The 72089-nt window shown below is 37.5% G+C and overlaps 5 protein-coding genes across 8 annotated transcripts; 1 reads left to right on the top strand and 4 right to left on the bottom strand.

Moving 5' to 3' along the window:
* Positions 1-15080: 15080 nt before the first annotated feature.
* Positions 15081-20324, bottom strand: LOC135678945 (uncharacterized). Its single transcript, XM_065192214.1, has 4 exons — positions 16786-20324; positions 15882-16691; positions 15685-15803; positions 15081-15597 (listed from the first exon to the last, which is right to left on the bottom strand). Exons 2-4 carry the CDS (start codon positions 16621-16623, stop codon positions 15148-15150), a joined length of 1311 nt encoding a protein of 436 aa, XP_065048286.1. The 5' UTR covers positions 16624-16691; positions 16786-20324; the 3' UTR covers positions 15081-15147.
* A 142-nt stretch (positions 20325-20466) lies between these two features.
* Positions 20467-21234, bottom strand: LOC135678946 (splicing factor 3B subunit 6-like protein). Its single transcript, XM_065192215.1, has one exon. The coding sequence runs from the start codon at positions 21146-21148 to the stop codon at positions 20771-20773; it is 378 nt and encodes a 125-aa protein (XP_065048287.1). The 5' UTR covers positions 21149-21234; the 3' UTR covers positions 20467-20770.
* A 7120-nt stretch (positions 21235-28354) lies between these two features.
* On the bottom strand, positions 28355-31587 carry LOC135679954 (probable carbohydrate esterase At4g34215). Of its 2 annotated transcripts, none has more exons than XM_065193938.1 (2): positions 30893-31587; positions 28355-28867 (listed from the first exon to the last, which is right to left on the bottom strand). In XM_065193938.1, the coding sequence occupies exons 1-2, from the start codon at positions 31571-31573 to the stop codon at positions 28667-28669; spliced, it is 882 nt and encodes a 293-aa protein (XP_065050010.1). In that variant the 5' UTR covers positions 31574-31587; the 3' UTR covers positions 28355-28666. The 2 variants fall into 2 exon arrangements, with proteins under 2 accessions (XP_065050010.1, XP_065050011.1); XM_065193939.1 differs by having other exon boundaries at positions 28685-28851; positions 30893-31582.
* Positions 31588-37145: 5558 nt separating this feature from the next.
* Positions 37146-40473, top strand: LOC135584011 (probable carboxylesterase 8). Of its 3 annotated transcripts, XR_010515119.1 has the most exons (3): positions 37146-38209; positions 38494-38622; positions 40176-40473. XR_010515119.1 is itself a non-coding variant. In XM_065192213.1 (2 exons), exon 1 carries the CDS (start codon positions 37216-37218, stop codon positions 38188-38190), a length of 975 nt encoding a protein of 324 aa, XP_065048285.1. In that variant the 5' UTR covers positions 37146-37215; the 3' UTR covers positions 38191-38209; positions 40176-40473. The 3 variants fall into 3 exon arrangements, 2 of the variants coding, with proteins under 2 accessions (XP_065048285.1, XP_065048284.1); XM_065192213.1 differs by lacking the exon at positions 38494-38622; XM_065192212.1 differs by lacking the exon at positions 40176-40473 and having other exon boundaries at positions 38494-38742.
* A 212-nt stretch (positions 40474-40685) lies between these two features.
* On the bottom strand, positions 40686-47008 carry LOC135678943 (ras-related protein Rab5A-like). The gene is made up of 7 exons (XM_065192211.1): positions 46853-47008; positions 46199-46276; positions 45948-46115; positions 43411-43459; positions 42805-42882; positions 41392-41481; positions 40686-40943 (listed from the first exon to the last, which is right to left on the bottom strand). Exons 1-7 carry the CDS (start codon positions 46892-46894, stop codon positions 40840-40842), a joined length of 609 nt encoding a protein of 202 aa, XP_065048283.1. The 5' UTR covers positions 46895-47008; the 3' UTR covers positions 40686-40839.
* Positions 47009-72089: the final 25081 nt, after the last annotated feature.

The following is a 72089-nucleotide window of genomic DNA, read 5'->3' as shown; positions in this document are numbered from 1 at the left end:
TTTTCAGATGATGATTTTATTATTTTACTGCTATATGTTGATGATATGTTGATTGTTGGCCATAATGGGCTTCAACAATTTGGGCCATAAGCCCAAATCGAGAGAAAGGGCAAAATTAGAGGGGGCAGCGTATGTGTGCATAGTGGAGTGACGACAGCGTGCGTGTGCGCAGTGTAGCGTGTGGCAGCGTGTAGAGAAAAGAGGAGAGAGAAAGATTAGGTTTCTGAGTTTTTTGCTTGACGATCGGTGGCCAAACATTGTCAGTTTTGGCCCAAATTTTATGTGAAGAATCATTTCAGCAAACTCTACAATCCTAATGGTGTTGATCTACAATTTACCCTCTCTATGGTATTTTCCTGCTAGATCCACTCTGTGAGACCTAGAATTCTCTTTTGAGGAGATACAACCTATATGATGATATGCTAGAGCCAAGATCTATGTTCTTGATGTTATTGAGATCATCTGATTATTCTAGAGAAGACCTATTGTAAACCTGTTATCATTACTATTGATATTGGAAGTTTGAGGTGGACTACGGTCCCATGGTTTTTCCCACATTGGGTTTTCCACGTTAAAAGATTTGGTCTCACTGTGTGATTGATATTTTGCTCTATAGTTTATGCTGTGCTGGTTGATATTTTCATTTGGATATCAAGTTGGTATTTTGATGAGGAACCCATTTTGATACATAAAGAGGGAAAAGAATATTCCGCTTTAATAGGTTTTTCCCAACAAGTGGTATTAGAGCAACAGGTTATTTGGTGCTAGTTTTTCTTGTGTTATTGAAATGGAGCAGTCATCTGATATGATTAAATTAAACTCGTCAAATTATTCCACTTAGAGGCGTTTGATGAAAGATTTGCTATATTGCAAAGATTTGTATAAGCCTATCAAAGTTAAAGATAAACCTTCTACTATGGACGATAAAGAATGGGAAGTTCAACATAGAAAAGTCATTGCCTATATTAGAAGATGGATGGATATAAACTTGCATGAGCATATTTCTGATGAAACCAAAGCTGATGTTGTTTGGCAAAGGTTAGAGAACCTCTTTGCGAAAAATATAGTGGGAAATAGAATTTTTCTCCTCAGAAGGCTTGTAAATTTGAAGTATAAAGATGGTGGTAACATTGTTGAGCACATAAGCTTATTTCAGAGTCTTGCAAACAAGCTGGTTACTATAAAAATGAATATAGATGATGAGATGAAAGGATTATTACTTCTCAACTCTTTACCAGAAAGTTGGGAAACGTATGTGGTGACTATTTGCAACTTCATGCCAGAGGGAACTCTAACTATAGATATAGTTAAAGACAGTTTGCTAAATGAAGATGTCAGAAGGAAAAAACAGGGTGAATCTTCTTCTGGTGCATTTGTTACTGAAAAACAAGAAAGACGTGAAAGTAGTTATAGCAGAAATCCACATGGTTATAGAGGAAGATCCAAGTCTAGAAAAGATATCAAATGCTTTCATTATAAGACGCCAGGTCACATAAAGAAAGAGTGTAGGTTTTGGAAGCGAGAATAGAATGAAATGAAGAAAAATGAGAAAGAGACCAATACAGTTGCTGCTGAAGGTAATATCACTATTGTTTGTGATGAAGGTTGTGTTAGTCTTGTAGCTCAGGACAGTAATTGGGTAATTGACTCTAGTGCTTCATTTCATGTCACTTCTCATGGTGATTTCTTTAGATCTTACACTGCTGGTGATTTTGGTAATGTCAAAATGAGAAACAGTGGTACATCTAAGATTGTGGGTATTGGAGATATTTGCTTGGAGACCAGTATTGGGAGAAAATTGATACTCAAAGATATAAGGCATGTTTCATATATTCGTCTTAACTTGATATCTATAGGTAGACTTGATGATGAGGGCTTTGCACACTATTTTGGTGAAAGCAAATGGAAACTCACTAAATGTTCTCTGATTGTGGCAAGAGGAAAAAAACTTAACTCTTTTTATGTCATGGAAGCTAAGCTACATAAAGGAGAGATTAATGTAATTAAAAAATATGAATGTATAGATCTTTGGCGTAAGAGGCTTGGACATATCAGCGAGAAGGGACTTCAAACTCTTGCTAGAAAGCAGTTCTTACCAGAGTTGCAAGGTACATCTCTTAAATCTTGTGATCATTTCTTAGTTGGAAAAACATATAGAGTTGCATTTCAGACATATCCATCATCTAGAAGATCAGATGTTTTTGATTTAGTTCATACTGATGTTTGTACTATATAAACTAGAAATCTTGGAGGTGCTCTTTATTTTGTTACTTTTATTGATGACCATTCTAGAAAAGTGTGGGCTTTTGCTTTGAAACCTAAATACCAGGTACTTGATGTATTCAAGGAGTTTCATGTCAGTGTTGAAAGAGAAACTGATAGAAAGCTAAAATGTGTTCGATCAGATAATGGTGGCAAGTACAGGGGTCCTTTTGAGAATTATTGAAAGTTCCATGGTATCAGGCTTGGGAAAACAGTTCCTAAAACTCCTCAATAAAACGGTGTGGCAGAAAGGATAAACAGAACCTTTGAAAAAATGATTAGGTGTATGCTTTCCCACGCCAAGTTACCAAAGTCATTTTGGGGTGAGGCTATGAGAACTATAGTTGATCTGATAAATATTTCTCCATCAGTTTTTCTGAAAGATGATGTTCCAAAGAGAGTATGGAGAGGAAAAGATATATCTTATAATCACTTAAGAGTCTTTGGGTGTAAAGCATTTGTTCATATTCCCAAAGATGATAGGTCTAAGCTTGATAGTAAAGCAAAAGCATGTATCTTCTTGGGATATGGTCATGAAAAGTTTGGGTACAGATTATGGGATCCAGTGAACAAGAAGATTATTAGAAGCACAGATATTGTGTTTCTGGAAGACCAATTGTTTGATGATGGTGATAATGTTAAGAAGCCAGAAACCTATGTTTATATTCCTTGGAGTTTGGGTCCAGTTCCTTCACCTGTAGTTCATGATGATCATGGGGGAGATGAACAAGAAGATTGTGGTGAGAATGTAAGTGATGATACTCCTACAGTTGATGATGTTGAACGAACTGAACAAGCACCTCCATCACCAATTGAGATTCCATTGAGAAGATCCACTAGAGAGCGACAACCATCTACCAGATATCCTCCACATTAGTATGTTATGCTTATTGATGGGGGAGAGCCACAAACTTATGCTTATTCTTCATGAGCATAAGAATGAGTGGGTTAAAGCCATGCAAGAAGAGATGAGATCATTGCATGAGAACCACACCTATGACTTCGTAAAATTGCCTAAAGAGAAGAAAGCTCTTAAGAATAAGTGGGCTTATAAATTGAAGACTGAAAATAATATCTCACAACAAAGATACAAGGCACGACTAGTTGTGAAAGGATTCAGTGAGAAGAAAGGTATTGAATTTGAAGAAATATTTTCTCAAGTTGTGAAAATGTCCTCTATCCGAGTTGTTCTTGGTTTAGCTGCTCGCTTGAATTTAGAAGTTGAGCAACTTGATGTAAAAATAGTATTTCTTCATGATGACTTAGAAGAAGAAATTTACATGGAGCAACCAAAAGGTTTCAAAGTCAAGGGAAAAAGAAAATATGGTGTGTAAGCTTAGGAAAAGCTTATATGGACTCAAATAGACACCTAGACAATAGTACAAAAATTTTGATTCCTTTATGATAAGCCAAGGGTATGATAGAACCACATCTGATCATTGTGTGTTTATAAAGAAATTTTCAGATGATGATTTTATTATTTTACTGCTATATGTTGATGATATGTTGATTGTTGGCCATAATGGGCTTCAACAATTTGGGCCATAAGCCCAAATCGAGAGAAAGGGCAAAATTAGAGGGGCCAGCGTATGTGTGCATAGTGGAGTGATGACAGCGTGCGTGTGCGCAGTGCAGCGTGTGGCAGCGTGCAGAGAAAAGAGAGAGAAATAGTGAGAAAGATTAGGTTTATGAGTTTTTTGCTTGACGATCGGTGGCCAAACATTGTCAGTTTTGGCCCAAATTTTATGTGAAGAATCCTTGCAGCAAACTCTACAATCCTAATGGTGTTGATCTACAATTTACCCTCTCTAAGGTATTTTCCTGCTAGATCCACTCTGTGAGACCTAGAATTCTCTTTTGAGGAGATACATCCTATATGATGATATGCTAGAGCCAAGATCTATGTTCTTGATGTTATTGTGATCATCTAATTATTCTAGAGAAGACCTATTGTAAACCTGTTATCATTACTATTGATATTGGAAGTTTGAGGTGGATTACGGTTCCGTGGTTTTTCCCACATTGGGTTTTCCACGTTAAAAGATTTGGTCTCACTGTGTGATTGATTTTTTGCTCTATTGTTTATGCTGTGCTGGTTGATATTTTCATTTGGATATCAAGTTGGTATTTTAATGAGGAACCCATTTTGATACATAAAAAGGGAAAAGAATATTCCGCTTTAACAGGTTTTTCCCAACAAGTGGTATTAGAGCAACAGGTTATTTGGTGCTAGTTTTTCTTGTGTTATTGAAATGGAGTAGTCAGATGATATGATTAAATTAAACTTGTCAAATTATTCCACTTGGAGGCGTCTGATGGAAGATTTGCTATATTGCAAAGATTTGTATAAGCCTATCAAAGTTAAAGATAAACCTTCTACTATGGACGATAAAGAATGGGAAGTTCAACATAGAAAAGTCATTGCCTATATTAGAAGATGGATGGATATAAACTTGCATGAGCATATTTCTGATGAAACCAAAGCTGATGTTGTTTGGCAAAGGTTAGAGAACCTCTTTGCGAAAAATATAGTGGGAAATAGAATTTTTCTCCTCAGAAGGCTTGTAAATTTGAAGTATAAAGATGGTGGTAACATTGTTGAGCACATAAGCTTATTTCAGAGTCTTGCAAACAAGCTGGTTACTATAAAAATGAATATAGATGATGAGATGCAAGGATTATTACTTCTTAACTCTTTACCAGAAAGTTGGGAAACGTATGTGGTGACTATTTGCAACTTTATGCCAGAGGGAACTCTAACTATAGATATAGTTAAAGACAGTTTGCTAAATGAAGATGTCAGAAGGAAAAAACAGGGTGAATCTTCTTCTGGTGCATTTGTTACTGAAAAACAAGAAAGACGTGGAAGAAGTTATAGCAGAAATCCGCATGGTTATAGAGGAAGATCCAAGTCTAGAAGAGATATCAAATTCTTTCATTGTAAGAGGCCAGGTCACATAAAGAAAGAGTGTAGGTTTTGGAAGCGAGAATAGAATGAAATGAAGAAAAATGAGAAAGAGACCAATACAGTTGCTGTTGAAGGTAATATCACTATTGTTTGTGATGAAGGTTGTGTTAGTCTTGTAGCTCAGGACAGTAATTGGGTAATTGACTCTGGTGCTTCATTTCATATCACTTCTCATGGTGATTTCTTTAGATCTTACACTGCTGATGATTTTGGTAATGTCAGAATGAGAAACAGTGGTACATCTAAGATTGTGGGTATTGGAGATATTTGCTTGGAGACCAGTATTGAGAGCAAATTGATACTCAAAGATATAAGGCATGTTTCAGATATTCGTCTTAACTTGATATCTATAGGTAGACTTGATGATGAGGGCTTTGCACACTATTTTGGTGAAATCAAATGGAAACTCACTAAAGGTTCTCTGATTGTGGCAAGAGGAAAAAAACTTAACTCTTTTTATGTCATGGAAGCTAAGCTACATATAGGAGAGATTAATGCAATTAAAAAATGTGAAAGTATAGATCTTTGGCATAAGAGGCTTGGACATATCAGCGAGAAGGGACTTCAAACTCTTGCTAGAAAGTAGTTCTTACCAGAGTTGCAAGGTGCATCTCTTAAATCTTGTGATCATTGCTTAGTTGGAAAAACATATAGAGTTGCATTTCAGACATATCCATCATCTAGAAGATCAGATGTTATTGATTTAGTTCATACTGATGTTTGTACTATGTAAACTAGAAATCTTGGAGGTGCTCTTTATTTTGTTACTTTTATTGATGACCATTCTAGAAAAGTGTGGGCTTTTGCTTTGAAACCTAAAGACCAAGTACTTGATGTGTTCAAGGAGTTTCATGTCAGTGTTGAAAGAGAAACTGATAGAAAGCTAAAATGTGTTCGATCAGATAATGGTGGCGAGTACAGGGGTCCTTTTGAGAATTATTCCAGGTTCCATGGTATCAGGCTTGAGAAAACAGTTCCTAAAACTCCTCAATAAAACGGTGTGGCAGAAAGGATAAATAGAACCATTGAAAAAAGGATTAGGTGTATGCTTTCCCACGCCAAGTTACCAAAGTCATTTTGGGGGGAGGCTATGAGAACTATAGTTGATCTGATAAATATTTCTCCATCAGTTTCTCTGAAAGATGATGTTCCAAAGAGAGTTTGGAGAGGAAAAGATATATCTTATAATCACTTAAGAGTCTTTGGGTGTAAAGCATTTGTTCATATTCCCAAAGATGATAGGTCCAAGCTTGATAGTAAAGCAAAAGCATGTATCTTCTTGGGATATGGTCATGAAAAGTTTGGGTACAGATTATGGGATCCAGTGAACAAGAAGATTATTAGAAGCAGAGATATTGTGTTTCTGGAAGACCAATTGTTTGATGATGGTGATAATGTTGAGAAGCCAGAAACCTATGTTTATATTCCTTGGAGTTTGGGTCCAGTTCCTTCACCTGTAGTTCATGATGATCATGGGGGAGATGAACAAGAAGATTGTGGTGAGAATGTAAGTGATGATACTCCTACAGTTGATGATGTTGAACCAACTGAACAAGCACCTCCATCACCAATTGAGATTCCATTGAGAAGATCCACTAGAGAGCGACAACCATCTACCAGATATCCTTCACATGAGTATGTTATGCTTATTGATGGGGGAGAGCCAGAAACTTACCAAGAAGCTATTCTTCTTGAGCATAAGAATGAGTGGGTTAAAGCCATGCAAGAAGAGATGAGATCTTTGCATGAGAACCACACCTATGAATTGGTAAAATTGCCTAAAAGCTCTTAAGAATAAGTGGATTTATAAATTGAAGACTGAAAATAATATCTCACAACAAAGATACAAGGCCCGACTAGTTGTGAAAGGATTCAGTCAGAAGAAAGGTATTGACTTTGAAGAAATATTTTCTCCAGTTGTGAAAATGTCCTCTATCCGAGTTGTTCTTGGTTTAGCTGCTTGCTTGAATTTAGAAGTTGAGCAACTTAATGTTAAAACAGTATTTCTTCATGATGACTTATAACAAGAAATTTACATGGAGCAACCAAAAGGTTTTAAAGTCAAGGGAAAAGAAAATATGGTGTGTAAGCTTAGGAAAAGCTTATATGGACTCAAATAGACACCTAGACAATAGTACAATAAGTTTGATTCCTTTATGATAAGCCAAGGGTATGATAGAACCACATCTGATCATTGTGTGTTTATAAAGAAATTTTCAGATGATGATTTTATTATTTTACTGCTATATGTTGATTATATGTTGATTGTTGGCCATGATGTTGAAAAAATTGGAAAGCTTAAAAGAGAGCTAAGTAAGTCTTTTGCCATGAAAGTCTTGGGATTGATGAAACAAATACTTGGCATGAAGATTCTTCGTGATAGGAAGAAATGGAAGATTTGGCTATCTCAAGAGACTTACATTGAAAAGGTTCTTGAAAGATTTAACATGAGTAAAGCTAAAGCAGTTTGTTCTCCACTTGCAAGTCATTTCAAGCTTAGTTCGAAACAATATACTACAAGTAAGAAAGAAAAAGAAGAAATGTTCAGAGTGCCTTACTCATCTGCAGTAGGCAGTTTGATGTATGCTATGGTTTGTACTAGGCCAGATATAGCTCATGTAGTTGGAGTTGTCAGTCGATTTCTCTCTAATCCTGGAAAGGAACATTGGGCAGTAATGAAATGGATATTAAGATATCTAAGAGGTGCTTCCAGGTTATGTTTATATTTTGGCAGTGATGAACCTGTGTTAGAAGGGTACACATATACAGATATGACAGGTGATACTGATTCCAAGAAGTCCACTTCGGGATTCTTGATGACATTTGTAGGAGGAGCAGTCTCTTGGTAGTATAAGTTACAAAAGTGTGTTGCTCTATCAACCACAGAAGCATAATACATAGCAATTACTGAAGCCTGCAAGGAAGCTTTATGCATGAAAAAGTTTCTACAGGAATTGGGCTTGAAACAGGAAGGATATACTATTTACTGTGACAATCAGAGCGCCATTCACCTCTCCAAGAATTCAACATACCATTCTAGATCCAAGCATATTGATGTGAGATATCACTGGATTCGTGATGTGCTTGAGTTAAAAGAATTACAGTTGAAAAAGGTGCATACCAATGAGAATGGTTCAAATATGTTGACAAAGTCTTTGCCTAAAGAGAAGCTTGAAGCTTGTAGGCGAAGAGCGGGCGTGGTACAGCCCACCATATGAGCTGGAGGGGGAGAATTGTTGGGTCAAGCCCATACGTAGGCTTGGACAATTTGGGTCATAAGCCCAAATCGAGAGAAAAGGCAAAATTAGAGAGGGCAGCGTACGTGTGCGCAATGGAGTGACGGCAACATGCGTGTGCGCAATGCAGCGTGCGACGACGTGCAGAGAAAAAGGAGAGAGAGAAAGATTATATTTCTGAATTTTCTGCTTGACGATCGGTGGCCAAACATTGTCAGTTTTGGCCCAAATTTTATGTGAAGAATCTTTGCAGCAAACTCTACAATCCTAACGGTGTTGATCTACAGTTTACCCTCTCTAAGGTACTTTCCTGCTATATCCACTCTGTGAGACCTAGAATTTTCTTTTGAGGAGATACATCCTATATGATGATATGCTAGAGTCAAGATCTATGTTCTTGATGTTATTGTGATCCTCTGATTATTCTAGAGAAGATCTATTGTAAACCTGTTATCATTACTATTGATAGTGGAAGTTTGAGGTGGACTACGGTCCCGTGATTTTTCCCACGTTAGGTTTTTCACGTTAAAAAATTTGGTCTAATTGATTTTTTGTTCTATTGTTTATGCTGTACTAATTGATATTTTTATTTGGATATCAAATTGATATTTTAATGAAAAACTAAAAAGGAAAAAGAATATTACGCTTTAACATGTTTTCCCAACGAGAAACGATAATAACAGACGGTGTGGTGTCTACTTTCTCAACCATGCTACGAAGCATGGTCTCTTCATGCGATGTAGGCCCAATTATTAGGACTCGACCACCGGGAATATAAAGTCGTGCTTGGTGTAATCATGTCGGATTCCATGTATGGAGCAAAGCCAACAGCCAATCGACTACGTCATCGCTTTATGACTTTGCCCCTGCCACAAACGATGAACGGAATCGTTTGTCGTCGGAGGTCAGCACCACCCACCATCACGCCGTGCCGTAATATGCTTCCCGCTTTGTCCCAGGCGGAATCACCGCAATCAGTGTAACTAATCTCAGCGTGCGAAGTGTGCCGATGAAGCTATCACAACAAGAGATATGATACACTTTGCCGAGGCGAGACACTTGTCAATATCGTCTACCATATTGCAAGGATTTCTCAGAAAAAAAGGAAAAAGGAAAAAATCTGATTTTTAGCACAAAGTTCATATTTTTCTGATCAAATGCAACTTAGCAATAGCTTGAACATTTGATTTAACAATTGGAATAATTTCATTTCTGTTGAATCTGGACTTTGATGGAAGTAGTAAACCTAAGTAATTATTGTGCTGCTAACGAGTACAGCCTGGATTTTTTCTTTGGGTCTATCTGGCACCAAGCTATAGAACGAGATGATCAAATTAATTCACGTGATTATGCAACATTCAAACTGAGGTAGGAGGATATTCTATGCCAGTCAATCCAGTGAAAGATATCGACACCTCCTCCTCTTTATAGACGATCATAGAACGAAAAATGAGATTTAGTCTTAAGGCACCAATATAGTGAGTGCTACGGAGGAATTAAAGCTCTGTGCCAAAAAAGCTTTCTGGAGATATCATCCATTGCACAACCTAAATCTGTGACAGAAACTCCTACTGCAGGAATTAAAGGTAGCAGACAATGTGCTGTCCGTGGCATGAGAAAGAAACTTGCAAGCTGACCATCACACTAGGTATTGTTTCTAGTCAAAATAATAATAAAAAAAAAGAAAATTATTCTAACCCATGTTTTCTTGTAATATCAACACTGCTGAAGACTCTCAATAAGAAAACTACATACATTTTCAGTAGATGGGAGTGAGAGATGTCATACACATCAGACCTATGAAATAATCGACAAGATCAAGAGAAACAATACATATCAGGAAAAATATTCACCAAATAGAACCTTTTTTTCTCTCTTTTTTCCATGACACCCCAGCAATATCATGTCCACAGAATATGGAGAACAGTGATATAATTATCAAGCAAGGTAGCACAAACCACGAAATTTTTTGTATGCAGAAAACACAAATATCACTTGTATGGCCTCAACTCAACTAATTAAAACATGAATCAAAAGCAGCTGTTGTCCAGATGATAAACATTCTAAATCATTATGTTAAAGAAGAAGAAGATACAAGTTTGTTCCATACCTTTGATGGCACAAAGAAAGTGATCATTTAGCACCATTTCATGACTACAAGTTCAAATATGTATCCAAGTTGAAATCATTTAGAAAGCTACGGCTGTCCTACATCTTATGAGTAATCTTCTTCATCATCATAAGCCAATGGGCACAGAATTTTACAGTCAGGTGAAAAAAGTCTATTAAATATTATAACGAATTATAATTCTATTTTTTATCATTATATGTCATTAAAAATATGTCACTTCCAATGACTAATGATTTAAAACTAAAATATAACTTATCAAATGTAACTCACAAGCCCTATAATGTCTACCAAGAATGGGACAAAACTAGAGCTTCATACAAAAGTCACTTCAACAAAGTTCATGGCAAGCTATTTATGAACATTCTTATGACAGTCAAGCATGGGTTAAGCTCTTGACCTGAGCCCAACCAAGCACACAGTGGAAACCTTAATCCAAAGAAAACTAAAATTCAGGTCAACTAATCTATAGCAGAAACACAAGCCAAGAATAGGTTTAATGCAGAGAAGCTACAATCACCAGCCCCTCACTTAATTTGATATTATGAATTTGTTCCTGTTGTTTCTACTTTAAATATGCTCTCCTTAGATAACTTATAAAGATAGGAAACTAAATATTAACAGATCCAAACATGAGAGTACTTTTATGCAGGGTTGTTAAGGGGCATCCAAGTGCTCAACAAGGTGCCCAGGTGAGGCAAGGTAATACCCTGTCACGAACGATCATCACAAACAGTCTTCACGCACCCGCAACACTTTCGTCTACGAACCGTTCGTTGCTTTTGTTTGCTTGTACATATGTTTCGCAATGCGTTTTGCCTTGTTTTCTACAAGCAGCGATGCAGTGCGAAATATCAACCATCTCAGCACCTTAGTACCACCCAGGTGGCATAGGGCTGGATGAGGGTTTAGGGCAGTATTGGGTATTGATTGGATTCACAAGGTCACACATAAAGCCTATGAGAACTTGCCAACGTGCCCGATACCTAGTGAGCAGTTGTTTATAGGCTTGCGACTATTCGTTTGCCTTCTAAAGTCCTTGTTTTCTCCTTTCTTTTTTTTCTCTTACACACCAAGTGTTTGCTGAATTGCTTGTAACGCTACCCTCTTTGTGAAACATCAAGACTTGTTCATCGCTCGTTTTTTAAACTAATCAATTTGCTTTTTTTACAAGTCGTTTGAGACTTGAGCGAGGTTGTAACTAGGCTGACCCTTTGCGGATGAACAATGCAATGGTGCCTCACAACTTAGGCAATTCCAACTAAGTCCATGATATTGTGGTATTAGAGCGGGTAAGCAGTTCGAGCAAACAACAAAAGTTCGCAATCTCACCATGACGAAGCACCATGGTGAATCAAGCAAGACAAGGCAAGCCGGAATATTGCTCCAAGCAACTGCAGGTGGACTGCACGTGCAAACTCGCTCTGAAGCTATTGGAGACACTCAAGAGGAGAGCGAAAGTGAAAATGGCGAGCGAGAGGTTGGCTGTTCTTCGTGGGCAAAAGAAGCGCAATCCAGAGCGTCAACCGGAAAGAGAAGCCATAAAGAGAGATTTACAACTGCGGAAACCTACCTTGATGTTCTCAAAGCAAGTCTAAAGGAACTCTACCAAGGCCAACGATCTTAGCGTAGAGAACTTGCAAGAGGAGGCGGAATCTCAGATCGACAAGGTCTCCATGCAACACCTACAAGAAGTTTTGGCAGATCTCACGTCCAAGATTATGTTGCTCACGAGAGCTCTTAATGTGGGAGGGAGCAACACCCACGTTGCTCCACCACAAAACTTCAGAGCACCCAAGCCACATTGCTACAAGGTGCTAGGGATGCAAAGGAGCTTGGGAATTTTCGGTTCAACATTGAACAGTACTTCCGAGCTACGAGGCCCGATTCTAAAGAAACCAATGTTTCGATAGCAACTATATATCTAAATAAGGACACAATCCTTTGGTGACAAACACATTGGAAAAAGATCCAACAAAGTTGGTGTTGAGTGGACACATAGGAGGACTCAAAGCGGGAGTTATGAACTTAGTTCCTACCCAAGAACATTGAATTCATCACAAGAAGCTGAGACAACTCCGCCAAAGCACTTTCATTCAAAACTACGTAACGTAGTTTTGAGCACTGATGTTAGACATACAAGACATGTCCAAGAAGAACAAGTTGTTCAGCTTCCTAGATGGCTTGAGCTATGGGCACAACAAGAAATGTATCGAAGGAATGTCATCAATTTGGTCGGGGCAATCGTAGCTGCAGAAAGGCTCACCGATTTTGTTTCCTCAGGACTCGAGGAAGAAGAAACAATCTTCGGGAAATCGCCCATCTACGTATTCCTAAGGGAAGGAGTTTGCAATCGAGCAAAAGAAAGAGATCCCACAAAGGGTCAAGTTCAAAAGGCAAAGCCCCAAAACTTACAAATGCTTTTTATGCGAAGGATCGCACATGGTGAGGGAGTGCCCACAAAAGCAAGCACTCAATGCGTTGATAGCATCAATCCATCCCCCCAGATTAGATAAAGGCAAGGCCATTACTCTTTGTTCGAGTAGTTCAGAATCCAACAACGACAATGAGGAGTCGTGAGGACCCCGAATGAGAGCAATGTGTTTGTTGAACACATTGCAAAGTCAAATGAGGGAGAATGTGAAGACAAAGCAATGGAAAGCAGGGAGCAACGAGCTGATGTATATGGATATTGAGATGATGTATATGGATATAAAGCTAAATTGCCGAGCAACCCGTGCGATAAACATGAGGGCTCCCACAATTTCATTACTGACTAAGAAGCAATGCGACTTGGGCTAAACCTAGAGAAGAGCCTAAGTTGGATGAAGGTTGTGAACTCGAAGGCTAAGTAGATCTCCGAGCTGGCAAAGGAGGTCCCTATCAAAATCGGGACGTGAAACGAAAGCACAAACATGATGGCGATGCCATTAGATGACTTCCAAGAGATCCTGAGAATGAAGTTCATGCATGCAACGAAGTTGGTACCAATGTCTTTCCTAAACTCTCTATGCCTAATAGAATGCGATGACCCCTGCATGGTTTTAGTTTCTTGATAAGGAAACAAGGACCCACAACAAATATCAATTTTACAACGAAAGATTGAGGTGCGAAAAGGCGAACAAGGGACTAGCGCATAACTATGAAGGGCCCTTCTCAATTATCAACAGGGTAGGCAATATCTCATACAAGTTACAACTGCTGACGTGATTCAAAATTCACAATGTCTTTCATGCGAGCAACTTAAAAGTCTACCACTCAGATCCACAAGATGCTTCCCGAAGTGTCCTAACTCAGCTGTTCCCCTCCAAAGCCTCCTACAAAAACCTAGTTGAAGCCATTTTAATGGATTGCAAGACAAAACTACCTAATGAAGCGAAGCAGATCGAGTACTTGGTGAAGTGGCGAAAACTTCTAGGGACAGAAGCCAGTTGGGAGTTGGAAGATGCCCTGTGACATGAAGAAGCTATCATCAAAGCCTACTAGCAAGCGCTAGGGAGTCAATAGTTTAAGTGGGTGAGACTATCACGGACAGTCATCACGCATCGACAACACCTTCGTTTACGAACCGTTCATTGTTTTTGTTTGCTTTTACATAAGTTTGGCAATGTATTTTGACTTTTTTTTTGTGTTTTTGCTTGAAAACTGTGAGCAGGAACAGTTTGTAGAGCTATAGAGCAACCGCTCACCAGAATAGATAAAATTATCCTAGAATGGCCTAATGTTTGCATGCCATGGCCTGTTTTCTGAAGGCAGTAGTGGGGTGTGAAATGTCAGTCATTTTAACACGAATGGCATGGAGCTAGATGGGAGTTTAGGGTAGTGTTGAGCACTGATTGGATTCACAAGTTCGCAAGTAAAGCCTACGAGAACTTGCCAACACGCCCGACACTCGGTGAGCAATTGTTTATGAATTTGTGACCGTTCATTTGCTTTCTAAAGTCCTTGTTTTCTCCTTCATTTCTTTTTTCTCTTACACACTAAGTGTTTACTAAGTTGATTGTAAGCTGCCCTCTTTGTGAGACGTTAGGACTTGTCTACTGCTCGTTTTTGGAACTAATCAATTTACTCTTTTACAGATCTTTCGAGACCTAAACGAGGTTACAACTATGATGACTTTGTGGGCGGATAACGCAAGGGTGCCTCATGATTTAGGTAATTCCAGTGAAGTGCGTGATAGCCCAAATGCCTCAAAATGGGTTGAGCCAACGAATTTAAGCGAGAGCAGCTTTGGCACACACCTGAGTTAAATGAGGCTTGGTTTGTAGTCAGGCTCAACAGTTTTAGCTTTAGTTGGTTTAATCGAACCAGTGATTTAAAAAGTGCTAGGCGCCAAAAGGCGCCAAGGTCCAAAAACGCCCGAGGCGCTAGGCGCTCGCCCGAGCGAAGCGAGGCGCTAAAATATAAAAATATATAATATAATTAATAAATATAATTATTTAAAATTTTAAATAAAAATATGCTATTAAATTAAGAAAATCTAAGATACAAAATCATAATGTCACATTAACAAAAAGTTTCAAAATTCAAAACATTAAAATTTTACATCAAAGTCATTCATCATAATCAATATTATCGTCATTTTCACACAAATCATCTTCATTGATTTCGTCTTCTTCCTCTTGTTCTTCGATTCCTTCCTCTTCGTCAAGATATGTTTCATTCTCTGTGTCTTCAACAATAGCAGGAGCCGAGCTTGATGCTTTTGCACTCATTTTTCTCTTTGACATCTGTCTTGTATATGTTTGTAATTCTCCAACACCTGAAGCTCTTGCCACATCTCCCCACGTCAATCTATCATCTTCAAATACAAGCTCGTCTTCAGCATCTTGCAAGTTAGCACCCATTTCTCCTACTAACCACTCATTTGAATCATCAATATCTTGCAATGAGATTGAATCAAATCTATTTTTCAAATCATGATGAGTCTTCAAAGCTTGATTATACTTTATATAAACAAGATCGTGCAATCGTTCTAACCAATTTCTTCTCTTCGAGTGAATCTGTCATGTCATATAATTTAAAAATATATTAATACATATATCTAAATAAATAAATAAATTAAAATAAAAATATTTAGTAATACTTACATGCTCAAAGACACTCCAGTTTCGCTCACAACCCGAAGCACTACATGTCAAACTAAGTACTTTGATAGCAAATTTCTGTAAGTTCGGGGTGGAATTTCCAAATAGACTCCACCATTCAGCTGCAAAATTTATGTTATTATTAGCAATAACATAGTAACATAATATATATGAAATTAATTATATCAAATTATTAATACCTGGAGAGGTAGTTGTCCTGGATTGAACGGCAATTGAAATTCCAAAAAGACCTTCAGCATTTTTATATAAAGATAATTCATGAATAATCTTATCTTGAACCTCAATGCTGGGAACTAATCTTGCAACACACTGATATAACCCACCCAAAACTTCTGCATCAAATCCAACAGATTTAATCTTATAAAAGAATTCAGGGTTCAAATAATATCCTACTGCATGTAAGGGACGATGAAGTTGACAATTCCATCTTTCGTCAATGATTGTAAAAATTTTCTCATATTTTTCTTCATTTTCATTAAAAGATCTTTTAATCGTCTCCTTTGTTCTATCCATAGCCTCATAAATATATCCCATTGCAGGCTTATTTTCATTATCCACCAATCGAAGGACTCGAACAAGAGGGCCCATTACCTTTAATATATAAACTACATGATTCCAAAAGGATGGCATTAAGATGATATCAACAGCCCTCTTGCCTTTTGCTTCTTTTGCCCATTTACTTGTCACCCATTTCTCAGAGATAAACATATTTCTCAGAGTATGTTTTTGACGATGCACGCTCTGTAATGTCAAGAATGAAGTAGCAAATCGGGTAACACCATGTCTCACTAATTCTTTATTCCCTGTAAATTCTCTCATCATATTCAAAGCCCCAATGTGATTATAAAGAAATCCAACAACAAAAATTACCCTTTCTAAGGTTTTCTTGATTTCTAAGATCTTTCCAATATCTTCCAACATTAAATCAATACAATGTGCTGCACATGGAGTCCAATACAAGTGTTGTCTTTTTTATTCAAGCAATTTACCTGAGACAAAGGATAACAAAAATGATAAGACTTAAGAGTTTAACACACTTAATTGAAGATAAAATAATTAACAAAATCAAAAGATGAATATTACCAGCTAAAACATAGTTGCTTCCATTGTCGGTTATGATTTGAACGATATTTTGTTCTCCAATTTCTTCCACGAAGTTGTCAAGTAAATCATATATCTTGTCTCCAGATTTTACAAAAGATGAAGCATCTATTGACTTTACAAACATAGTCCCTAAAGAACAATTAACCATAAAATTAATTATACTCCTGCGCCTCCTGTCAGTCCAAACATCTGACATAATAAAGCAACCATGTGTTGCCCATGATTCTTTATGACCCTTTAGTAAGTCATTTGTATAATTCAACTCTTTTTGCAGCAATGGAACTCGCATCTCATAATAACTTGGAGGTTTTAATCCTGCACCATATCTTCCAATAGCTTCAATCATATCCTTAAAACTGTCTAAACGAGTTGTACTAAGGGGAAGACCAGCTTGATAGAAGAAACGAGCAATGTGTTGAATTGTTCTTCCTCTTATTTCTTTATCGCAAGCATCACTTATATTTGTTTGTCTCAATTTTGAGCCTCCTGCTTGCCCTTGTTGTTTCTGGGATCCTTGAAGCATATATAGATCCATCGGTCCTTTTCTACCTTTCTTAGTACTCATAACTTCTTTTCCCTTTTTGTCGTATACTCTTTTTTCACTTGGGTTAATACTCGCAGAATAATCTTCTTCTTCTTCCCTAAGATGTTCAACATTGTCTTCTGGTAAATTCCCATAAGATTCATTCTTTTGTGTCTTCTTTTCATTCATATAATTCAGCAACTCTTCTTTTACCTCGGGTGGACATTTTTTGCAAGCTACTGCATTCTTGAAATTTCCAACTATATGTTGTTTTGCACGAAAAATACCACCTCTGGTAGTCTTATCGCAGAATATGCAAGTCACTGCATTAGGATCTTTCGGATCCTTCAAATAATTATACTTCCATGCAGGATCTTTTTTTGATACCATTGGAGACTCTATTGAGTTGCTCTCTACACTTGCCATTTTGTTGGAACCTAACAATAATTTCAAATAAATAAAAATTAATAACATTAAAATCAAAATAATATATTATTAATCTATTAACAGAAAATTAATCATTTCAAAATTCAATATTAAGAGTATACTGAGTTGGAGAAACGAGGAAGCAGCTCGAGCGGCAGCGGCGGCGAGCGGCGGCAGCGGCAGCAGCGGCGAGCGGCGGCAGCAGTGGCGAGCGGCGGCAGCGGCGAGCGGCGGCGAGCGGCGGCAACAGCAGCGGCGAGCGGCGGCAGCGGCGAGCGGCGGCAGCAGCAGCGGCGGCAGCAGCAGCGGCGAGCGGCGGCAACGGCGAGCGGCGACAGCGGCGAGCGGCGGCAGCGGCAGCAGCGGCGGCAGCGGGAAAGAGAAAGGGAGCGGAAGGCGCGAGCAGCGGGAGGCCTCGAGGGAGGCGCGAGCAGCGGGAAGGCTCGCAGGAGGCGAGAGGGCTCGCGGGAGGCGCGAGCAGCGGGAAGGCTCGCGGGAGGCGCGAGCAGCGACAGCGGCAGCGGCGAGCAGCGGCAGCGAGCGACGAGATCGCGATCGGGATCGGGATCGGGATCAGGATCGAGAGCGGCAGCGGCAGCAGGTTAGTGTTGGGTTAGGGTTAGGGTTAGGGTTGGGGTTATATCGGTTTAGTTGGTTCGATTGAACCAACTAACAACCGAACTAGGACCGAACCAGACCTAAAATTCTGGTTCGGTCGCCTTGGTTTACCCAGGCGCTCGCCCGAAGCGCCCAGGCGGCGCCTGTTTGAAGCGCGCCGCCTGGGACATTAGCGAGGCGCTCGGGCCTCGCCTCGCCTCGCCCGAGCGCCTAGGCGAGCGCCCAAGCGCCTTTTGCAATCACTGAATCGAACCAACTAAACCCTTTCCTACACTAACCCACCCGATCCCTTTCTGTGAGGAAAAGCCTATGTCACCATCATACGCCGCCAACCGCAACCCTCCTCAGTTAACTACAGAGCGGACCAGCCACCGCCACATGAATGTGTTGCCCACGAGAGAAGAAAATTGTATGATACCCACTGACTAATTCTTCTCGCCCAATGGCCCTGCTTCCTCCACCAACTACTAACCGAACCTTCGCCACTAAAGCGCCTTCTGCCACCCACTAAAGTTGCCTCTGCCACCCACCGAAACATTTGCTCTCAGTACACTCTCCTTCACCTTTCGTTTCACTCGCTTGTCCAAACTATAAGTTTTCTGACGCCATCTTCTTCATCTCCTCCGCTTTCTCCCTTTCTTGTTTGTTGTTGTTTTGATTTTTCCTTTCATGCTTTTTCTTTGCTGTATGCTGTATGCTTTCTTGTTTAAACTTTTGGAACCACACACATTGAGATAATTTTTTGTTGAAATAGAACTTAGATATAAACATTTCCTGCAAGTAACCTCAGCTGCTTTTTTGATCTAAAACATCACCTGTTCGATTGGCGAGCTCCTAACATCACCTTTCTATTTTGATATAAAACATCACCCTATGAAATAATTATTTTTTATAATTCTTATATTGGTGAGAACCTCGCGCCTCGGGTGTTTGGGTACTTTTGCTCTTTTATGCCTACCATCTAGTGCCTTAGATAACACTGCTTTTATGGAAGACATCTTGTGGTGGACTTACAGTTGGTCTCATACCCCTAACCAATTACCAATATAACATTACAAGCTCTAGTTCCATGAAAAAAAAAGACCAATTTATGTTGAATCCAGTCTGCAACAAAGATTGAAGATTCTGATATTAACTAATTTTATAATTCAACAACAACATAATGCTGCATAGTTGTTTTTCAAACTAATCCAAGTACTTATATTGATCTTCCAAGAGAACAATGTTTGATCCATCCCACTTTGTCAGCAACTGACAGTTTTAGAACTTCATGTTCTTATCATGAGATAATTGCTTCCCATGATTTTATTTACTAAAATTACACCATGATATAGCCTAAAAAATTAAAATAAATGGCTGAATCATGTCATAATTAAATATGAATCAGACATATACCGCCAACGATGTCAATTAACGACCACATTCTCTATAGTTGCCACTAAAAGCAGCAATGGTACAAACATATGACATACTACCTCAATTCACATATAAGGTCATACCAATCAAGGAATGAAATTTCATAAATATTTGTTCGCATCGACCAGTATCTATCTACCAGTCCAACCTCGAACCGATGCAAAACTGATACCACGCAATACCCATTCTTACTGGACTCTTAAGCCAATAAAACTGGTCCAACCAAGATACATATAGATGTAAATTAGTTCCATGCAAATCCGATATAGATTGCATAAATTTAGGTTAAAATTCAGGTGTATTTAGACTAGATCAAAGTAGATTCAGCCTAAATCAGCATATCAATCATGAGGTAAAACATCTTAGCATTCAACCACAACCACCTTATGAGGTACCAAATCATTCACTTTTGGAATAAACAGGAACCTCTACTAATAAGGTGACATAATGGCATATAATTACATTTATGTTGTTAATATACATATGTTCATAGACAAATTTTGTGTTTTAGAAGAATTACTTATGTACATTTTGATGGTGAATCATCCAATAACTCATCTTGAAAAAATATACAATAACAAAGGTGAAAGAAAAGCAGTTAGACAAGCAATCTGACAATCAGTTCCATATCAATCCGAGATTAAAAACCTAATTACCAATTAGGAATACTCAAAAAATAAACAAACAGAAGTGAATAGGCATGCAAGAATCACAATTCTGAACAACAGGACCATTAAAAGAGAGCCAAAAGTCAAAGCTAGAAACATGATGACCAAACAACACAAACTAGTATCCCTTACCAACCAACTCGATCAATTTCACAATATTTCCATCCCCAAGTGAAGCATCATTATATCATACAATTTGTAGCCCAAGAGTCTAGCTAATGACAGGCAACGCACTTCAGTCAGTTGCCAGCAACGGAACCCTAAACTCCTGCAGCAATGTAATCTTATAGAAAAGTCACACCTTTTCAAGCTACTACTTATCTTTGGAGGTGGAGATGCCGTACTTCTCCTGCAACCGGGTGATCTCGTCCTCCTTCTTCTTCTGATCGACCTTCTTGGCCATCTTGGCTTGCTGGTAATAGAGAACGATGAGGTAGCGGTTGGCGACGTTGAACCCGGAAAGGTGGTCGACGGCGGTCTTGGCGTCGTAGATGTCCTCGTAGACGACGAAGGCGGTGCCGCGGGTATCCTTGTTGGTGCCAATGCGGATCTGGCGAATGGCGCCGTACTTGCCGAAGATGTCGTACATCTCCTCGCTCGAGATGTTGAATGGGAGGTTGCGCACGTAGAGCACCCGATTCACCTCTGGTGGAAGGCGGGTGTTGGCCTTACGAAGGCTAATCGTCGCCATGGTCGATCGATTCGTAGGGTTAGGGTTAGCGATTCCAAGGCGAGAACGAAAGAAAGCACACCAACCACACGACTCCGACAATATATCATTGGAGGTTATTCACGCCCCTTATTTAATTAACTGATAACTCTTTTAAAAACAATAAAATATGATTTTATTATTTTATTATTTATAATCCTTCTAATACCGATTTATTTATTTTTCTTTCTCACAAAACCTCTGCTTTCGCACCCCCTCCTTGTCGACAATGCACCAGACTTTTTTGAACATTTCTTACCATAGGTGGGCAGCGGGGAGCAAAAGAACATATCTTTGGATGAGCCAGACTTTATGTTGCCTACCGATACCCCTCGTTGCCACCACCACTTCCACCTTCGCGGAGAAAGAAGAATCAGAGGATCTTTATGTTTATTTGTATAGAAATAATTTAATTTTTTTTTAAAATTTTAAAATAAAATTATAAATAATAAAGAGGAGTTATAAATAATAATCTCCTATATGTTTGGGGAATCACTTACTATTTAAAATTCTTTTTTTATGACAACGCCTTTTATTGTTAATCCTTTATATATATATATATATATATATATATATATATATATATATATATATATATATATATATATATATATATATATATATATATATAGTTTTATCATTTACAACCTAGTATTATCAATATTATCTTTTTTTTTTCTCCATAATCCTTTATTTCATTGTCGCTACCGATGTTGCTCCCAGTTGATACAATCGTCGTTGACCTTGCTCGTCATCGACCTTGCTCGTCATCCATCCGACACCTCTTCGCTCGCTATCAATGCCTGCACATGACCCCTCGACGTCGTGTAGTTGGAGGTTGATAACAGAGAGATTTCCTCAACTGCATAAGGAAATCTCGTTGCTCAGTTAAGAAAAATCATCTCTTTCACTATGTATAAATAGACATTATATGACACTAATTGAGATATGCTTTCTCTTTACCTTTATAATTTCACTCTTCATTCTATCACTTTATCATGGTATCAGAGCAGTAAGAAGAGAGGTGCGACCCTCTGCCTCCGACCAACGACCACCGCCGTTGCAGCCACATTCCCAAGCGAGACTCCGCAGCCAATCCTCATCTTCCTCATCGCGACAATCTTCGATGATCTGCCACAACAGTCTGCAAACTCGAGGAGATCGAAGGGGACGCTTGTGCCCTCAATAGTCTGCAAGTTGGGCTGTTCGGTGCTCTCCTCTGCTTCTACGTACAGCTGCACCACGCACAGCACCACGTGGATCGCTGTTGTGTGCACGAACTTAAGCCACCGTAGTCACACACCTCTCACCTCCCACCTTCCACCTCTACCAGCGCCCCATCATTGAATCGCTGCTCCAGACCTAATCTGCTTCTACGCACTGGACCATCGGGTAGCCCTCCTTGTGGACTTGGTTGCTAGAACCCTCTCACTAGGCACCATCAACCAGCTCATGGCTCTCTCACTTCGACATCATCATCCTCACAGCTTCCGATGTGGGCCCTGCCAATGCCTCCGCCATCGTTGTCCTCACCTCAGGCAACATCGTCCTCACTACTTCCGGCGGCATCCTGTGGCAGCATTTTGATCTTCCTACAGATACACTCCTACCGGGTCACGTCTTTGTCCTGGAGAGGACCTTGTGTTGGTGTAGGCCTACCATTACTTTATGTTGTTACCGAACAATCTTTGCAGTTCTCTCCCATTGCCTCTGATCGGTGATCGGGGCAGCCACTACGTCCTACTCCACCTTCGCCTCGACAAGCAGCATTTGGAACCTTTCCACACCACTTGCTGCATCACTACATCGCTGCCCAGATTCCTAACTGTCGATCTGCTGCACAAAGATCCGCAACCGTCTTACATAAAATATCATCGAGTGTCAATGGGTCTTTCGAATTAAGCGGAACTTAGATGGGTCCGTTGCTAGATACAAAGCCCGTTTAGTTACCAAAGGATTTCATGAACGACCTGGAGTTGACTTCACAGAGACTTTCAGCCCCGTAGTTAAACCTATAATAATTTGGCTTATTCTAAGTTTGGCCATCTCCAGGGGCTAGCACTTATGCCAATTGGACGTTAATAATACTTTTTTACAAGGGACTCTAACTGAAGGTGTCTTTATGCAACAATCCCTTGGCTTCGTTCATCACTAGTATCCGAGACATGTTTGCAAACTACAAAAAATCATTTATAGACTCCGTTAGGCTCCAAGAGCTTAATATGCTGAACTTGAATCGTTTTTTATATGAATTGGCTTCATCAACTCCAAGTCTGATACCTCTTTATTCTTATGACAACAAAATGGAATACAATATATCTTCTAATGTATGTAGATGATATTATTGTCATAGGCAATGATACCTTGGAGATTCAAATATTTTTAAAATAATTGGTTGATCAATTCTCTCTCAAAGATTTATGACCCCTAAGTTACTTTTTGAGAATGGAAGCAAAAGACTTATTATCAAAGATAAATATGCAGATGCAAAAGAGGTTGCAACTCCTCTCTCTACTAGTGCATCACTCAAAATATGTGATGGCAACACTCCTACAGACTCAACTCAATACCGTCAAGTACTTGGCTCCTTACAATACTTGGCTCTCACTTGTCCAGATATCTCATTTGCAGTCAATAAACTATCTCAATACATGCAACAGCCTTCTGCTATGCATTGGTCTGCGGTTAAACGAATTTTGCAGTATCTTAAAGGGACCCTCAATCATGGTTTCTTTCTCCACAAACACACTCCACTTCATCTCCATACATTTCCTGATGCTGATTGAGCGGGAAACTTTAATGATCGTACCTCCACCTTAGGGTATGTCGTCTTTCTTAGGTCTAATCCAATCAGTTGGAGTTCTAAGAAGCAAAAGACAGTCATCCGGTCTACAACTAAAGCTGAATGTCGTGCAATCGCTACCGCTGCTGCTAAACTCAATTGGGTTACAAATCTCCTCAAGGAACTCAAAGTCAGCTCTACCCTTACTCCTATAATATATTGTGACAATGTTGGAACTACTTATCTATGCATCAATCCAGTATTCCACTCACGCATGAAACACATTGCCATCGACTTTCACTTCATGTGAGATCAAGTTGTCAGACATCAACTTCGTGTCTCTCATGTTCATACAGCAAATTAACTAGTAAACTCACTCACGAAGCCTCTAGCCCGTAAACTATATTTTTTGCATCGGTCCATGCATAGCAGATGAGAGATTTTCTCAACTGCACGAGGAAATCTTACTACTCAGTTGAGAAAAATCCTCTCTTTCACTATGTATAAATAGACATTATATGATACTAATTGAGATATGCTTTCTTTTTACCTTTACAATTTCATTCTTCGTTCTATCACTTTATCATAGGTGACATTTTTCGTCGCCTCTTCGCTCACTACCGTTGCCGATCGTTGTCACCGTTAAAGCCACTTGCAGCTAATGTTACTTGCTACCACCCCACCATAGATCCTCCTGTGCACAACAAGAACCATCATGATGACTTTGTTCCTCAACCATAGTAGCTCTTATTCTTCTTTCTCAAAGGTTGACTCAGCAGCTTCGATAACCTCTATGGTCTTTGTATTGTAGGTTGAGATGGATCCTTGTCGGCGGAGGAAGAGCTTCGCTCCTGAGTTCTAGGGATGGCTCCATCTTAGTTGTGGATCTAATTAGCTCCATCTGCCTCGATAGTGAAGTTTCTGGTCAGTGCTTCCATAGCAAGATAAAAGTCGTTGAGGAGGAAGAAGATTAGGAGGATATTTACATTAATTTATAAAGAATAGTTTAAAAATATTAAAAATTTTAAAATAAGATTATAAATAGTAAAAAAAGATTATAAATAGTAATATCACTTTATAATATTATTTTACAATTTTTTAATATTCCTAAGATACCTTCTATAAATAGACATAAATACAATCAACTTATTAAGTAATTCTAATAAACTTTTAGAATTCCTTTCATAGTAATAAAGGAAAATATGTATATGATTGATAATTAAGGAATTATATTTAGTAAAATTATATTTTTATTATTCTTTTACGTGATTGTTAATAGCAAGGGTTGCCAATATTAAAAAGGGATTGCCGATGACAAGGGAATTGCTATTAGCAACCTCTTACTATGTACAACCATCTAAAAAAAATATAAAAATATAATTTTACTTAAAAACAACCTTAGTTACCATTAATTCATATATCTCATTTCATCCATCAATCAATTATTCACATGAACATCAATCAATGTTGGAACCTTACCTATCCTTCGATCATCTCTGGTGATTATGTTGTGACCTACATCTACTTCCGATTCTTCCTCCATCGAGATCACTGGCATCTACTAATGGTCTTCCTTCAATAGGCGAAGACCAATCACCTTTTTACAATGCTTTCTCCTTTTCACAGGAGGTAATCCTTATAAACCTCATACCTCTCTTGAATGATCACAACACTAAAAAGGGAGGAGGAGGACTCTTTGCACTTTTACAACACTTTTAACACCTTAAGAATTCAAGATATTATTCACACTTTCATGCACTTTCATGCAAAAAAGGGTGGGGTATTTATAGGCCTCAATAGCTTCAGAATTAGAGTTAAAAAGTGCAACATCCCCAGATTTCAGGGTATTGACGATACCACCATCATTACTGGGTGGATACCACCTACAAACTGACACTAGGCAGTACCACCACCCAGTTTGGGCGATACCACCACTTGATAGAACTCGAAGACCGAGCTCTAGTGGTACCACCACTTGATAGGGGTGATACCACCACTTGGTAAGCCGAAGGTACCATCGCCTAGTCTAGGCAGTACTACTTGGGAGATTGAGTCACCAGGCGATGTCATTGTCAACCGTGATTTCAGGTGTTGAATGGGCTGTTCAACCGACCTATTTCAGCCCTATTGAGGACTTAGTTGGCCCCTAACTAAATTAGTGGGATTACCTCTCAATCCTAACTCAACTTAATGTCTAACTACGATAATTTAAGACATTAACTAAGTAATCTTGATTTGGTATGTCAATTATTCTTCCAGCGAGCTTCCGGCGTTCTTCTGGCGAACTTCCGACAATCTCTCGGCAATGTTCCAATGGACTCCTAGCAAGCTCCTAGACTTTACGATGATATTCTTGGCGAGTTCCGACAAGCTTCTTTGGCAAGCTCCCGGACTTCTCAGTTAATTTCAGCAGAACTTCCGATGAACGTCCAGACTTCTGACGAATTCTCGATCTTGACTCCAGCCCAACATCTGCTTTATACCTTACTACTATCGTAGTTAATTTTGTACACTTTTCTTAATATATGAATTACATCAAATAATTTACCAATTGATTTTATTATCAAAATCCGAATTGTGTGACGTCGAAAATACTCTCCACAAAAGCTTTATTTTATCCGTAAATAGTCTATTACTGTACAAGTTTTTATTAATCTGTTTAACAGTAATTTGCTTGGTTTATTATGGTAAGCTAAAGATAAAAACTTCTAATATGTGGTATCAAGCAGGTTTGAACTTATATTTCATAAATAATTAATATCACATATCTAGAAGAGAGATCGTAATCTTTAACGTGATCTTATCGTCACATGAATCTTCATTATAATTATTATTAAATTGATATATTTAATATATTTTGTAATTACAATTTACAAAATTACTCAATATTGTTCAAGCATATTGATCATTTTAATTGCCTAATATTATCATATTGGTTAGAGAATAATTATTAAAGATATGTGTACTAGTATTACAACTATTGGGAGTGTTTCTAGTGAGTTTTCTATTAGTATAGGATTTATATTAATGATTCATATTAAGTCACAATATCTCAATTTAAATAGGACTAAAACTAAATATATAAAATATAATTTTAATGATTCTAAAAATAGATAAGAGAATATAGTTAAGTTGGATGAACAAGAAATCCTTTTAAGTAAAAACTTTAGGTATCTTGGGTTAATTATTCAAAAAGATGAAGATATCGATGAAAATATTTATAGAGTAAAAACAAAAGGGTGGCAAGGGGTGTCAAGAGTTTTGTGTGATTATCGGATACCTTCGAGATAAAATAAAATAATTATGAGATTAATAATGTTTTATGGATTCAAGTATTACATGGTTAAGAAACAACATATACAAAAAATTTATATTGTTAAAATGGGAATATTGAGATTGATGTTTAAAGTTATTAAAAAAAATAAAAAAATATATTTATTCGTAAACAACTAATAATCATCTTGATTAAGGATCAGATGAAAAAAATTATTTAAGATAATTTGAGCATGTAATTAGAAAGATCTCTAGATGTAGTAACTAGAAGAGATGAAATAATTAATATTAATTATATGAAGAGAGGTAGAGAAAGAACTAAAAAGACCTTAATAGAAATTATAAATAAAAATTTATGTATTCTAAACACGATGTCTTATAAATCTCAATAACGATAAAAGATCCATACCGTGGATTCCAAATAATTAAAACTTATGATTTTATTGTTATTATTATTATTTAGAAAATAATTATATCTACTGGAAACTATAATAGCTAGAGATTATGTATCAATGCTTTACAAGAGACTAACTAATCACTGAAAAGAAATTTTAAATGGCTGATTAGTAATAACTAAAGTAACCTAATAATAAGACATTATGATTTGTTAATTGATATTGTAGAAATAGTAATAACCCAAAAGTATCTTACTATTTCTTTAATCATGAGATGAAACCTCTTAAACCTAAAGATAAACATATATATAGTCTTTATTAATGGGAAAATGAATTAGATTGGAGTCCCTTATCAAGTGAATAAATAGAATATCACAATCTCAACTCACAGGTAGGATGTGATGATTGACTTGAGGTATGTAGACATAGATGAGACTAAGAAGCCTACAAATCTATTTGAGAAGTAAAGGAAGTGCAACAAAGTCCTTGATTGCTAAAAATATAAATTAAGATCATGTCTCATCTGCCAGTCTAATTTAGATGAAATGGTATTTGATAAAAAAAAAATGTAAGATGATATTAGAGTGAAAAGATTCCGAGGTCAAATCTTTTCCATGTCATACTTAAAAAAAAATCATCAATTAATTTCCACATACTGCATTTGAACTATATGTCATCACATTTCAGGGGAGTATTAAAAATATAAATTAAGACCATATCTCATTACATGCTCAAGTTTTTAGATAAATGACATTATAAAAAAATTAAGACTAATCTGCATAAATCTCTCTACTCCATTGACCTAATTACTTAGTCATCCCCGTACTAAAGGGAACACCAGAAGGAATCTTCAAACAATCTCCACAACTCATCTCCTGTACAACCGACAATGATTGAAGTGTAGTTTGTCTCCACAACTTATCTCACATCTGAAAACACTAATCTTTTCAGGGCCAACACAATGAAAATATTGTTTTGAACATATTTCCCAACCATCATGCAGATGTTCTTTGTCCAATCATAAAACAAATGTTGTGTTTCACACTAGAGTTATTTGGACATGGCATGAGTTAAATAGGTAGCAGCTAACATCTCACCCAGCTGAACTTGAGCCGAAGTGGTGAGGTGCAGATGGTCAGCCTCAAGTTGCAATCCTTTGGCATCAACACATGCAACACTGGGAAGACATATATCCTTCTGAGCCTTCCTCACTATCTCTGTGAAGTTTCCTTCACCTGATGCAATAGCAACCTATAAAGGCATGTAATGTTAAGCTTCCATAAAAAAGCCAGAGGTTTACTAATGATCAGTGTAGCATCTCCTGCTAATACATATTCAATGCAAACAATGTTTTGTGACTTTTCATTGTTTGCATTTCCATAAAAAAATAAAATAAAATAAGGCTCATTTGCTTTGTCCAAACACTGTCCTTCAATTCAGAAAATACCTGGAGGCTAATCAAAATCTAACCTTCAACATTTGCTTTGCTCAAAATCTAACCTTTAATTCATAGAGTTGTCACTCTGTGCCAAACTCCAACACCAAGACATCGATAGAAGAACTTACCATAGATCAGAGAAACACAAATTTCGTTTTGATACAAATCAAAGGTCACAATCGAATTTCATACAAACACTTGGAGAAGTTGGTAGATGTTCATTATAACACACATCTGAGACTGCACTACCTAGGAGTTAGACAAAGAAGGTTGAGCCTTATATATTTGATTTAGAGTTCAATCACGATGACTAAAACCCGAAACTAGATTGATACACATAATAGAAATTCAGGGTGATCACTTTCTGGATGAGCCAAAAGATCCATCGCATATATCTTGATTCATTTCAAAGGAAACAAAGGAAGAAGATAAACAGGATGCTGACTGTTTGAGATCTGTACAGAGTTGGACTGCATAGAGTCAATTTTTATTAGGCCATGGCACAACTCGGTAGTCTCGCTCATATGTCCACTAAGACAAGAGAAAGGTGGCTCATCATTATGTTAACACATTGGCTGCCATCGATGAGCAACAAGTTGGTTTTTGATGATGAGACATCTTCTCCATCATATTTTGCTTTTCGTTAGGCCTATCTGAGATGATAGTGAGATAGATAATATTGCATCTACCAATGATGTAGGCAAGGGCCAAATCTTACATTCTCGTCGTGCCAACACAAAGTTCAAATGTAAACAAAGAAATAATATTTTACATATACACAATTGTGTTAACAATCAGAAGGACAAGGGGAAGACAATAGATGCTTTCGAGCAGAGGAGAGGGTGGTCATATGATGCCGAGTCAAATAGGAGCTCCTCTTGTCGAAGCCTTATGAACAACATGGATCTAACGGTCGGCAACATTATGGCAACAGTTGATCCTTCTTGAAATCTAATATTTCGTATGACTCACAACACCAGTATGGTTATGACAATAATATTTTTATTACACTACAACAGATGCAACTGTACTTGCCATGTAGCCTTCTACCACATGGGTAATTAATGACTATATGACAATGACTACTACTACTTCCTCTCATCTTCATAAATCACAGGAGAAGTTTTATGCATGTTATTTTCAAAATTGTAATCTTGATCTAAGATCAAGTCACATTGAGAACCTGAAACCACCTCTATGATCACTTTTAAGCTAGTAGACTCCTTATTAGCTATGACATTTAATTTTCACTTGCTCGTCATACATATCTCATGTGTCATGTTTAGAAATTCTACATAATTTTATACATGTTCTCTTCACATATGTGATGCAATACAAGTTAAAAATATGCTTTGGTTCATTATTTAATGTAAATTTACCCAAATTTATATTCCTCATTAATTATTTAAACAAATTTTAGGTTTAGGTTTTAATTGGTTCAACACATACTATGTACGTTTAACAACTAGTAATATTGTGAGTTTAGGGATGAGAAAGACCCTAAATAACCGGTTATTGTGGTTTGTTATTTATTTGATTTGGCATCTCAATAATTGATTTTATGTAACATACTCCAAATATTTAGAATAGCATAATTCTATAAAACTTAGACCAACTAGTCAACTTATTCAGTGAAAACAAAAAAGGTAGATATTATTAATTTTCGTTATATTCTCAACCAAAAAAATATTAAGTAATTTGTCCTATAAGGATAATTACTCATTCCATCGTATGATGCGAATGACCGCATTGACTGGTTGTTTTCTAAGTGTAAGATGCTAGCCTGAAATGTCAATCGTTGAGATGAAACTGAACGGCGAGATGGCCATGGAACGCACCTGAATCAAGAGAAGCCCCGGCATCTCGAGATCCGACCGGAGATGCAGTATCAGCCTCTCCATCCGTGCCCTGTACGCCTCCGCGTCCTCGCGGGACACCGTATCGCTCTCCCCCTGGTACCACAGCACCGCTCCCAGCTTCCCCGCCGCCGCCCTCGCCCGCCGCACCAAGCCATCGTACAGCGCCGTGCCCTTCGCCCACTCCTCTATCCTGGTCCCGCCGACCGCGCACGGCACCAGACCGATCACCGGCGGCGGCCTCGCTGCCCAGAACACGGAGGAGAGGATCGCGTGGGCGAAGGCCATGCCGGGGCCCACGCCGCAGGTCTTGTTGACGTCGACGTCGGCGTGGAGGGGCTCTCGCGCCACCTCCCAGCGGAGGCGCGCGCTTAGGCGCAGGATGGAGGGGCTCGGGCGACACTGCGGCGGCACGGCCCCGTCCCATAGGTCGCGTGAGACGCCGCCCCGCCCGGCCATGTTGCTCTGCCCCGCGAGCACGAAGACGAGCTTCTTGGGCGTCAGACCGGGGCAGGAGGTCGCGTGATGGAGGTCGCATTGGGCCGATGGGGCGGCGAGCACGAGGCGGAGCAGCGCCAGCAGCAGTGAGACAGCGAGTGAAGGCATGTTTGTCTTTCTTTTCTTTTCTGGTCGGCAATTTAGTCTCCCTATGCATATATGCATAAGGAAATGGGAACACTGAAGACAGGAAAAGGCGAATCTTGTAACTTGTCAAATGTCATGCTAAAATTAAGTTTGATATTTTAATTTGGACGATCTGAGGGAAAAGAAAAAAGTTTAAAAAAAATTTAAATTTTTTTTTTTTTTATGAAACGATCATTCTACATCATGATCGCTATCCTTTACTCTACTCTTAGGTCACGTTTTTATCTCGTCGATCACTCCTCTTTATCATGCTTGATGCCCTTTTCATCGTACTCGCTCAATGATAAAGATGATCGATCACGAGACCAAGGAGGGTAATCAGATTTGTGGGTGATAATAGCATTCCCTCACGTGAGGGCTACAGGCGACGGTGAGTCTGATAAAGACATGATAGAACTAAAAAAAATAATATTTTTTAAAAATTTATTAGAGGTAAAATTATTTTTTTATGTGACTAGGATATCCTCTAAAAATTTTTCAAACTTGATGTATTCTCAAACTTAAAAGAGTTTTTTTTTCAAATTCACCCAAATTTTTTTGATTATAAGTATCAATTAAAAAATTACTATATATTATAATTGATATATAAGTCTTCCTATTTCATTACATTTTTTTCTTAAACCAATAAAAATACTGATTAAAAATTTTATTTACATGTATGAGTTAATTTTTATTAAGATTTGTGTTTATTTATCCCAGTTATAATGTTTTTCAATAGTCTTATAATGTTTTTGTGAATGTAAGACAACATATTAAAAAATACTGCACCTAATATTAAACTTTATTTATTTGGTTATTATTGTTCCCAAGGCAGTAAAGATACCAATTTGAAACCCTAGATGAGCTTGAATCTATTAATTTTAAGTTTATTTGTCTAATTATAGTATTTTGGTTGAGCTACTAAAAATATTATAAGATTATTCAAAATATCATAAATAAAAATCTTATGTGGAAGAGAATAATAGACCAATCCGTCCTAAGAATCGATCTATACGATAGTTTGTCTTGTCAAAAGTTATTTTGGAGGTGCCTTGGGACAATATGAAAAAGGAATCTCTAGGAAAAATTAAAAGAAAATCTAAAAAAATTTACTCTTTTAATTATCGTTATTAATTTATAAACATGAGATAGATTTGTCACTATTATTTGAGTTTAAACATTTTTAAATCGTGAATCTAAACTTAATAGATCGATTATCTCACCAAAATGAGTCACGGTGGGTCCCATTCAACTACGGTGGCTCATATTTGTATGCTACATCTTGGATCTCGATGTTGCTATCGGTAAAGTTGCTTGTGGGATTAAATCAATATATTAATATTTAAGGTAAATATTTTAGTTTAAACGTCAAGATTTAGTAAGGAGTCAAACTAAACTTGAACAATTCAAAGACATTTAAGTGGTTTACCAGTTCAAAAATAATCAAATATTGATATCATCATTATTTTCGACTAATTTAAGAGTCAAACATAGGCTTGGTTGGATCGATAATTTTATGTTAAATAAATTATTCGATTATTTAAAATATATTTCTTGAACAATTGAATAATTATTAAAATAATATGCAAAATGTATAATCTGTACAGACAAAGCATTAATAAAGCCTCACCAAACACAAAGAACAACGAGTATAAAAAAGTTTTTTACCAACTACTTTTATCTTATAATACCCTCTTAATTGATTTTAATTTAAGGGTATATCACTCCTCTATTAGTCACCCTTGCATAAGTTATACGGTATTACATTCGCCCTACCATGAGGTGACACCGATTGTCTTTTTTTTTTCTCTCTCTCTTTTCCCTTTTTTTTCCGCATCTCCTTGCCACTCGACCATCCTTGTCGTCTCTTTCCTTCCTCCTCTTCTCTCTATCGACCACCAGCTTATTTAGTGTAGCTATCTAATTAATAGTCCTAAAATTTTCATGTGATTTATGAAAGTTTTATTAGTGAGAAAAAAAAAATACATATGGCACTAATAAATAAATGAGAGTGCCATCTCATGCTTGTTATACGATGACACCTAATACAATTTTGATGCGCTATCTTGCATCGATGAAGCTTATCTAAACATTTGTAATCAGAGAAAAAAAAAATGGTTAATCCCTACTCACAATCCACTTTACATTAGAGAAGAGAAAAATGGAATAAGAAGTATAAGAGAAGAAAAGAGTTGAAGAAGAAAAGTGTTTTTGCTTTGGCTTTTAAGAATTTGAATTAATTCAACATCTTATAAATTAGCCTTAAGGAAAGCATTCTATCTGATCCTATAGTACGTTTTATTTTTAAATTTTTTAATAGTTTTTTATTTATAAGTAATTAGTAGAGCTTTGCCTCCTTTTAATATTTTCAACCTTGACTGAGTTGTCAACTTATAATTTTAGAATTATGAGAATCCTAAACTATTTATCTTATCTTAACTTTAAACAAAATCTTTTTTTTGAAAATTAGACTCTTATATCTATTCTTTAATACATTATTTGAATAATTTAATATATATATATATCCAACATTTATTTTAATTAATTTATTGAATTCTACTAAATAGAGATAAGATGATCTGAACTATATATATTAGATTATTTATTGCTTTTTATGCAAAACTCTGAATTATACAAAACTTATTCTATTGAAAAGTAGGCTCATGTATCAAACTTACACAATATTTTCTTCTATCTCTTAAGAGTTTGATTTTAGCTAAAATATTCTCTCAAATGAGTCACATATTACTGCTTTAAACTCTTTTATTTCCTAGTCACTCATTTTTGTTATAATTAAATGAGTTATAAATATGTTCATTCTAGTTTCCTTCTGCTTCACCCTTTCTCACACGATCTCTTTCCTTCTTTTTTTTTTCTGCATTCTTTTTTTAGATGATGATAACTATAGTGAGAATAGTGAAATGCCGAGGATCACTACTCTGATACCAAACGATAAGACCCTAAAGTCTTATCGTAGAAGAAAGGGGAGAAAAGAGAATGATAATAATCACTTCGAGGGGATTGGCGCTCCTTGATCACTTTGAGGGGATCGGCCCTCTTTGATCACTTCGAGGGGATCGACCTCTTAGGGTTTGTCCACAGAGTAGAATAACATTTCATTGATTGATTGATTGATTTAAAGAAAATGTTACATCACTATTTATAGAGTTCCACCTAGAGTCCACTTGGACTTGTACTCTTAATAATAAATAAATATTAAATAAACCTTTATCCGACTCTAGTTGAACTAAACAGACTCAATAAACATTATTCAAAAGCTCAGAAAAAGGATCCTAACATGATCTTCGCCTATTGAAAAAAAAATCAATAGTAAAACTTATGGCCTCGAGAGAAGAGGAATCGAGAGTTGATGTAAGTTGGGACGACCGAACTACTATAAATCAGTTTGTATCATTTTCTTGCTTTTCTTTGTCATTACTTACTGATTTACTTATTTATTATCCTTACTATAAATCAGTTTGTATTTTTAGTTAAACATATTTCCGATATAAGTTTTATCAATAGAAATTTTCAAATCAAAACTTTATTTTGAAAGTACTAATTCACCCTTCCCCTTCCCTCTTAGTGCCTTTACAATTCTAATAGAGATAATCTTGCTAACCTCAATGAATTTACCAGGTGCCTAAAGCTCATAAACGTGAGAGACTAATATTAATATTTATCTAGAAATAGATGGATAATGTTATATTTTGATTTCTCTTCAAAAGACATGCATATGTATTACTATATACTCCTTTAATAGGGATGAATTAATTAAGATGCCAAATATGACTCTTGAGATCTTAGACTTAGCCTCATGCCTCATATTTTGATCACGATTTACTAATATGTTTCTATGCTCTTTTAATATAAATAAATTGAATAAAATATAAAATATGACTTGAGCTTATGTCTTGTATTTTAATTTTGATTTGCTCGTAAGATATTTTATTATTAATAAATCGAATTGGATTACAAATATAACTCTTGATATTTTTTTATATTGATTTACTTATATGTTACTATTTGGCCTTTTGTTAATCATAAATCATATAAGATGCTAAATGATTATTGAATCTATGCTTTGCATCTTTTAAGTCTTATAATATGGATATAATAGTTGCTTGTTGAGCTTTATAGATCGTTTATTACTATATAAAACTTTTAGATCAATTTATCACTTAAGACTCATGTTAGGTTTGGGCTAGAACAATAAAATACTAGAAGAGTATGATATTTTTCATGGTTTTACAAGATGTTTTTGTCAAAAAAATATTTTAATTGTAATGTTGTCCATAATCTAAATTGGTTCTTATTTTTATAAATGTAAAAAATAAATCAAAGTTAAAAGATGTTAGTAAATGATTGACTTATGATTGATCTTGTCAGCTATAAGTGATCGTTAAAATTAATTGAGTTGGCTTGAAATTTATGATAAATATTTATAAATTACATAGGTTTTATAATATGTGAACTAAATTTGAATTTCTTGCGTTTTCAATATTATGAATCTTGAAATTTAAATTTGATGATTGAAAAATATTCTATTTAATATAGAACCATGAATGTTATATTGGGAGTGCAACACGTCAATCGTGATAGGATCTTACGGTGAGAGCAAAGAGCGAAGACGATAGAGGTAGGGGTGATCGTGGAGATCGAAATGATGATAATAACGATGGAAGTCATGAGAGAGTGAGAGGTTATGGAGGGGATGATGATGATGTATCGATGATCAAAAGTCGGATGACAATGATTCATCATTTAAAAGCTAATTAGAAAGTAACATCTTGTCGTGTTTTTAGACAAAATGCCACCATGACAATGAGTCTTCTCTGCAGTCAGATACTAATTATAGAAAGTGAACGATCGTAATTATTATGCTCCTCACAGACGAGTGATACAATACATACAGCTCATAAACTGGTTAATGCGATCAAGTTGAGCAGATCTCAAACAAATTTAATTATGATCAATGATTAAATCATACCCTTATTTCTGACGCAGAACCATCCAATCTCTACAAAATATCATAAAAAACTATGACGAATCAAAGGAACGAAAACTCACAAGCGAAATCAAGCGCCTGTGATTCCAATATCTAGGATTCGGTAGGTGTCAGATTCTCCTCCCCAGGGTTCTTTAAACATCTTAAGATATTAATTAGATTAGTTGACAAACAATTTAATTATTATTTTGGATCAGTAAAGGCTCAACACGTATGTCTATATCAATGTCCGAAAATAATAAAGAAAATATTCTCTCCAATTAAACTCGATCGATGTAAATATGAATGCTCTCGAAATAGACAGTGAGGTAAGTGGTAAATGAAATAAAAATAAACGTGGGGGTGGGTCGGAGGAGGTGATGGTAGGGTCTGGCGGTAGGTCACCTTGATTGCCATCTTAAATCAACTTACTTAAAATGCTTATGCTACAAAATGAAGCTATGAACCTATATATATATATATATATATATATATATATATATATATATATATATATAATAATAATAATAATAATAATAATAATATAGTATAATATAATACATACAGATTTATAACATCTAATTTAATACGACTAATTATTTCTGCTTCTTTAAATCTTGTCACTTGCCTCGTGCCATCGCAGGCTACCCAGAAGAGGTGGATTGCATCCGAACCACGCTCCGGCTGCTGCACCATGGATCCCTACAAGCTGCTCAGGGTCTCCCTCAATCCCGACGGCTCCCTCACTCGATCCGATCTCATCCCTCTCTTGCCCCCCTCCGATCCCGCAGTCCTCTGTCAGGACCTCCCTCTCAATCCCGCCCGCGGCACCACCTTCCGCCTCTTCCTCCCCCGCCAACCCCCTCCTGCTCCCAAGCTCCCCCTCATCCTTTACTTCCACGGCGGCGGATTCATCCTCTTCCGTGCCGCCTCCGGACCCATCCACGCTGCCTGCGCTCGCCTGGCTGCCTCCCTCCCTGCCATTGTACTTTCCGTCGACTACCGCTTGGCCCCCGAGCACCGCCTCCCTGCCGCCTACGACGATGCCCTCGACGCCTTCCTCTGGCTCCGCTACCAAGCGGCGGATGGCCGGGGCGACCTCCCCTTCCGCTATTGCGCTGACTTCTCCCGTTGCTTCCTCATGGGCACCAGCGCCGGTGGCAACATCGCCTTCTACGCCGCCGTCCGTGCGGCGGCATTGACGGACAGCTTGCATCCGGTAAAGATAGCGGGGTTGGTGTTGGACCAGCCCTACTTCGGGGGAGTGGAGCGGACGGAGTCGGAGGAGAGGGCGAAGGAGGACAAGATCATACCTTTGGTGGCGAACGACCTGATGTGGGAGCTGGCACTGCCGGAGGGCGCGAACAGGGACCACGAGTACTGCAACCCGATGGCGAACGAGGCGAAGCTTCTGGCGGCGGTCGGGAACTTGCCGCGGTGCCTGGTGAGGGGCCACATTGGAGATCCGCTGTATGATAGACAGAGGGAATTCGCGGGGATGTTGGAGAGGAGAGGGGTGAGTGTGGTGGCGAGGATGGAGTCGGAAGGGCTTCACGGGATGGAGATGTTTGATGCCAGCAAGGAAGAGGAGTTGGTGGCAGATGTTAGAAGATTCCTCTACTTTGAAGATGGTGGAGGATCTGCTGGTGTTGGCTTGCAGAGGCTCTGAGCATCATTTGGCTTTTGAGGTACTGTTATTCCCTTTACTTGTGGTCTACAGTTAAGATTGATAGCAAAATGATAGCATATCGTAGAAAAGAATCTATACCAATATGCCATTGGTTGTCTTCATGATGTGTGATTGAAATTTATGGTAATGCTTGTGAAAACACTCTGAAAATGTTGTACTTTTGCCTAGTGTTATCCATGCTTGAAAGAGTATTATTCAGTTGCTCTTTCTTGTTTTACAACACTGGATGATTTTTTTCTTGTTCTTGAAATTTATGAAGCTCCCTCTTCATTTTCTGTTCAGATTGCCTCTTCACCAGACTGGAATATGGTTGTTGTATCCAGATTTCGATTGAAGTTTTTCATGCAATTCAACTTTTTGTGAATTATTCGGGACTCCAAGTTATCTCGGCACTGCTCCCCATCAGATTAGGTACATTGTCTAAAGTGGATTGATGCTGTTGATTTGTGCTTAAACCAAGAGTGCATCGGAGAACATTTTGTATGCTGTACTCTGCAAGTAGGAGTATAATATTGTGTTGTGAAACTTTTAGCAATGTTGTTATGTGCGATGCCATGCAAGTTATTGGGCTAGTAGTTTCAATTTGGTCATAACAAGGGTGAATTTACTCAGAAAGTAGAGTGCGTTTAGTTTCGGTAAAGAAACCAAATCCATTCTTCTAATGGTAAAGAAAATTGATTATGCATGAACCGGATTGCAAATTGTGTTATATATGCAACCACTGATCCATTTTGCCTTTTTTTTCTTTTTTGTTTTCTGAGTGGACTTTAGATGCCCAAGCTTATCTTCCTTTTCTTCTGGCTTGTGGACTTGGCCATGTTAACATTGCTACTTGATGCTAACTAGCCTCTACTTGTAAAATAATTCAGAGACAGTTCAAAACAAACTCAGCTTGTGAAAAAAAATGGTCATTGTCGTAGTTCATCTTCAGCTAGTTTGGAAAATTATTCTTGAGGATTTGGATTACTACCATCAGTTATCTTTTTAGCCTGTGGATGATAAGACATCCTTAAAGACTTCTAGGATTTATGGGAATCTATGGAGGGAGATCTAGAGACTTAGTAATATCAGGGGGGGCAAAACCATTAACCAACAAAATTTTGAGACAAATTCCAATGATATAAATCAATCAATTTACACATAGGAACTTCTACTGAAAGTAAAACTATAGATAGATTCCTCACAAAATTCATAAAGTAAGTTATTCTATTCGTATTCTATTAATATGTTTGATATGTGATCCAATTGTTGATGGGATTCAGGTGAGGCTTCTTAGCTGATAAATTCCATTATATGTGTACTACAACTCATTGTTTGTTGTTTAAACCAATTGTATATATTTGTGATGGTTTTCTGGTTGTGCTATTATATCATTGATGTTGCAAGAACAATTATAATGGATTTGAGATAGGAGTGAGACTATAACATTATCATGGTACCTATTCACTTATTTTCGGTGCTTATGTGTAAATGATAGCTTATGATAAGGTTATGTCCGACCAAACTCATTTAAGTGATCATATAATGTTAGCGTTTACGTCATGACTGAGCATCTGCATGTGCTCTTATTCTGATTGATGTGTGTTTCACATTAACACTTGCTAAATCTGGAATTATGAGGTAATGTAACAAATAATAAGACTATGCAAGGGCTCTATAATAAAATGTTTTAGATGTCTGTCTAATCTTGTATCTGCCAGTTTGCAACCGATCTAGTCACCTAACACAAATGTTTTACAGAGTTGTGTTTGCACAACATTCTTATGAATAGGAAAGTAATTTGTAATCGTTAACACTTGAATTTTCTCATGTAATTACTCGAGTCAAGGAAGATGTTTGCATTTACAATTTGTTTTCGCTTCACTTGATATGATTTTAGACACCATCATAGTGCTATGAAAATTAGTACTGTTATGATATGTGCAATCGTTGTTTCATACTAATTACAGCAAGATTATTGACAGGTTGAAGCCTCATGAGGACCTATTCATATCTAACGCATAACATGAACTGAGTGACACGTAGCTATGTGCTTGTACTGATATTGCCCAAAGTTAAATGAATACATGTGGTTGTGCAACGTCTAAAAGCTTGTAAAAAACGTTTGTGGTGTGACAACACTATGATAAGAGCGTGTTTGTTGGCCTTCTTGGTTGTGATGCTAAGAGGATAAATGAGGTCTACCTCAAATTAGATTTCAACTGTTTTAGTCGTCGAAGGATTTCATGGAATAGAATTCTAGATTATGAAACATTAAGAATACGTACGTGCCATATTTCATGAATTATCCGCTTTTTTCATCTACCATCTTATATGGGAGATGATACATGATAATTAAAACATACAAGGTTTTTCTTCATGTGGTTAACCTGAATCTTTCGATGGATTAATGCAGAATCTCATAAAACATGAAGCTATATAGAACACAGCAGTTGTCCCACAATAAAGCCACACAGTGAGTTCAAACAAGAGCATTCATGCAAAACGTGGCTGATCTCTTAATTGCAGAATTCCAACCTACACATTTACAGTAAGAACAGGATTTGCAGAACACAAGTTGCCAATTCGTTTTCTATTAATCAGATAGATGAGCACCGGTTGGCTGTTATATGGCAGCAATGTCTTTAACTAAGAGCAGCAAGAAGAAGTATTCACTATTCTCTGGTCTGGTTTATCAGCCAAAGCCATTCCTTGAGGGTTCTGTACTGGCTGCACTCTGGTTAGTCTTTTGGCTGAAACAAAAACCATACATGCATTAGTTAATGTTTTTAAACCCTTACAGCAGATAGAAGACTTGTCAATAATGTAATCAAAGTCATCAAAAGGTAAAGGATAATTCCTGGTGATGTAACATCCAACCATCCACAAAATATTTCTAGAAACTGTTCATTATTAACCACATTACTCTAAAGAAAATGGAGTTCGAACGTGACAGCAAAGCATAATTAGATCATCTTCCAGTAGTCCAGTCATGTGCTTTTGAGAAAATAAGAGAATTTAGATGAAAACATCAACTTCACAAGCCAAAAAATGCATTCGGTAAAACACTAAATCCAAGTGCAGTAAATCACAAAAGATAGGTACAATAACAAGAAACCAATGTCAATAAAGTAATATTGTAAATATTTTAGAGATCATTATGCTGTTTCAATAAATTATCCAAGTTTGAAAGTGATTTACCAATTTCATAGAAGATGTCATTAACATTAATTGCAGTTTTAGCAGAAGTTTCCATGAAGAAAAGACCATTCTCCTGAGCGTAGGTTTGGGCTTCCTGCATCATAAAAAATGTACTCTTAAAGCAGAATTGCAAGGTAAATACATGGGGTAGAAGTGCAATTTTAATTCAAAGTAGTCAGACTAGTCTGTCTACTTAACAAAACCGAGTGTACATTCGTGAAAATGGTATTTAACAGGTGATAAGAAACATGTACTGCCTATGGTGACATGAAGTCCCACATCCAAATGATCTTTCTTCAAATATGAAAACAACAAATTGAGCTCTAAGAGGCAAAGGATCTTTATAGTCGGGCTTGATGAACAGATCATAATTTTTATGCTCAAATTACATGTGGAACTGCTAAAATATTCAGTCAAATGGATATTAATGGACAATTCAACTAAAGAGGAATGAAATGGCAGAAACATATATAAATGGTTTATTCAGCTAAATATTGACATGTAAACCATGAGAACAGCTAATTGACCACTTCACAGAATGAAGTTTAGGAAAGAAAATCTATAAGTGCATATATACATTTAAGGAAATACTTGGTGCCTAATATCCCATCCTTCTGTTTGTGACATCTTTTTCTCCTTTCATGTTTTATCTAAGGCAACATGAAGCCCTCTTTGCCATACATATACAAGGAAAATTTTCCTCCATGGATATAACCAAAATTTTAATTGAATATTAATTATTACAGTCAGATCTGATAACCTACTCAAGCCTGGTAAAGAAACATCGTTTGTTCAAGCTGCCGTATTTTGCCTTCGTACATCATACAAAGAGAAGGTCAAAAAATTAATATGCATCAAGAGTTGAGTGCACAACAATCATCATCATTTGAGCTTAAGAAAAGAGGTTTGGCTTACAGATTAGTTTGAACATTCTGTGCAAGTATTAATTAGCATGACATTTTCGATTAGCAATTGGAAAATTTTTAACTTCATAGTATTGGAGCCAAGTTTTGCATGTGTTTAAGCAATTAATATATTTAAGTGATCCAAGAAAATCCAAATTACAATTCCAGTGAAGACGAGAGCAAGTACCAAAAACATCTAGAGACGACAAAGCTGAGCATGGAAATATAATAAGTCCAATTTTACTGCATCTTGGCCAACCCTAATATTCCAAAATGAGAGCTTGTGAATCCACTGAAACTATCCATCAGATGTGAGAAAAAAAACTAGTAAACTAGGTGTTAACATGAAACCTGTCAGATTAGCTCATCTAACTACATCATTTCATTCTAAAAATTAGCATATTTCCTTAAGTGCCACAAGGTCCACTTTAGAGTTGAGATAAAGAAGTAGTAGTGGATGTGATAAATCCGATAATGATAAAAATCAGAAAACATGATATGAGTATACTTGCCTCAACAGAAACCTGTCGAGCCTCTACCAGGTCAGCTTTGTTCCCAGCAAGAGCCATTATAGTGTTTGGACTACCTGAGCATTCCAGAAAAACAGCATAAATTAACAACTATAGATGAAAGTAACAAATAACTGGACCCTTTGTATTTCACATTTACTGCACTAAGAAAGATCACAAGTATAGGGCCTGTAAACTATGAAAGTTCCAGCAACTAGTCATGAGATGCCTTATATTTCAGGGAGGTCAAATATCCAGAATCTAAGTCCTCAAAGTGAATGAGAGAACTTGCAAGAAAGCTAAATTTTTTAATGGGAGATTAAGTTGATAGCCACTAAGCTGGATACCCACCTATTCACATGGTCATACAAATAAATGTGCAAGATAATGCACATATGCAGGCTTATTCATATTCTGAAGCAGATGATTTTTGGAATACAAGTATGATATTTATCATAAAAAAGGGAAGATAGCACTGAGAATAAAAAAGTTCAACACCTTTAGGGTAAGATGCTAAGAAAAAGAAAATCAGACCTGAGAACATGGACGATATTGAATGAGAAACTTAAAAAAAATATATCTCAACCAGGACTTCTAGGTCCTACCTTGGGCTTGTAGTTCTTGAACCCATTTCTTTGCACGAGTGAATGAGGCCTGGAGGATAAATAATGGTACCCTTAGATGAGAATTCATGGAAAGTCAGAATAAACCCAACATAAGCATTCAAGGAATTTAAAGAATAGCCATGTAGCGAGGCTAGAAATGTTTTACAAATGCAAATTACAACCTTTCCATTATCAAAAAATATTTCTTTTCTTATGGTCTCATAAATGAACTGTTTCTTCCTAAATTAACCAAATCACGAAACATCAATGATGTGTTACGCATGATAAATTCACATGTGAAGACTTCTACAATTGGATACGAACTAGCATCAATACCAACCACTTCATAATTTCAAACTTCAAATAGACTCCACTGCTCCATGACCAATAGGTTACCCTAGTTTCTTGAACTCAAAGGGAATGGATGATGAGAAAGATTTTTTACAACAAAATTTTATTTGACTTGCTATGTCAGAGAAAGTTATTAAAAAGAGCACTAATAAAGAAGAAAAAATTTGAGAGGAAAATCACCCACCAAGCAAAGAAAATGAGGATGACATTCATTGAAGTCACTCTTGCATTTTCTGGTGATTCAATTATGAAAGCATGCTTCCATTTCCTCAACAAAATTTCCAAACAGAGTGTTATATTAGATGACATTGTACTGAGAAAATTTGACTTAATCTTGAATCCAACACAAGCCTAGACCACAGAAGCCAATATCTGGTCAAGTCCAGCCAGAAATTGGCCTTTTTCATCCTTAACTTTGGTTTATACAATATACAGAAGTTCAACTCTATTACAGGTCAAATCTGTCCAATGTGGAGGAGCCCAATTATTAAAATAATTCTGTTTTGTGTATGACTCAATGACTAAAACCACATATCTAAAAATTGGAGTTGACTCTGAAGGCAGAAGAAGGGAACAATAACTAACTTTGTAAAAGGACTTATGGAAATTGGAACAAGACTACACTAGCCCAATTTCAGTTTGGAGCTGCAACATCACCTAGATCAGATTAAAGAAAAAAAAAAGGATTGTTGTACCGCCCGCAATATCACCCTCTTCTCGCATTCAATGCCACTGCCGCTGCCACTACCGATTGGCCGCTGCCGCTGCTTCTCCTCCTCTTCTTCCTTCCTCCTTCCTCTTCTTCTATCTTGCTACCTCCTTCTTCCTCCTCTGTTCCTCCACCGTCCCTTTCTCTTCTTCCTCTTTTTCTTTCTCTCCAAATCACTGATACATACCGGTGCACCAACACATGGTACACTGGTACCGACTAGCATATACCAGTCCGATGGATCATTGAAACGGGTCTGGTACCCGAAATGGTGATCCTTGGAAAAAACTACAGAAAGTTAAAATACTTCAGCCCATAAAAGGCCAAAGTTGCAATGATAGACCAACAATCTATCAGTTAGTTGAATTCTACCAAAAACAGTCAGCCCCTATGATTTTGACAAAATTAGAGCCTGACTCATTTTAGATCAACCATTTTAGTTCTAATGAGTGCTATAAATTGAAGGCAGCAAAAGGTAACTTCTTGTGCAGGTCTTACCCTATGGAAGACATAAAGATAGTTTAATAAGAGCACAAACAATGCACAAATTATAAAGGGCTAAACATGGACATCCTCAACATGTGAAGAGGAAAAGGAGGCTGACAAAGCTCTTCTCAATGATATATCTGAAAATGCACTCTTGGTCCTCCACTTGGGACAAGCTGGTTTGAGATACAAGGAATTTGGCTTGATCTTGATCTCAACTCAAACTAACACCAAACTGAGATCTATCTTGTTCAGCCTCAATTTGGATTTTTACAGCAGTTCAACCCAGATATATACAATCTGAACTGACCCAATTTGAAGTCTCAGATAATGAAGTAGCACTTGGTAATGCATGCTTACAGCTTGTGCATGACCCAGACTACCCGTACAACAACAATGATGGAGTTGGAAAGATTGGCATTCGACTACAATAATAAGTCTAAAGGGCAGTTTACCATATAGGAAGAGAATTCAAATGGCAATCAGGGGAAGATTACATCAATGCTACTTCTACTGGAAAAGAAGATGCATTGGGCTGCATCATATAAACAAATTCTTTCATCCAAACAGGAGTGGACGGGACAGAACTGTAGTTGTTCTGTAGCATGGAATTTAAGTGCTACTTTTCTGTATTTCTTATATAATAACTATAGTTGTCTAAACTAGTTTAAAATCCTATCTAGATTGGAAATGGGGGCACTAGTATCTATATAAATACACACCCTTTACATTTCATGCTTGAACTATTTCTTTCTTACTTTTTGCATTTATAAAAGAGATTACTTAGTCGTGATCCTATTTGATAATCCTCTTGAAAAGCTTTTAACGCTTCTCATAATGAGGGAGCAATTGTTAGAGGCATCAAAATGACGTCAGTACAAAATTACTAAATATTCCTAAATTTCCAGCTCCACTGAAAATGCAATAAGTGACATGATCAGCGATATTATTCCTGACTGCATTCACAAATTCACAAGCAGAGTTTACTAACCGCATTCGTCATGTCATAGACAATCACAGCAGCTGCTGCCCCTCTATAGTACATGGGAGCCAAGCTATGATATCTCTCCTGCCCTGCAGTGTCCCAAATCTCAAACTTGATTGTCTCATCATTTACAGCTACCGTCTGCGAGAAGAATGCTGCGCCTATGGTTGATTCCTACAGAATTAGAACACTAAAGTAAGACACCATACAAGAGTATTATAATCATCTTCTAACTCAGAATTCCACTACACACCAACCTGGAATTCCACAAACTGGCCTTTCACGAAACGCAAGACCAGACTCGATTTTCCAGTTCCAACATCTCCAAGAAGAACCTTTTTTAACAAAACAAATCCATAGTTAGAGATCTCATTGATTTCTAATAGTTAAAAATTAAAGTTGTGAAGCACAAGGAATTCAAAATGATGAAAGGAAGAGGAAAGAAATGAACAAATTGATAATCTTAAGCAAGGGATGTTCATGAACAGAAATTAGCAAAAATCTGAATTTCCACCCGTAATATGAGGCAGAAATTAAATAACCCCTAGAAAATCCTATAACGATCAGATACAGAAGAACAATATTTTAAGACCTGCATAATCATTGATCCTAACCAAAAAAAAAAATCAATTTCCAAATTCAAGAATTAGCATGCCAGAGGAGAAAGTTCAACCTCTCTAACCTTCGAATATGCGCATAGGATTCTAACCCTAAATCGCAAATTTTAAATTTTCAGAAGAAAATAAAAATCTCCTAAGAAAACAAGGAAAAGAGCCTCATCCCATCAAGAAAAGAGTAGCACCATAACACAAGCGATCGTAGGATTGTTGACTCCGGGAACATAAAATCCGAAAAAAAAAGAAGGATGTACAAAAGATTCCGCTGAACACAAAAACAATAACAAAGAATACCAATTTAGCGTTCCTGATCTTATTGCCTCCAGGAGCGGCCATGCGTTTCGGAGTGAAGAAGGATGGAGAAAAGATCGGCCAAATGTGGTGGGCTGGGGAACGAATCGATCACGAGAAGGCACAAACCTAAATCCCGATCGGCAAATTCAAGAGCCGGTGGATTATATGTTGATCCACGTTCCCGTGGTCCCGCAGAGCTCACTATGCTAAAAGTGTCGAATAAAGATTGATGGTAATCGGTTGATTCTAACCGTTGGTTTGGAAAAAGGATTTCTTGATGAGCATCTAAATCGGGGAAGAGGGCAACTAAAAAATCCGTACGGGGACACCGGAAGCGCGTCGAGGAGGTCAACGGAAGCTAATAAAGGGCTGACGCGGGTGTGACCGGCGCCACCATCTTTTGACTGGTCCTCTTAACACGGCCGTGCGAGGGAGCAGGTCAACTCTGGCGAGCATTGTTATTAGAATTGGAGTTTACTAGCCAAGTCTCTGCATCTTTGATTGAAACAATATATCAAATTTAATACAATTTTTAAGAATAATATATATATATATATATATATATATATATATGTTATATCAAGAAGTATTAAATATATAAACAGTATTATAAGATAAATATTATAATATAATAAAAAATGATTGAAAAAACTAGTTGAAGTGACGAAAGAATAACAGATATGATATAGTTATAAGGAATTTGACAGGTGATTGTCGGTTGAGATAAGTCTTTTTTTTCTTCTATATCATTCTCATTATATGTTTTCTTCTTAATTATAATAATAAGAAAGATAATTACAAGCTTTTTCTTATCAGAAAAAAAATAATCATAAATATTATTCTCATCCATTACGAGGAACACAATAGCAAACTCCTTTCTCTCTAACATATAAAACGACATCTTAAACTCAATACAAGGGACTTCTTTTAAACTACTTGAATCCATATTTGGGAACTTGTATTAGTAACTTGAATGTCGAAAGGATTAAGTCAAAAAATCTCTTTTGACTTTGGAAGTACGGTGTTCCATCCTGAGAGCTTAATACTTCCACATCAGGAGCATAATACTTCCACCTCAAGAGCGCAATACTTCTACCTCGAAAACACCTCAAACATCCCTGCATACACGGGTATAGACCATGTCAGGCTGATAATGATGTCAATGACATTTTCTTCTAACATTTAAGCACTGGTGGAAGGGTTTGATATCATATGAACGTCCACCTGCCAATCCCTCTAACAAATGCTCCAACGATGATGCCCTACCTCCAACCCATAGTACTTTTACTTAAGGGGGACAGCTTTCGTCCTTCCCTCATATAAACGCATCCACTCGGTGTAAACATCAATGCGATACTGATGTTTGTTCAATGACCCAAGCCTGTGGGGATGACCTCAAACCACCTACTTGTTCCCATCAAGGTATTTCTAAATCTCACCCAATAGGTGCAAACACTAACAAATGATTCAGGCTATCACCCTACTCCTACCTCAGTTTGTCTAACAAGTAGCGTCACCATTTCAGTTGTGATCAGTACCCAAAATCACCATTGGCTTCAGCACCCATCGAGATTCCCCCACCCGATGCGAAGTCGGCATCTCAAGATCGCCCAAGACTTAGGGAACCATTGGTCGAGGGAGCACCTCACTCCTCGACCATGGAATTTAGCACACCACCACTTTCGCTTCGCCCAAATCCGAGGCCTAATCAATGGATTTGATGTATGACTCCTTGAGCCTCCAACTATGACAAATAAACTAATGTCTAGAAGAGATGCAGTGAGAGTTTCATCAATCATGAGGGGAAAAGCCAAACGACTCCACCTCGGGTTGGTCTCCATTCACTTAGAACATCAAGGAAGAGCCAATCCCACTAAACTTTTGGCTCTCGTTATTGGAGGCCTTTGATGACAATATCAACCCGATAGAGCACACTATTATCTTCCATGCCCAGATGTCATTATATGATACCTCAGACGCCTTGATGTATCATGTCTTTCTAATAATATTAAGAGACCTGGCATGAGAATAGTATACTTGCTTGAAGCCCCTCGGTCGGCTCCTTCGCCTAGCTCGCAAAGGAGTTCAATCTCTACTTCCTTGGGAATGTGCACCCGAGGCCATAAGTGACGATGTTTCTTGGACTCAGTAAGGGGAGGAAGAAATACTCTCCGACTTTGTTGCTCGATTTGCTAATGAGATCCGAGAGTTGTAAGGAGCTTATCCGTCACTTGTAATATAGGCCTTCATAATGAGGCTCAAGCCCTCTCACTTTTTCTGGTTATTGGTGGAGAAGCCACCGGCGACAATGCCCAAGGTGCTCTAAAGGGCTAACCAATATATTATCATGGAGGTAATGATCTCTAGTAAGTATAAGTAGATGCACAAAAGGTCAAGACAAGAGTGACTACTATCAATCCTGACCCTAAGGTTACCACAAAAAAAAAAAAAAAGACCAACCCAGCGAAGAACATGAGGTGAAGAAGAAATGATTGACTTGAGTTATCTCGCCCGAGATCTGAGTCGACTCCCTTGAACATGACTAGAACTAAAGTCTTTTTACAAATAAAAGAAAAATGACTTTTTAAAAGACCCTCAACTGATGAAGGCACTACTAGAGAGGAGGAACAAATTTAAGTACTATCGCTTCTATCATAATTATGACCATGATACAAAGGATTGTCATGATTTGAATGAGCAAAATGAAAAAACTCATTCATCAAATACACCTTGGGAGATTCGTCCGAAGGCACCAGGAACCTTCGCCCTGACCTTAGGGGCTAGTAGAGAGATGAGGAGATAAATCAACGTCATCATTGGTGGACCAGCCTCAAGAGGAGATAGCTCCTTGAGTCGCAAAGCCTACACTCAGACTACCATCAAAAAGCACCTGAGGTCCAAGGATGACTCAGAAATAAGTTTTAAGGAAGAAGAGATAGAGTACCTTGACCTAAACCACAATGATACCTTAGTGGTCTTTGTGAGGATGATTAACGCTTGAGTGAAGATGATCATGATTGACACAGCTTACATGTCACATTTGGAGGTGAGCTCTGCTCTAAAACGATGATGACCAAATTTATGGTGATAAAATTCCCAATGAGGGTCAATATCAAAAAGCTGAGAAGCAACCCAAGAGAGTCGCGCTAATGCTATTTGATGACGGTCTCCCTGCCAAAGAAACTCGACCTAAGGCACTGTTGATCAATCCTTGGAATTTTGCCAAGTCCCTCCTACATTCAAAGTTGATGGAGTCGTTGATTGAGACACCCCTAAACAAAGCCTGCCATGGTGGGAGGACCCAAAATCTATCACGATAGAGGGAAGACCCGAAATCTGCATGGCGAAAGGAGAATTTAAAGCCCGTTATGGTGGGAAGATCCAAAATCTACCATGGTAGAGAGGGGACTTGAAATCTGCTATGTCGGAGGGAGAATTTGAAGCTTGCCATGACGGGAAGATCCAAAATCCATCACAGTGTAGAGGGAACTTGAAATTTGTTAAAGCAGAAGGAGAATTTGAAGTCCATCATGACAGAAAGCTCTGAATTTGCCATGACGGAGCAAGAGTTTGAAGCCTGAAACAACGAAAAGATCTAAAATCCGCCACGACGGAGAGGGGACTTGAAATCCACCATAGCTAAGGGAGAATTTGAAGCCTGCCATGGTAGGAAGATTTGAAATTTACCAAGGTAGAGAGGGGATTAGAAACATACTACGGTGGAGGCACAAGACCAATGTGCCCAAGATGCATGAGTTAGGAAAACCTGACCTACATAAAATGAAATTCACCATAGTAGAGGCACAAAGCCAACGTATATGAGATGCATGGGTTGGGACAACTCGATCGACATAAAGGAATCTACCACTACAAAGACACAAGGCTAATATGCCCAAGACACGAGTCAAGAAAACTCAACCTATGTAAAAAGAAATCCACCACAACGGAGACACGAGGCCAACATGTCCGAGATGCATAAGTCGGGAAAACCTAACCCGCACCAAGATAAATAATTTATAACAAAGGCACAAGGCCAAAGTTACCAGGCATGAAGCTGTCAGACTCATACGGTTTCTACTCAAGTTTCGCTCTAATTAGATTCTCTCGGAGAACTATATCTCTCTCAATCTGAATGACTTTGGCTAGGGATTTGTCCGAGCAAAAACACATGAGATATTCCTCTCATGACACTAAGAGTGGATGATCCTCTATCAACACTCAATAGTCATCATAAGGTTGGCTACCACTCTCGATGACCAACTGTGCTAGATTTGGAACCTCCAGACCTATACGTTCGGTATCAAAGAGTGGAGTACTCATACATGACATCCTTAGTATCTCAAGTCTAAGGACCATATATACCATTGGGATTATGGAATCACTGTCTAACAATAAGGCATCATCAACCATTTAGCATTTCGTAAGCGGATCAATCAATTAACTCATTCTCCAATGAGCACTTGCACAGTATCCCTAGTGTCCCCACATGAGCAGCTATGAGACTAGCTGCATCCATCATATGGACAAGTATATAACACACCAGTCTATCCGGTTATCTCGATTTCCTTGTTGAGTAGCCTATGATCGAGATTATTTAGGATATGTGTTTAAAGGCGAATCAGTCTCATTATCATGATTTCATCACGATCTGATTCCTATTGCACTGATCTAAGGACATCACAATATATATATATGTATATATGTATATATATATATGTATATATGTATATATATATATGTATATATGTATATATATATATGTATATATGTATATATATACATATATATATATATATTTATATATATGTATATATATACATATATACATATATATATATACATATACATATATATATATATATATATATATATGTATATATATATACATATATATATATATATATACATATATATATATGTATATATATATATATATACATATATATATATATATATATATATATACATATATATATATATACATATATATATATATATATATATATATATATATATATATATACATATATATATATATATATATTGTGTGTGTGTCTATGAAACAATTAATATAAAGTGATAAAATGCCAAAAATATAATAAGCAAAAAGATTATGTATCAAGTCACATGTGCCATCACTCACGTGATTGACTTGTAGGACACCTATGACTAGCAATTTGATCTTATCCACAAGATCCAATAATTTAGGGACTTACTAAATATCCAATAAGATAGGGGCTCTAGCGGATATCTCATATCTAAACCTCTACTCATCGCAACTGTTAGGAAAAGAGTCGACACTAAGAGGGAGGGGGTGAATTAGTGCGGTAGTAAAAACATCAACTTTATAAAATCTTTCGTTTAATAAAACTGATTTCAGAAAGATAACTTGAAATATGTTTGTAAGGATGTGCAGTTAGAGTAAAGAGGAAGTATGACAGTTTGCAATAAATGTAAATAGCAAAGCAGATATGCAAACCAGATTTTATAGTGGTTCGGTCGTCGTGACCTACATCCACTCTCGATTCCTCTTCCGTCGAGGCTATCAGCATCCACTTACGGTCTTCTTTCAATGGGCGAAGACTAACTACCCTTTTACACCCCTCTTTTTCTTTTCACAGGTTTAGGAGATAACCTTTTACAGCTCTCTTTTACAAGGTATCCCTCTTACACCTCCCTTAGAACTCTCTTTATGCTTTGGGAGGAGGAAACTCAACTTTCTAAGGTTTACAAATTTAGAATTATATAGTTTTACTCAATATTTATTGCTTATCTATTCAAGAATAGCTGGGGTATTTATAGGCCCCAAATGGATTCAAATTTGGAGCCCAAAATTCAAACCCCTGAAATTTTAGGGTACGGGCGATACCACCACCTACAACCTGACACTGGGTGGTACCACCGCCCAGACAATCTTGGAGACTGAGTCTGGGTGGTATCACTGCCCAAACTAGTGATACCACCGCATAACACAGTCTTGGAGACTGTGCCATGACGGTTTCACTTGTTTGGTCACTATTTGGGCTTTTCTCTTGGCCTAACACAACCCAAACTTGACCCAATTGTCCCCTAATTAGGTTGGCCCAATTCTAATCTCAATTATGTGCTAACTATAAATTTTAAGATATTTACTAAACTAAACAAAGTCCTTAAGTCTAGGTTTTTTCAAGCGAGATTTTGGCGATCTTCTAGCAAACTTCCGACGATCTCTCGATAATATTCCAGCGGACTCCCAGCAAGCTCTTAAACTTCACGATGATCTTCTTAGCAAGTTCCGACAAGCTTCTTTGGCAAGCTCTTGGACTTCTTAGTCAATTCCTGCAGAACTTCCGATGAACGTTCGGACTTCCGATGAACTCTCGAACTCCCAACGAAATCGCGTTCTTGACTCCGGGACTTCATTTTGCTTTATGCCTTGATATTGTAATTAATCCTGCACATATAAAACACACTTTGATCTAGATAATTATTACTAAGCATGAATCATGTTGTCCAGCATGTCATTGGTCCATCGACGCTTCGTCCGATTTTTCGGTGTATCGTCTTCTCTTACGGCCTATTGCCCAATCGGCCAATTGACCTCCGCAACTCTGATTTTCTTGGAGCAATGTCTGCTCTTCTTGGCCCGATGCCCGAATCCATGGCCCGAAGCCTTCTATCGATACGTCGACTGATCCTTTGGCTCGACATCCAATCTTCTGACATGTTTTTCACCGACCCAACATGATTCTTCCTGCTTTAATTATCTCATCCTAATCGAAGCTTCTTCTAGTCATAGGTGCCCAGCAAGCCAATCACGTGAGTGATGGCACGTGTGGCTTGATACAGAATCTTTTTGCTTATTATATTTTGGCGTATATCACTTTATAACTATTGCATAAATGCATATATATATATTGTAATGTCCTTGGATTTGTGCAATGGGAATCGGATTGTGATAAGATCACAATAATGAGATCGATTCACCTTTAAACACATATCCTAAATAATCCCGGTCATAGGTTACTCGAGAGGGACATCGTGATAACCGGACAGACTGGTGTGCTGTATACCCGTCCATATGATGGATGTAGCTGGTCTCATAGCTGCTCGTGTAGGGACACTAGGGATACAGTACAGGTGCTTATTGGAGAATGAGTTCACTGATTGATCCGCTTACGGAATGCTAGATGGTTGATGATGCCTTATTGTCAGATAGCGATTCCGTAGTCCTAGTGGTATATCTGGTCCTTAGACTTGAGACACCAAGGATGTCCTGTATGAGTGCTCCACTCTTTGATACCAGACTTATAGGTTTGGCTGTCCCAGATCTAGTACAATTGGTCATTGGGAGTGGTAGTCGACCTTATGAGGGCTATTGAGTGTCGATAGAGGATCATCCACTCTCGGCGTCATGAGAGAAATATCCCATGTGTTCTTGCTCAGACAAATCCCTGGCCAGGGTCATTCGGGTTGAGAGAGAAAGAGTTCTCCGGGAGAATCCGATTAGAGCGAGACTCGAGTAGAAACCGTATGGGTCTGACAGCACCATGCTCGATATACGGTCTCGGGGATATTAGATGGATGAGGGACTATAGGTACATGGTAACTAAGGACAGACAGGTCCAATGGATTGGATTCCCCTGTATCGTTTGGGGACTACGACGTAGTGGCCTAGTACGTCCGTAGTTAATGAGTCGAGTGAATTATTACAGAGATAATAATTCACCGAGTTAGAAGGAGTTCTGACAGGTATGACTCACGGCCAGCTCGATATTGGGCCTAGAGGGTCACACACATATGGTAGGCATTACGATGAGTAGAGGTTCGGATATGAGATATCCGACGGAGCCCTTGTCTTATTAGATGCAGATCCAATACCCACTAGGGGAGGACCCATTAGGGTTTGACAGGGGACCTCTATAAATAGGAGGGATTCAGAGCCTCATAGGCTAGAGCCTTTGCTTGTCTTTCCTATTCTCCTCTCCCTCTCCACCTTAGAGTAGGCCTGGAGTTTTGAGGAGCGTTGTCACAACCCTGCTGTGTGGATCACCGCTAGAGAGGAGGACGCTTGACCTCCTTCACCCTCTCCTAAGGATCTACTAGGAAACAGGGATATACGATCTCCCTAGGTAACACAATCTACTCAATACGCAGTTTTAAGTTTCGCGGATTTTACGTACCAATCTTTGCACGACGACGAACATCTCTTTGGGAATTGAGGATTTTATTTTCTTGTTCTTCCGCTGTGCATATGATGTCGCCCCCAAGATTTCCCAACAGCTTCCTACATCACTCAAAATGTAGATTAAATCATAAACACTTATCAATTGGTTTCATCATCAAAATTCGAGATTCAACAATCTCTCCCTTTTTTATGATGACAACCAATTGATGATGGAGTTTATCTTAACTCCCAGAGTTTAAATAAACTCCTATCAATATACTATATTTGAGAGAACTCTTGAATTCAAATTGAATTCAAGTTAAGACAAATTTAATCATAGATATTTGTAACATATCATCATAAAATCATGCATAATCAAATCATTCAATACATCATTCTATGCATGATTGTCATTATAACTTCTCCCCCTTTGTCATCAACAAAATGGAGAAGTACAACTAGCAAATATTTAGACATAATTTCAAATCATTGCATAATAAACATAGTCTTAAGTTTTATCAACATGCAAGCTAGTAATTTTTTTTCTTTTCTTTTGCGATGTGTAATTTTTGCTTCCTTGGCAAAGTATAAGCTAGTAAAATTTTACATCATTTTACATCAATAATTTTAAGTTTTGTAAGTTTGTAAATTTTGCTTTTCTTGAGATAACAACTTTTTGCTTCTCTTTATATTACAAGCTAGCAATTCTAGCAAGTTTTACATCATGCAAGCTAGCAATTTTGCTTAATTGCAAGTTTTTCTCCTTGCAATTTGTAAGCTAGCAAATTTAGCAAGTGTTACATCATGCAAACTAGCAAGTTTTTTTTTTTTTTAATATGAAAGTTGGCAAAATTTTTGCGTCTTTTGAGATGAATAAGCTATCAAGTTTTTTTTTCTTTTGCAATGTGCAAGTTTCCAAAATTTGCATCTTGAGCTCCCTCTTTGTCATTGTAAAAAAGAAGGGAATAAAAATACAATGATGCAAATCATTTCCCTTTACATCAATTTTTAAATTATGACAAAGATATAGTGTTATTATTATTTCAATATATTTGTACGTCATTATAGTTTCAAATTAAAACATTTTAAAACTTTACATATCATCCTTACTCTATGCATATACTAAAAATAAATCAATCATCATATCATACATGATACTCATAAGCTAGCAAATTTATATCATTTTAGAGCATCAAAACAATATCATGAGTATTTCATGCATTCATATCATCAATATTTCAATCATTATTTTGATCATAAAAAATGAAAGATCAAGTCTAAAATTTAAGAAATCAAGAGAAACCATGATTCATTTTAACAAATCTCCTCTTAAATAATTAACGAAAAGAATTCTTAGGAGATCATGATATAGATAAAATTTATTTAATCTTGTAAGAGAACAATATCTCAATTCATGCATATAAAATCTCTCAATTCATTTTGAATCATAAAAATTATAATTAAAAAAAAATCATGATTCACATCATATGCAATATATCACATACATCATCATAATAAAAAGCATAAGTATTGCATGCATAATTCCAAATCATAAATATTTCACATCATGATGGTATCAATTTATCAAGTTACATCATACTATGCATGATCATAACTTCTTCCCTTTTTATCATTGTAAACAAAAAAGAAAAAGGGAAGAACATATAGTGTAAAATATTTCAATCATTTTAAGGCATATAAGCCATAAAATACCAATACAAAGAAATCATGTCATGAAAGATAAGACCACTTGAATACCAAAAGACATGATTCATATAGTAAATCTCTTTTTTAAATAAAATACTAAGAAAAAATCATAGGAGTACAAAGAAGAAATCTTGATTCAAATTCAAATTATCAAAATCACTTTTATAGTTTAAGAGATTCAAAATAATATAAATAGATTTATCAATCTCTTCTTTTTGAAAATCGATGAAGTAGAGAAAAAGAAATTTTTTAAGGAGAAAGCTCTCTTCATTTTAGTGATTCAATTCATAAGATTGATTTCACATAAGCATGCCTTTTTTATTTATGCCAAATAAAAAAACATGCATCAATGTTTAGGATTGAAAAATAAGTTTCATCATAAAAACCATCCATCTTGTTTATAACCGAAAAAGCAATTTTCATTGCGACAAAGATCAATAGGCCATGGATCACAAAAATCATCATGCATAATTTTACATTAAGAATGATTTCAAACCTCTTAATATTTTCATTAAGACATCAAACATGGTTTCAATCAAAATTAGAAATCATCAAGATACACATTATTTCTTCTTGAAAAATATACATAGGATTATCATTAGATTTAAATCTAACATTTTATTCCTTTAACAAAAAACATGTAATTTTCATTATCATTTTCAAAATTACTAGCATGATCCCAATTTTTGTATTTTTATTACATTATTAAACATATACTTATCAAGAAAAATAATTATTCTAAAATAAATGAAAAATAACTCATGAAAAGCATCATATAATTTCGAAATAAATTAAAGGAGTTTCGTTTGAGTTGTTTACCTTGTTGACAAAAGCTATTAAGGCGTAATTTGTCACTTCGTCTTTATCGGTTTGCTCCTCGTCTTCGGATGCACTTATTTCGTCCCAATTTGTGTTCTTTTTAGGTTTGTTTTTATTTTTTGATTATTGTTTCATAAACTTTTTAAATTTCATGAGGAGTTTAAGTTCACCATTACTTGAGCTTATAATCGAGTGGTCTTTAATTGTTCTAAGTCTCAAATATTTCTTGTTCTTTGGAAGGTTGTTCTTGAGTTCTTCACGTGCATTGCACATCAATTCATAGGTCATCAAAGACCCTATAAGTTCTTCAATTAGAAAATGGTTCAAATCTTTTGATTCTTGTATTATTGTTACTTTTGAATCACAATTTTTAGAAAGTGAGTGTAAAACTTTATTCACAAGTTCAAGATTCGAAAAACATTTGCCAAGAGCTTTTAAACCATTGACGACATCCGTAAAACGGGTGTACATGTCAACAATGGTTTCACTTGGATTCATTCAAAATAGTTCAAAATCATGTATTAAAATATTTACTTTAGACTCTTTAACTCTATTCGTGCCTTTGTATGTGATTTCGAGAGTGTGCCATATATCGAAGGCCGTTTCATAAGTAGAAACTCGATTAAACTCAGTTTTATCTAAGGCACAAAACAAGACATTCATAGCATTTGCATTTAGAGAAAAAGTCTTCTTCTCCAAATCATTCCAATAGTTCATTGGAAGAGAAGACATTTGAAAACCAAATTCGACTATATTCCATAAATCGAGATTCAACGAAAGTAAGAAAACTCTCATTCGAGTTTTCCAATATGTGTACTTCGTCCCATTGAACATGGGAGGACGAATGAGAGAGTGACCCTCTTGAAAGTCGAAAAGAGCCATTTCTATTTGGGTGTTAAACCAAATAAGAAAAATAAGACTCTGATACTAACTATTAAGAAAAGAGTCGACACTAAAAGGGGGGTGAATTAGTGCAGCAGTAAAAACATCAACTTTATAAAATCTTTCGTTGAATAAAATTGATTTCGGAAAGATGATAACTTGAAATACGTTCGTAAGGATGTGCAGTTAGAGTAAAGAGGAAGTATGACAATTTGCAATAAATAAAAATAGCAAAGCATATATCAAACCAGATTTTATAGTGGTTCGGTCGTTGTGACCTACATCCACTCCCGATTCCTCTTCCGTCGAGGCCACCGACATCTACTAATGGTCTTCCTTCAATGGGTGAAGACCAACTACTCTTTTACACCCCTCTTCTTCTTTTCACAGGTTTAGGAGACAACCTTTTACAACTCTCTTTTACAAGGTATCCCTTTCATACCTCCCTTAGAACTCTCTCTAAGCTTTGAGAGGAGGAAACTCAACTTTCTAAGGTTTATAACTTTAGAATCACAGAGTTTTGCTTAATATTTCTTGCTTATCTATGTAGGAATAGCTAGGATATTTATAGGACCCAAATGGATTCAAATTTGGAGCCCAAAATTTAAACCCTCGAAATTTCAGGGTACAGGCGGTACCACCACCTGCAGCCTGACACTGGGTGGTACCACCGCCCAGACAATCTTGGAGACTGAGTCTGGGTGGTATCACTGCCCAAACTAGTGATACCACCGCCTAACATAGTCTCGGAGACTGTGCCATGACGGTTTCACTTGTTTGGTCACTATTTGAGCTTTTCTCTTGGCCTAACATAGCCTAGACTTGGCCCAACTGTCCCCTAATTAGGGTGGCCCAATTCTAATCCTAATTATGTGCTAACTATGAATTTTAAGATATTTACCAAGCTAAACAAAGTCCGTAAGTCTAGGTTTTTTCAAGAGAGCTTTTGGCAATCGTCCGGCGAACTTCCGACGATCTCTTGGCAATGTTCCAGCGGACTCCCAGAAAGCTCCTGAACTTCATGATGATCTTCTTAGCAAGTTTCGACAAATCGATTCAAATTTGAAGGCCAAAATGAATTCAAATTTGGAGCCCAAAATTCAAACCCCCAAAATTTTAGGGTACGGGCGGTACCACCGCCCAGACAATCTCAGAGACTGAGTCTGGGTGGTACCACTGCCTGACACAGTCTCGGAGACTATGTCATGATAGTTTTACCTGTTTGGTCATTGTTTGGGCCTTTCTCTTGGCCCAACATAACCCAAACTTAGCCCAACTGCCCCCTAATTAGATTGAACCAATTCTAATCCCAATTATGTACTAATTATGAATTTTAAGACATTTACTAAGCTAAAAAAAGTTCGTAAGTCTAGATTTCTTCAAGCGAGCTTCCAGCGATCTTCCGGCGAACTTCGGACGATCTCTCGGCAATGTTCCAACGGACTCCCGGTAAGCTCCTGGACTTCACGACGATCTTTTTAGCGAGTTTCGACTAGCTTCTTTAGCAAGCTCCTAGACTTCTCAGTCAATTCCTGCAAAACTTTCTATGAATGTCTGAACTTCTGACGAACTCTTGAACTCCCAATGAAATCACGTTCTTGACTCCGGGACTTCATTTTGCTTTATGCTTTGCTATCGTAGTTAATCCTGCACATATAAAATACACTTCAATCTTAACAATTATTACTAAGCATGAATCATGTTATCCGACATGTCATTGGTCCATCGATGCTTCGTCCGATTCTTCAGCGTATCGTCCTCTCTTGCAGCCTATTGCCCAATCGGCTAGTTGACCTCCGCAACTCCAATTTTCTTGGCGCAATATATGCTCTTCTTAGCCGGATGCCCGAATCCATGGCCCGAAGCCTTCTATCGATACGTCGACTGATCCTTCGGCTCGACGTCCAATCTTCTAACATATTTTTCATCGGCCCAACATGACTCTTCCTGCTTTAATTTCTCATCCTGATCGAAGCTTCTTGCATCACTCAAAATGCAGATCAAATCATAAATACTTATCAATTGGTTTTATCATCAAAATCCGAGATTCAAAAGCAACACCTACCATATGTAGGAAAATCTAGGGGTGACATCACATGCGAAGGGGAAGAACTATAAACAAAAATCCCTAAATTTCCTAAAAGGTGTTCGTCGTCATGCAAAAATTGGTGCACGAAACCCACGAAACATAAATCCACATATGAGATAGTTGTGTTTTACCTAGGGAGATCGTATATTCCTAAATCCCTACAGATCTATAGGAGAGGATGAAGGAAGTCAAGCGCTATCCTTTGTAGCGATGATCCACACAATAGGGTTATGACGACGCTCCTCCAATCACTACCCAAAACTCCACACCTGCTATTTGAGAAAGTGAAGGGGAGAGGAGAATAGGAGGTGGCAACCAAGAAGCCTCTAGCCTATGGGTGTTTGGTTCCCTCCTATTTATAGAGGTCCTATGTCAACTTAACCCTAATAGATCCTACCCTATTGGGTATTGGATCTCCATCCAATTACCCAAGCCTCTTAGATTAGTGAATATATATCCAATAATCTCTCATTGGCTCTTATTGGATCTCATCCATAGGATCTAATAATTCAGGGGCTTATTGGATATCCAATAAGATAGAGGCTCCAACGGATATCTCATATTTGAACCTCTACTCGTCGCAACGCCTACCATATGTGTATGACCCTCTAGGCCCAATATAGAGCTGGCCACTAAGCCACAGTCCCTAGACGATATAAGGGAATCCAATCCATTAGATCTACTATCCTCAATTACCGTGTATCTATAGTCCCTCATCCATCTAATACCCTAGAGACCGTATATCGGGCATAGTACTGTCAAACCCGTATAGTTTGTACTTGAGTCTCTCTCTAATCGAATTCTCCCGGAGAACTCTTTCTCTCTCAATCCGAATGACCTTGGCTAGAGATTTGTCTGAGTAAGAATGCATGTGATATTCCTCTCATATCACCGAGAGTGAATGATCCTTTATCGACACTCAATAGTCCTTGTAATGTTGGTTGCTACTCCCGATGATAGGTTGTGCTAGATCTGAAACTTTTAGGCCTATAAGGTCGTATCAAAGAGTGGAGGACTCATACATGACATCCTTGGTGTCTCAAGTCTAAGGACCAGATACACCACTAAGACGATAGAATCGCTGTTTGACAATAAGGTATCATCAACCATCCAATATTCCATGAGCGGATCAATTAGTGAACTTATTCTCCAATGAGTACCTACACTATATCCCTAATGTCCTCACACGAGCAGCTATGAGACCAGTTATCTCCATCATATGGACGGGTATATAGCACACTAGTATATTCGGTTATCTTGATGTCCCTCTCGAGTAAACCAGGATTATTTAGGGTCTGTGTTTAAAGATGAATCAATCTCATTATCGTGATCTCATCACGATCCGATTCCCATTGCATAGATCCATGGACATCACAATATATATATATATATATAAATTATCGCATATATATATATATGCGATAATTAATATAAAGTGATATAATGCCAAATAATATAAAAAGCAAAAAGAATGTGTTTCATGTCATACGTGTCATCACTCACGTGATTGGCTTGTAGGGCACCTATGACTAGCAATCTCCTACTTGACCTAAAGCCAATCACCTATATGTCTGATCCCTATTAGACCTATGTGACACTCAAAGACAATATAAGACAACAGCTTTGTTAGTGGATCTGCGATATTATTTTCGGATGGAACTCTTTATGCTATCGCATCTCCTTGGGCCACGATCTCTCTAACAGGTTGGAACCTCCTTAAAATACTTCTAATAAGACATAGATTCCCTCATTTTAGCAATCACCCCATAGTTGTTGCAATATAAGGGAATAAATTCCTCGCTACCCAGCACGACTTCCAGATCTTTGATGAACTTCTTCATCCAAACTCGCTCCTTTGCTACATCTACTATAGCAATGTACTCCACCTTTATGGTCGAGTCAGCAGTAGTATCTTGCTTGGAACTCTTCCAGTATACTATTCCTCCATTCTAGGTGAACACATACCCCAAATTAGACTTACTATCATCAACATCGGACTGGAAACTTGAGTCTGTGTAGCCTTCAATCTTGAGGCTACTACCTTCATATACCAATAAAAGATCCTTAGTCCTTATCAAGTACTTAAGGATACACTTTATTACTTTCTAGTACTCCAAGGATATGCCTGATACTTACTCAAGACACTTAGAGCATGCACTATATTAAGCCTAGTACATAGCATGACATACATGATAAACCATATCGTGAAGGCATATGGTATCTTATCCATGTTCGCCCTTTCTTCAGGAGTCTTTGGAGATATACTCTTAGAAAGAGATATCTCATGTCTCATCGGTATGAGACATCTCTTATAATCTTTCATGCCAAACTTTTTGACAATGATGTCTATATATTTGGATTGGGATAAGCCAAGCATCCTCTTGGATCTATCTCTATAGATCTGAATCCCCAAGATATAGGATGCTTCTTCTAAGTTCTTCCTGGAGAAGTGTCTAGAAAACCAAGCCTTTATTGTGAATAGCATTCTTACATTATTCCCAACGATCAGGATGTCATCCACATATAACACCAAGAAGGTGATAGCGCTCCCACTTACCTTCCTATACACACAAGGCTCATCTTCGTTCTTAACGAAGTCATAAGATCTGATTACCTCATCAAATCTTATGTTCCAATTATTGGATCTTATCCACAAGATCCAATAATTCAAGGACTTATTTGATATCCGATAAGTTAAGAGCTATAGCGGATATTTCTATTAGGAATGAGTCGGCACTAAGAGGTGGGAGGGGGTGTGAATTAGTGTAGCGGTAAAAATTACGTCGGTTTCAAAATCTCATTACGATTAAACCTGTTTCGGAAGATGTTAACTTGAAAGCATACAGAAGAGTGTAGTGGATGTAAAGCAGGTAAAGAAGGGCAGTTTACAATAAATGTAACTTGCAAGAAGTAAATGCAAACCGAGTTATAGTGGTTCGGTCTTCATGACCTATATCCACTCCACCGATTCCTCTTCCGTCAAGGCCACCGGCATCCACTAACGATCTTCCTTTAATAGGCGAAGATCAACCTCCTTCTTACAACTCTATTCTCCCTTTGATAGGCTCAGGAGAGGACCTTTACAAGTTTCACACCTCTCTTAGAATGAACTCTAAACTCTAAGAGGTGGAGGGGAACACTCAACACTTTTCAAGCTTTTTCAAATTTTTCATCCTTTTTCAACTTTTTCATCAAGGATTCTTTTCCCCTTTCTACCCAATTCTTGCCATTCTAGGCAGGAAAGAGTGGGATATTTATAGGCCCCAAATGGATTCAAATTTGGAGCCCAAAATTTAAATCCCCGAGATTTCGGGGTACGAGCGGTACCATCACCTACAACCTGACACTGGGCGGTACCACCGCCCAGTTTGACGGTACAACCACCTAGGAGATTGTGTCTGAGTGGTACCACTACCCAAACTGGCAGTACTACAGCCTAACATACTCGGAGACCGAGTTTTTTGAGTTTTCCAGCTCACAAGCGGTTCCACCGCTTATTCTAGCAGTGCCACCGCTTGACCCAACTTTGGGGTCACTAAATGGGTCTTCCAATGAGCTAAAATCAGTCCCAATTAAGGCCCAATTGACCCCTAATTGAGTTAGTATGATTACACAAAACGTTAACTCAATTAGCCCCATAAACTGTTTCGATCTTAGCAAATATATTTTTTCTCCTCCTTTGTTATTGGCAAAAAGAGGGGAATAACAATACAATGGTGCAATTCATTTTCTTTTATTTCAATTTACAAATTATGATAAAGATAAAGTGTCATTCTTATTTCAAAATGTGATAATTGAGATAAACCTTAAATTTAAATCAAGGCAATTTTAATCATGATTCATATCATATGCAATACATCATATACATCTTCATAATAAAATCATAAGTATTGCATGCATATTCCAAATAAAAAATATTTCACATCATGATAGTATCAATTATCGAGAAATCAAGATGATGATTCATAAAAAAAAATATCATAAGTTATAATCAAGAGAAAAATCATCATTCATTTTCAACTCATTCAATTTGTCAAATCAACATTTCTTGGGTATGCATGATATCAAAACATGGTTTCAAATCTTCAACATATAACATGCATAATTTCAAACCATTACAAACCATTATCAAGGTCATAGTTTGTTTGCATAAGTCTCTTTCTTTAGTAAATGATAAGATGAAATAATCGAAGATAGAAAATTTTTTATTCTCATAAAAGATAGCTCAAGTAGAGAAATAAAAAAGAAAGTTCATGATTCGGTTGAAAAATTTTCATTCAAATTCAAATCATCAAAATCACTTTTAAGAAACTTCAATGAAGGCAACATAAATAGATTCATGTGAGAACTCGATTCATGCATAATGTCTCAATTTTTCATGAATGCCACAAGACATGATTTATTTCAAGAAATCTCTTCTTTATAAATGGATAAAAGAAATAAATGAGATCAAAAGATATAATATCTTGATTCGTGCATAAGAAATCTCAAGTTATAAATCTCAAAAAATTAAGATAAAGCTCATTTAAATTCAAATCATCAAATCAAGATCATTTTCAAGAGATTACTTAAGATAGATTCATCACTAAGAATCACTTGTTGAAAAATTGAAAAGCTTTAGAGGTATTTTCAAGAAAATATGCATTCTCTTTTTTTGTTTTAATCTAAGTGATTTGATTTCATACAAGCATGCCTTTGTCTTTTTATGCCAAACAAAAATACTCATCATCATTTAAAACGAAAAAGAACTTTCATTATGGCAAAGATCGATAATCCATCATCATGCATAATTTTGAAAGACAAACTCATTAAGCATGATCTTAAATCATCATTACATTATTTTATTAAAACATCAAGCATGGTTTTATTAAACATAAGGCATCTTCAATCAAAATCGAAAAGTAATATGGAAATCAACATGATTATATATTATTGCTTCTTAAAAATATACATACTATTATTCTTATTAGGTATACAAGCATTAGATTTATATCTAACATTTTGTTGTATTTTCATAAAACATGCAATTGTCATTATCATTTTCAAAATTAGCTAGAAAAAGAAAAGCATGATCCCCTTTTATTTATTTATTTATATTTTATATTTTATATACTAATTTAAAAACAACATATGAAATGTATCAAGTAATTTCAAAATAAACTAAGGGGGTTTCGTTAGAGTATTTTACCTCATTATCGAGAGTCACCGAAGCGAAGTTTGTCATTTCATCTTCATCAGTATGCTCCTCTTCTTCGGAGGTACTCATTTCATCCCAAAGTGCTTTCTTCTTCTTGCATTCATAGTAAGTAGTTGTGTTTTTTTTATGTTTACTTTTAATTTTTTATTCTTATTTTAAAAACTTTTTAATCTTTATTGTGAGAAGTTCAAGTTCACCATCACTTGAGCTTTCGCCAAAGTGGTCTTCTTTTATTCTAAGTGCAAAAATCCTTTCTGTTCTTTGGAAGGTTATTCTCAAGTTCATCATGTGCCACATTGGTCATTTTGTAGGCCATCAAAGACCCGATAAGTTCTTCGATCGAAAAAATATTCAAATCTTTGGCCTCTTGAATAGCCGTTACTTTAGGATCCCAAGTTTTAGAAAGAGATCGTAAAATTTTGTTCACAAGTACAAGATTCGAAAAACTTTTACCAAGAGCTTTTAGACTATTGACGACATCCGTAAAACGGGTATACGTGTCTCCAATAGTCTCACTTGGTTCCATTCGAAACAACTCAAAATCATGCATCAAAATATTAATCTTCGAATCTTTAACTTTACTAGTGCTTTCGTGTGTGATTTCAAGATTGTGCCAAATATTGAAAGCCGTTTCACAAGTAGAAACCCGATTGAATTCATTTTTATCTAAGGCACAAAATAAGGCATTCATAGCCTTTACATTTAAAGAGAAAGTCTTCTTCTCCAACTCATTCCAATCGTTCATTGGAAGAGAAGATTTTTGAAAACAAAATTCGACTATATTCCATAAATCGAGATTCAACGAAAGCAAGAAAACTCTCATTCGAGTTTTCCAATATGTGTAGTCCGTCCCATTAAACATGGGAGGATGAATGAGAGAGTGACCTTCTTGAAAGCTGTAAACAGCCATTTCTCTTTAGGTGTTAAACCAAAGAAAAACGTGGCTCTGATACCAATTGTTAGGACAGAGTCGACACTAAGAGGGGGGGGGGGGGGGGGTGTTGAATCTCGAATTTTGATGATGAAACTAATTGATAAGTGTTTATATTTTAATCTACATTTTGAGTGATGCAGGATGCTTCGATCAGGATGAGACAATTAAAGCAGGAAAAATCATGTTGTGCCGGGAAAAACATATCAGAAGATTGGACGTCGAGCCGAAGGATCGGTTGACGTATCAACAGAAGGCTTCCAACCATGGATTTGGGTATCGGGCCAAGAGTGTATATTGCACCAAGGATATCAAAGTTGCGGAGTCAACTACCGATTGGGTAGTAGGCCGTAAGAGAGGACGATGCACCGAAGAATCGGACGAAACGTCGAGAGAACAATGACATGTCGGACAACATGATTAATGCTTAGTATTAATTATCTAGATCGAAGTGTGTTTTACATATGCAGGATTAACTATGATAGCAAGGCATGAAGCAGAATGAAGTCCTAGAGTCAAGGACGTGATTTCGTTGGGAGTTTGAGGGTTCGTCGAAAGTCCGAACGTTCATCGAAAGTTCTGTCAGAACCAGCCGAGAAGTCTCAGAGCATGCTAGAGAAGCTCATCGAAACTCACCAAGAAGATCGTCATGAAATCCAGACGCTGTTAGGATCAAGAGCACTAAGAGGGGGGGGGGGTGAATTAGTGCAGCGGAAAAACTTCTACGATAAAAATCACGTTCGTTCGATAAAAGTGATTTCGGTAGGAAAGCCGATTCGTAAATCACTTTAACTTTTGATTAAGCGAGATGCAGCAAAGATATAAGTGCAGTTTGCAGTTATGGTTCTAATCAGATAGTAGGCGCAAACTGAAATATGATATTCGTATGAAAAAACTGATTTACGTCTAAATGCTGATTCGTAAATCACTTGATTAAGCGAGATGCAGTTAAAGCAAGGATATAAAGGCAGTTTGCAGTTATGATAGAAATCAAAATGTAAACGCAAACTGAAATATGATGATCGTACGATAAAACTGATTTATGTCTAAACGCCGATTTGGAAAGTGCAAAGCTTGAAACCCGATCGTGTATGCGTAGAAAGCAGTAAGCTTTTGAGGAGATTTGTAGTAAGGATAAGATGCTCAAAGTAATGCAAACCGATATTTAGAGTGGTTTGGTCAATCTTGACCTACTCCACTTTTGGCTTCCTCCACCGACGAGGTCACCGATGTCAACTAAAGGCCTTCCTTCAATAGGCAAAGGCCAACCACCCTTTTACAGTTTCACTCCTTTTGACGGGCTTAGGAGACAACCCTTACAGAATTTTCTCTCCTCTCTTTAAAGATCAGAACTTGGAAGAAAAGAGGGAGAAGAAATTTTGGCCTTTTCAATAATTTTGAGCTCTAAGAATCACAGAATAAGATCAGGATTTCGGTGTATGTTTGTTGCCTTTCAGTGCTGAATGGGTGGGGTATTTATAGGCCCCAACCCAGTTTGAATTTGGAGCTCAAAACTGTCAATTCCCGGAATTTCGGGATCTGGCGATTGCACAGCCTGACTGGGGTGGTTGCACCGCCTAGCAGAGCTCGAAGACTGAGCCTCTGGGCGATGCCACCTCTGTCAAGGGTGGTTGCACCTCCTGCTAGAGCTCGAAGACCTAGCTCAGGCGGTGCCACCTCCTGACTGAGGCGGTTGCACCGCTCAGCCATAGCTCGGAGATCGAGCCCGAGCGGTGCCACCTTTGTCAGGGGCGGTTGCACCTCCTGCCAGAGCTCGAAGACTGAGCTCAGGCGGTGCCACCTCCTAACTGAGGCGGTTGAACCGCTTAGCAGAAATCAGGGTTCGAATGGGTTGATCCATTCGGCCCAATTTGGGTTTTTTCAGGGGCCCAATTGCCCCAAGATTAAGTTAATGGGATCACCTCCCATTTCCAATTTAATCATTGTGCTAACTATGATTTTTCCTGAGATATTTACTGTAACTTGCTCCGGTGCGTCAATCACTTCTTCCGGCGAGCTTTCGGCGAACTTCCGTCGATCATTCGTTGAACCCTCGGTGATGCTCTTGCGGACTTCCGGCAAACTCCTGGACTTGCGACGATCCACTTGGCGAGTTCCGACGAGCTTCTTTGGCAAGCTCATGGACTTCTCGGATTTGTTCCCGTAGAATCTCTAACGATTGTCCGAACTTCCGTCGAACTCTCGAACTCCCAACGTGATCATTGTCTTGACTCCGGCGTAACTCCTGTTGCATATCTTATTTTCATCGAAGTTAATCCTACACACTTATCTCAACATATAGATTAGATAACAAATGACAATTGACTTCATCATCAAAATCCGAGATTCTATTGAATCTCGTATTTTGATGATGAAACCACTTGATATGTGTTTATAATTTAAACTACATTTTGAGTGATGCAGGTCTACTCGATCAGGATTAGACAGTTAACGCAGGAGGAATTGACGTTGCACCGGAGGAGATCACGTCAGGATATTGGACGACAGAAGGCTTCGGACGTCGGGCATCGGGCCAAGGAGAGTGGAATTACGCCAATGATATTAAGGTTGCGGAGGTCAACCGCCAATTGGGCAACAAGCTGCAAGAGAGGACGATGCGCTGAAGAATCGGACGAAGTGCCAACCAATGACGTGCCGGGCAACAGAATGTCAATTCGCGTTGTAATAATTGTCTAGATCGGAGTAGAGTTTTTGGCTTGTGTGTGCAGGATTAACTACGATAACGATGAAGACATAAAGCGAAAAATAGTGTCGGAGTCAAGCGCGAAAGATTTGTTGCGAGTTCGAGAGTTCGACAGAAGTTCGAAGGTTCGTCGGGAATGCTACCGGAACTAGCCGAGAATGAGTAGGGAGCTTGCCGAAGGGTTTTTCGGAAGCTCGCCAGAAGGTTCGTTGGAAGTTCGCGGAGCTCGCCGAGAAAGATCGGAGCTTGCCGAAGAAGCTCATTGGAACACGCCAAGATCAAATCGTGAAGTCTAGGAGCTTGCAGGGAGTCCGCAGAATGGTTTCCGAGAGTTTATCGGAAGACCGCCGGAAGTTCGCCGGAAGCTCGTCGGAAGAAGTCTTGACTTACGAACTTTGTAATAGTTTAGAAAATATCTTTAAATTCAAAGTTAGCATGTTAATTAGGGTTAGAATTAGGTGTTAATCCTATAACCCAAGTAGGGGCCAATTGGGTCCGAGTTCGGACTGGTTTGGGCCAAGTTTGGAGCCCAACCAGTGAGCTGATTTGGCCTAGGAGGTGGCACCGCCCAGCACCCGAGAGCTGGGCGGTGACACCTCCTGGGCTGGGCGGTTGTATTGCCAGCATCGGGAACATAAGAGAATTCAAATTTTTGGAGCCCAAATTTGAATCCTCTTGAGGCCTATAAATACCCCTCAAGTCTCAGCTGAGAAGACAACTTTTTGAGCAGCAAGTGATTAAGAGAAAAGTCTTAGAAGAGTATTTACTAGTTTTATTTTCAATTTGCTAGTATTCACCTCCTTCTTTCTTGCTAAAAATCTGTAAGAGAATGAACCGCTTGTAAAAGTTGTAAGAGGGGTATTTACCCTTCCCTTTCAAGAGATTTGCTAGTGGAAGGTGGGAGCCTCATCGAAGAGGGGCCTCGCAAGTGGATGTAGGTCATTTGACCGAACCACTGTAAAATCGACGTAATCTCTGGTTTCAATTTACTTATTGTCATTTATATTACTGCAAACCATTTGCACTTTAATGCTATACTGCTTTGTCTCCGTCTTACTTATCTCTTCAAGTTAAAACGCAATCGAAACGGTTTTAAACGAAAACGTTGCTTTTAACGTACGAAGTTTCCGAAAAGTGTTTAAATCGTGAAAAGTTTATCGCACTTCACCACTGCACTAATTCACCCCCCCCCCTCTTAGTGCCGCTCTGCTCCTAACAATTGGTATCAAAGCACGGTATTTCTCATTTCAGATTTACACCCGAGAGAAATAGCTCTTCATGGCTTTCAAGAGGGCTTTTCGGTTGTTCGTCCACCGTTGTTTAACGGATTGGACTACATTTATTGGAAAACTCGAATGAGAGTTTTCTTGATTTCTATTAATTTAGATTTATGGAATATCATTGAAAACGGTTTTCAACTTCCCTCTAAACCGATGAACGAATGGTCGGATTTGGAGAAGATGTATTTTTCTTTAAACGCAAAGGCTATGAATGCCTTATTTTGCACTTTGGACAAAACTGAGTTCAATCGGATTTTAACGTGCGAAACGGCTTTTGATATTTGGCGAACACTTGAAATCACGCACGAGGGAACTAGTAGAGTCAAAGACTCGAAAGTTAACATTTTATTGCATGATTTTGAGCTTTTTCGAATACAACCAAGCGAGACTATAGGCGACATGTACACCCGTTTCACGGATGTTGTCAATAATCTAAGAGTTCTTGGTAAATCTTTTTCGAATTTTGATCTCGTAAGCAAAATCTTAAGATCCCTTCCAAAAAGGTGGGACTCTAAAATAACCGCAATACAAGAAACAAATGATTTAAATATTTTTCCACTTGAAGAACTAATTGGTTTGTTGATGACATATGAAATGGTGCGCAATGCACATGATGAACACAATGAATACTTGAATCACCTTCCAAAGAATAGGAAGGATTTGGAACCCCGGACAAATGAATACCACTTGAGCAATGACTCAAGTGATGAGGACAATGATGAACTTGAACTTCGAACACTAAATCTTAATAAGTTTACTAAACAAAAACCTAAAATAAACAATGAACTTGAACGGAGGGAGAGGCCAAAGAAGAGGAAGGCAACCAAGGATGAATCAAGAACTTCCAAAGGTGAAATGGAGAATTGGGCTTTGACGAGCTTCGACTACAAGGTAAGTAACTCAACTCTCTTGAATTATTTTTAAATTACTTGATGTTTTCCATGATGCATTTTCTCTTTTCTTTTGAATAATTATTTTTCTTGAAAATTGTATGTTTTATGTTAATAGAATAAAATGTTAGATTTAAATAATCATATATATGTGCTTGAGAAGCAAGAATGTGTATTTTGATGATTTCCATATTAACTTTCAATGATGATGCATGGTTTTTACATGGAAGGCTTGATGATATTATTTTTTAAACCTTGTCTTTGGTTTTCAAACATGATGTATGTTTTTGACATAAGAACAAAACTTGAGCATGCTAATATAAAGTCAATCACATAAATTAAAACTAAAGAAGTTTTAGTTATCTATAAGAATCATTTAAAATTATGTTCAATGAAACCATTGCATAATGATGTAATGAAAATATTAAACATTTTAAAACCATGTTTTGGTATCATGCATATCTAAGAAATATTGATGTGACAAATTGAATAAGTTGTAAATGAATGATGATTTTTCTCTTGAATATAACATGTGATATTTTTTATATAAATCATCATTTTGATTTCTCGACATTCGATACATGAGATTTTA

This window comes from Musa acuminata, chromosome BXJ1-7, assembly GCF_036884655.1.
Source record: "Musa acuminata AAA Group cultivar baxijiao chromosome BXJ1-7, Cavendish_Baxijiao_AAA, whole genome shotgun sequence".
Classification (NCBI taxonomy): Eukaryota; Viridiplantae; Streptophyta; class Magnoliopsida; order Zingiberales; family Musaceae; genus Musa; species Musa acuminata.
Note: the sequence above shows the minus strand (reverse complement) of the source record. Positions and strands in the feature narration are given on the sequence as shown.

Coding starts and splice junctions, on each gene's coding strand:
- LOC135678945 (XM_065192214.1), bottom strand. CDS start 16,623: ATGTTGGAAGATATTGGAAAGATCTTAGAAATCAAGAAAACCTTAGAA. Junction 15,804..15,881: donor CAGGACAACTACCTCTCCAG/GTATTAATAATT, acceptor TAAATTTTGCAG/CTGAATGGTGGAGTCTATTT. Junction 15,598..15,684: donor ACTGGAGTGTCTTTGAGCAT/GTAAGTATTACT, acceptor ATGACATGACAG/ATTCACTCGAAGAGAAGAAA.
- LOC135678946 (XM_065192215.1), bottom strand. CDS start 21,148: ATGGCGACGATTAGCCTTCGTAAGGCCAACACCCGCCTTCCACCAGAG.
- LOC135679954 (XM_065193938.1), bottom strand. CDS start 31,573: ATGCATATATGCATAGGGAGACTAAATTGCCGACCAGAAAAGAAAAGA. Junction 28,868..30,892: donor CGGGGCTTCTCTTGATTCAG/GTGCGTTCCATG, acceptor ATGCCTTTATAG/GTTGCTATTGCATCAGGTGA.
- LOC135584011 (XM_065192213.1), top strand. CDS start 37,216: ATGGATCCCTACAAGCTGCTCAGGGTCTCCCTCAATCCCGACGGCTCC.
- LOC135678943 (XM_065192211.1), bottom strand. CDS start 46,894: ATGGCCGCTCCTGGAGGCAATAAGATCAGGAACGCTAAATTG. Junction 46,277..46,852: donor AGATCAGGAACGCTAAATTG/GTATTCTTTGTT, acceptor TTGTTAAAAAAG/GTTCTTCTTGGAGATGTTGG. Junction 42,883..43,410: donor TCAAGAACTACAAGCCCAAG/GTAGGACCTAGA, acceptor TGGAATGCTCAG/GTAGTCCAAACACTATAATG.